The sequence below is a fragment of the Chenopodium quinoa genome, unplaced genomic scaffold, assembly GCF_001683475.1.
Source record: "Chenopodium quinoa cultivar QQ74 unplaced genomic scaffold, ASM168347v1, whole genome shotgun sequence".
Taxonomy (NCBI): Eukaryota; Viridiplantae; Streptophyta; class Magnoliopsida; order Caryophyllales; family Amaranthaceae; genus Chenopodium; species Chenopodium quinoa.
The window spans coordinates 2358197-2430285 of NW_018744301.1; the positions used below are offsets into that span (position 1 = coordinate 2358197).

Here is a 72089-nt window from a genome sequence, read left to right on the forward strand (position 1 = left end):
GCAAGTTTGGGTGAACTAGTAGTGTTAGGGTAGTACATTGCATGCTAGGATAGTTTCTTGCTTGTTAATTGGTATATTGTGCTTAATTTCTTGAATCAAACATGCCTAGAACAAAGACATCGACTAGGAGACCGGGTCGGGACGATGCATCCTCATCCATGGTTCCACCCACGGTGGACACAATGGGTATTGTTTTTAATAACCCGTCTTTTTTGGACAAATTTGTAGGATTATCCCACCGACCGATCCGGCCTACCAAGTTCTACGACCCTTTAGCCGCTAGGGCTCTAGGGATCGAAAGCGACATGGTTCAACTATTTTCATTTACCAACTTTAATTCTTTCCTTACCATGCATGCTCTCACTTACAAGAGGCTTACCCTCGAATTTTTGTCTTCTTTGTACGTGCATTGGGATGAGAATAACTCACCCCGGTACTTCTCCTTCCAACTAATGAACTCGGGCACCATTCAAATGTCGGTGGCCCAAGTTAATGCCGCCTTTGGGTGGACATCCGACCTGAAATATGGTCCTAAAGATGGCCACTCAAAACACTACAACTCCGGGTTGTTTTGGCGGCAAATCACGGGGAAAATGGATAGAGATCCCCGTAGGGATAAGGCGACTTCCGTCGTCAATCCCGCCTTTCGGTTGTCCCACATGACCTTCTCTTCTACTATCTTTTCTAGAGGAGATAGTTCGGGTGTAGTCTCCATTAGGGAGTTACAGATTATTTGGCACCTCACCCGTGGGGACGGGCGTCTAGACATGGGAGCGTGGTTACTAGACCACCTCGACGGTGTAGCCCGGGGTAGGGGTGATATTACTATCGGTGGCATGATCACCATTCTTGCGCAATATAATGGGATTGATTTTTCTGAATTGCAGGCTATCCCAGGCACTACGAGGCTTGATATGCGCACCTTGAGAGCCATGCAGTGGCTTGAAGGGACATCCCAGCCGGATTGCTATTTGTGGCTCGTAGCAGGCAAGCCATACGCCTACTTGCCCGATCCGGAGTGGACGGTGGTTTACAACAAAGACAACTGGATCTTCGACCCCGACTTCGCCTGGCACGAGGACGGAGGCACGGAGTATGTAGACCGCAATCCCCAGCCTCACCAGGGGGATGAGCAGGCCCACGGGGGCCAAGGAGGTGACGATGCTGATGATGATGATGATGACGAGGAGGGTGGCCCGGATGCGGCCCAGCAGATCCCGGCGCAAGACTTCGCCTGGCTCCGCCAAGGAATGGAAGATTTGAAGCTCGAGGTAGCGCATTTGCGCCGGTCGAACGAGGATATGACCTCCGCCTTCAGAGACCTGAAGAGGAGTGTTGATGATATGGCCTCCCGTTTCCCTTATGGCCCGGGCGGGCCTAGCTCGTGATCCCTTTCCCTTTCCCTTTAGTTACCTCCCTCTCCTTACTATTGTAAGTCCTTGATGTATAAACATTGAGGACAATGTTTGATTCTAGCTTGGGGGGGGGTCTTACTTGTATTCATTCTAAAACAAAAAAAAAAAAAAAAGATTTACTACTTTCCTAGACTTACCTTAACTTGTTTGCTAGTATGTCTTTCCTTTTTGCAGATTGGGAACATTCGAGACGCGGCATGAGTTTGAAGAACGATGCTATGGCCGTTAATTGGAGCTCCCGGGAAGCAAATTTGGTGAGATCTTTTCTTTTTTTTTGTGCTTAGGATAGTTTAGTTTAGGAAGAAGTTGAATGGTTCGAGGATGTTTGATCGGTTCTAAGGAACCTGGGATCGTTGATGTTGATATGATTCGATCACTTGTTTGTCGATTGGGATTTTATGTGATTTTTATGCCTCGTTATGTGCCTTTCAACTTATTCAGTTGGCTTAGTTGTACATATGTTTGTGTTAGATAGGAAAAGCTTCTGCTATGAGGATGTGTGGTTTAGCTTATATGATATGCCTCGTAGTCTTTTCCTATGTTGTTGGATCATAATAAACTTGTCAAATTGCAAAATTTTGGAATATTGTTCATGTTGGATTCGAAATGTGAATGAATGTGTATGGAATGTCTATTTCCACTTAAGCCAGTGATGAATACACAGTTCGAGTCTATTGTTGATCAATGTGGACGAGTCTAGGCGAAGGGTAGAAATAGAACACTTTTGTCATGTGAAACTCTATGCCTTTGGGCTGTGGTAAGATGGAGTCGCTTCCCGGTTGTGGATTTGACCCCCTTGATTGGTAGTTGCTTTATTTGTTAGATCCCGTGAGGTTTATTTGTTCTAGCCTTCATCATTCTTGTTGAGTGGCATATTTGGATCCTTGATTACGCATTTTTCGATCTTTGTGTTGACTAGTAGCTCCCGAGACCGACTTGACACTTTTAAGGAATGAAGAGGGCACCTTTTTCATTTTTCTTATTTTGTTCCTTTTGTTTTGTTAAAAATTGATTTTATTTTTACATCATCTTACTTGCTAACCATGTTGAGCTTTAATTCCATTCTTGGTTAACCGTGTTACAAACCCGATGGCCAATGTTTTACCAACCCTTAGTTGTGAAGCGTTTACCTAGATAGGTTTGTTGAGCTTATTGTTTACTAATCAAGAAATAAAGTTTGATAGTTGGTTTGAGCAGGTGTGAAAGTGAGCCTAATTGTAAATATGTAATGTGAAAGTCATTTTTGCCATCAATAAAAAAAAGAAAAAAAAAGAAGAAGAGAAAAGCCGTCCGAATTGTGAAAAAGGCAAGGACACATAAATAAAGTTTTGAAGTTTGAAAGAGGTCATTTGAGTGTGTATTATATGGATAATTTGGGATGTGTAAGAATGTGAATCAATGAGATTGTGGAAAGTGAATTACATCTTTTGAACTATTGTTTTTGAGAATTGTGATTCTTGCGCTTCATTTAGGAATTAACCCCACTTTTTTAAATTGTTTTCACCTACCTTACCCATTGCCAATACATTACAACCCTTTTAAGACCCTTAGACTTTAGAGGTGTTCGGTTCTCAAACGGTGGAGGGAGATACCTTTCAACCCTATGGAAAGATTATGCGTAATCGAGATGTCGGGATACCTTTGTTATTTCCTCAAAACATCACTTCTTCCGGTTCCTTCGAGGAATCACGAGGGGCCAATTAGGGTGGTGATTTGAAGCAAAAGGGGAGGACGTGGCCGGTTTGGTCGGGTTTAGAGGGAAGCATGATTTCTTTGTTCTCTATGCTTGGTTTAGGTCTTGTTCGCATTTGATCAACGATATTTTGGATTGTGTGTCTTGTTGCTTGTTTGAGTGAGTTTTCCTTCCGTGCATGGTTGTTCTAAGTAGGATCCATTGATTTCATTCCGTGCTTAATTTGATTTGTTCGCAATGGCATAGTTTATTTGATCTTGTGTGTGTATCCCTTGGTTTTTGCTCGAGGACTAGCAAAAGTGTAGCTTGGGGGGGTTTTGACAAGCGCACTTTAGGGCGCGCTTTAGAGCATATTTTAGGATGATTTTGGATGTATTTGGGGCCGCTTTGGCCGATTATTACCTTGTTATGCTTACGTTCCCCATATTACGTGCTTCACGGGTTTTCGGTTTGTTTTTGATGTGTTTTCAGGTAATATCAACCGAGTTTAATCGGATCCCGAGCCCTTGATGCGTAACCGAGCTAGCCTTGACCGGAGTCCGAGGAGTTAAGGAAGTTCAAGTGCCGTGCATTGATTACATAGCACAGGCAGCACGGCCGTGTTACCATAGACACACCCGTGCTGGCCTATAAGCAAGCAACCCCAGGCAAGGCAACACGGCCGTGCAAGCCAATAGCACGGCCGTGTCAGTATCCACGCACCCGCACGGCCGTGCAGGCCATTAGCACGGCCGTGCCAGATGTTGCCCGTGCCCGTGTCAGCTTCAGTATGAGCCCCGTGCTAGAGCATATTCAGCACGGCCGTGTCATTTTTAGCACGGCCGTGCCAGGAAGCTGCACGGCCGTGCCATATATAGCACGGCTGTGCCAATTTGAAGAAGAAATCCGGTTTACTTACTGACAAGCTAGCACGGCCGTGCCAAATACAGCACGGCCGTGCTGATCCAGGGTTAACTGCGCGCTTGACTTCTCCGCATTAGAAGACGTAAATAAGGCCCAACTTTAAGGGGATTTACAGACAGTTTTTAGAGATAGTTTTGAGAGCCTTTGTAGAGAGTTATTGGAGAACGTTCTTAGTATTAGAGATTCATTAGTTTTCTTAGAGATATTTCTAGAGATTTTAGTTTTCTTGGATTGATTTGAAGCAAGATTTGCGAAGATTCTTTGTATTATTCATTGACGACGGATATCAAAGTTCTGAACTTTTCCATTGATTCGCATCAATACAATTGGTATTATTCATTCTTGTTTATTAATCAAGCTTTATTATTCCTTAATCAGAATTCATGTTTATATCTATTATGCTTTTGGAATTCATTATTGCTTTGATTATGAATATGTGTGAGTAGTCTCCTAGCTAGGGTTTCGGGATGAAACCCGGCCTAGGTAATCTATGTAATTGAGGATTGATTTTGATAAACGGATTGTGATTAAATTGATTATATGCGATTGCATGTTAATTCATTATAATAGGAGTAGCTAACCTAGAATCTTGATTTTGATTGCATGATATCCTTGATTTGAACAAGAGATTGTGAATTGAGTATTTCATTATTGAATGTGGTTTGATTATGTATCGAGTAATGTTAAGTGCATGAGAAATCCAAGCTTAGTATTGCCCGTTGTCTTCCTATCACATGATATTGATCAGACATATAGTCTTTGCATATCCCGTTTGTCTCTGTGATTCCTTGTTGCGTAGTTACCAATGGTTTGGTGAATTCCCGTTCTCCCTAGTGTCTTAGTTTATTGATTAATTCCATCTTATTAGTAGTATTTTAGAACACCATTTTCCATTGATTTCGAACTAGCTTAGGTTTAAGATTGATTTGCAATTATTCTCGTTCCTCGTGGACCGAACCTTTATTTGCCATTGTACTTGGTTATAGGGTGTTCGTATAAGTATTGTTTGATTGAGAGTTAGATTGTAGCGACCGATTTAACCCTTGTCAGAATTCCACAAAGCTATTTAACAGGAAAATTAGAGAGATAATAGAGCCCCAAGCGTTGCGCCTCTACTTAGTCCACGAAATTCGAACGAGTCGTCCACCAATACTAGATTGGTCGAGTGATTAAGGAAAACTGCGATCACCACATTTACGGACAACCTACCACCGCGCGAACCACCACCACCACGAGACACCACTGGCGTGAGGAGGAGGAGAGAGAGAGCCGTGTGAGAGAGAGGACTTTGAGAGGGGTTGGGTTTCGTGTTTTCTAATTCGGGTTTGATCACACTAATCAGTTAATTGCTTGCATGCAAACCTAGGCACCTAGTCTATTTATAACCTGATTATAATTAGACTAGGGCACGAAGCCCAAAACCTCTTCTAATCCTTCATATAGCCGGCCACCTAGAGTGATGAGGCCCATAATGGGCCTCATCCTCTAATGCTCGATCTAGCCCCTTTGTGTAACCTTATAAGATCCGTCCAATTGGGCTTTGGGCTATTTTACTAGTCCAAAGATCGTTAGTACCTCTAGCTATGATTTAACGACGACCCAAATGTACGAATTTAATTATCTCCATAATTTGATCTATTTTTATATCTAGTAATTGCACACGACAAAGACATAACTCCTTCACTAATATCCTTAATTACGTGACGAAGGGAGAATACCCTCCTAATACTGATAAAAGGGCACGCCGTGCTTTGAGGCTCCTGGCCTCATAGTATGTGCTCATCAAAGGAGAACTCCACAAAAGGACCGCTTAGGGAGAAACTCTTGTGCATAGCGAAGACTGAAGCACGCAAAACCATGGAAAACCTTCACGTCGGAATATGTGGAACGCATATGAAAGCTAAAATATTAGTCCAAAAGATTCAACGATAAGGTTTTTATTAGACTACTATGGAGAGAGACTGTCACGTATACGTTAAGAAATGTATGAAGTGTCAAGTCTACACAAATTTACAGCATGTTCCACCTTCGCTTCTTTACACATATACTTCTCTATGGCCTTTCTCTACTTGGGGTATCGACATCATTGGAAAGATAACGCCATCAGGACAAGGGGGACATGAGTTCATCCTTGAAGCAATCAACTACCTCACTAAATGGGCCGAAGCTGCTTTATATACTAAGCTCACAGCAAAACATGTAGCTCAATCATTGAGAAAAATATCATATGCCGCTATGGGGTATCTAATGAGATGATCAGTGATAATGGGATGCATTTCCAAGCCGAGAGCGCAAAACTATTAAAGAAATATCATATCAAGCATCACAGATCATCACCCTACTGGGTACAAACAAATGGTGCAGTTGAATCAGCCAATAAGAATGTGAAAACTATCATCGAAAAGATGACGGAAAACTACAAAGATTGGCCCAGTAAGCTACATTTCGCCCTTTGGGTTATCGAACTCAGTTGGTACATCAACGGGGGCTACCCCTTTCTCTTTGGTATATGGAGTTGAAGCTGTACAACCAATAGAGCTCAAAATCCCTTCTCTCTGAATCGCGTTAGAAAGCCAACTAGATGAAGTCGACTGGATTAGAGCAAGATATGACGAACTAGTCTTAACGAAAAACGCTTGGCAGCTTTGCATCATGTCCAAACCTACCAACAACGTATGGCACGAAATTTCAATAAAAAAGTCAAGACTAGAAACATCAAGGAAGGTGACTTGGTGCTTAAGGCACTTCGCAAAAATGTGTTGGATCCAAAAGGAAAATTTAGACCAAACTGGTTAGGTCCGTACATTGTTAAATCCATTTTGTCTGGCGGAGCGGCACAATTTGTAGACATGGACGGTAACGGTTTCCACAATTTAACCAACTTGGATCAACTCAAGAAATTTTATGCCTAGTTGCATGGGTTCATGACCTAATAGAGCTATGTTTGGCCTAATTCCTTTTTAAGTATACGTAGGCAACCCCTCAAGGGGGCCCGACCACTATAAAAAATAAAATTCTTCCTCCGTCGACCAAGTATAACACACAAGACAGCAAAACGGAGCTAAAATAAAGAAAATCCTACAGTAATAGCTATTGCGCTAGTCCAGCATCCACCGCACCACGGTAGCAGCCACTGTCGCACGACAAAAAAAAGTGACGTGCCACGTCAGAATCCACCGCGCCGCGGGAATTATCACCGTGTCATGGAAATTTTCATCGTGGCACGATGGAATTTCCATAAAAAAAATACGGCTAACATTCCCCGCGTCACGGTATTTTCCAGTTTGACGCGGCAGGTTTTTTCGTGGCGCGGGAAACTCTGGACTTTGCAAATTCTATTATTATATGAATATTTGTTCAACGATTGTTATTATTCTTCCATTGTGTCCGACTTTTTGACTCAGTTAATAATAAAATAAATAAAAACAAAGTCATTGAAATTTTTATTTAAGACGAAAATAAATATGCTACTATTATTGAAATAAATGTGACTACAATTATGGCATCATGCGCCTTATTTAAAAATTAAAAATTTAAATCATATAAGCAAAGCAATATCGATCTAATCCTTCTTCACTTTAGGAACCTCCTTCTCTTTTTCAACTAGGTCGGCCTTCACCATTAATGTGTTTTTTGTAGCCCGAACCGTCACACCTCTAGTTGAACTTTCACCCTTTTCACCTTTCTTAGACTTCTTAGGTTGCTTCTCTCTATAAACCATCTTTTCCTAACCCTTTTCTTTCACATAATTCTTCCATTTAGTCATTTTAGGAGTCTTAAACTCAATTCCTTGTGTTCTCGGACCTAGACGATCTTTAGGAGGTGCCTTCTTACTTCTAAGACGTCCCTTCACATCAAAGTTGCGTGATCCGACTCGATCCCTTCTACTCCTAAGATTCAACCATGCCTTGTATGCAGTAGATAAAGGAGGAGGAACTTAGTTACTCACAGAAACGGTCAACAAAGGCCTTCCAATTCAATAAGTCTCGTACTTGTGAACATTACTTTCATGTAACGATACTTCACGAGGACTATCGTTATAGCGTGGAACTACTTGTTCAAGCCCATATTATCGCATTAATCGAGAAGGACAATAAAAAAAGTCAACTTTGAAATACTAGGAACGCGACAATACAGAGTATCATTCCTGTCGACCATCCTAGTAAGCCTCCACCAAGGCACCACCCACCGAATGGAAAATTCTCCCTTTGCAAAGAAGACCTTCCAATCATCATACGACATGTTTGTTTCGTAATTATTCTTCCTACGGACTAGATCGTTGGGACCATATTTTTAAATATCGTCGGGGGCTTCAAAGAGTTCTAAACTCTCCATCAACGAAATCTGCAAAAAAAAATAAAAAAAATAATCAGTCGAAAAAAAAAATGCAGAAAACCACCGTAACACGCCATAATGCAAAGTGTCACGGCAGCCATATACCGTGACACGGTGCCTGCTAAGTGTTACGGGGGCTAATCACGGAGCATTTTTACCTGCAACAGTACTAGAGAAATCTTCCTGATGGCTTTCCCGTCAGATTTTCCTTCGTCAAGGCTACGCAAAGTTTCTCCAAGGCAAGTAGGCATAAAAGAATCTTCCAGATTCAACGTGTTCAAGAACAGACACTAAACAAGCATGTCCTACCCTACCGTTTGCAAATAAAATCTTTCTAAACATGCTAAAAATATAAGCCCTTCTTCGGTACACATGATAAGACTCAGAGAAAGGACGATTGAAATACAAATTTGCAAGTTTTTCTAGATCTACTTTATTACCACACACAATTTTATTTAAATTTGGATTTGTGAAATTCAGTTGGCGTTCCAAGTCTTGGTAATAATACTAACGTAGGGTAGGCACTGCGATGAGATTTCTAGCAGGGAAACCAAAGATGGCACCAAATTCCTTCGGCAGGGGACATATTTCATCATAATCAAATTTTAAACAATGCGTTTCTGGACTCCAATAATCTAAAGTTGCCCTAAGAAAATCATGTTCAATTGCTACATGCCTCAAGGCTAATAAGCCTCTGACATGAAACGATTCTAGGTCTCTTTTATCTGCATTGGTCAAAGAATAGGACCAGTCACGCATTGTATTATCAAAATTCTGAGACATTATTTTTGAAATATGAAATTCTAATTATTTTATGTTTCGTAATTATGCATATCACGAATAAACTGGTCCTATTTTATAGCCAAAACGCTAAGAAACACTTAAAATCTATCTTTCTAAACACGCAAACTGCACCGCTGCAAAATACGCGCACTGTGACACGGGAAATACCACCGTATCACGGGGATTTGTGCCGCGACACGGCATGTTTTTCCGTGAAACGGTATATAATGCCGTGCCGCGGTATCTACGCGTTTTCATATTTTTATCCTTTACCTATTTTTCAGATTTTTATTATTTTTTCCTTCACCATTTATCTTCTAATCTTGTTTTTCGAGAGTTTTATTCCTAATAAAATTCTCCATTATTTTTTTTAATTTTTATTCATTATTTTAAATTTTGTCTTTATTATTATTTTATTTTAATTTTAATTTTGTCTTTAATATTATTTTATTTTAATTTTAATTTTTCTCTTTATTTTGGGGAAGTTGTAAAACTTGCCTCATTTTAATTTTTATTTCTTTTTCTTTTTGGGAAATTGCAAAATTTGTCCCATTTGTATTTTTAGTTTGGAGAAAGTTGTAAAACTTGTCCCATTTTCTTTTTTATTTCTTTTTCTTTTGGGGAAATTGCAAAATTTGTCCCATTTTCATTTTCTTTTTCTTTTGGGGAAGGTCGGTACCATCCACTTACGTTTTTTTTTCTTCGCGTCATTAATAAATACACAATCACACACAATGAGTCTCAAGCACACACTAATACACACATTAATAAATGCATGAAGTGTGAATAAAATATACAAAGTGAGTAATGACGCATAAACAATGTCAAGTGTCATCAATCAAAGTACATAATAAAAATCCTCGGTTAAAAATCTGAAGAACTAGAAGAGTTAGGATCAGTGTCATCCCCAACCTGCGAATACGGGAACGGCGGACCAAAGAGTCCCTCCATCATCCGGGTACGAGGAGTAGTATCCCTACTATTCCCAATAGCTCCAGTAGCGGACAAACTCAAAGCATGACCTTTCCAACTAGGAAACGACGTAGGCTGACTCCAAGAGGTAGGAAGCGTCGGTGGAGGCATCGTCCAAGACAATGGAACTAAAAATAAGCCCTGCACCGGTGGAGGCAGCGCCCTAGACAATGGAACTGAATATAAACTACGGTCCATAGGAGTAATGACTGGCCTGAACTCAGGTCGTGAAGGCTGAGAAGATCAAGGTCGCTGCCCTTGACCTTGAAGGTTGCTGGAATGGCTGAGAAGACTTAGGCTGCTGCCACTGAGCCTCTTGAAACGACTTAGAAGGCTGAGGCTGCCGCTGAGACTAAGAATGTCGACGAACCTCAGGAGATCGTCTACCGCGACTAGGCTCCCCCTCGTCCGAGTCTCTGTGCCTTGAGCGCGAGCGAGACCTCCATCGCTCCTGAAAGACACAAAATGAAAAGATGTCAATAGTGCAAGATATAACAAATGGTAAATATGGGAAAAAAGGTGAAAATACCTCGAGAACATCGCCAGAACTGCCCCGACAACTCGCACCACGTCGAAGCTTGATGATGTAGTACTTCAAAGGGTCAAATAACTTCATAAATCCCATCATGTCCGATTGCGTAGGTTGAGAACAAAGAAAAATCAGTAACAAGCGGTATTAAAAAGGATAAATAACGTGTCAAAAAGCTTACCAGCTCAAAAATATCAGGTAGAGACTCATGTGCCTGTCTAAAACCCTCTGACGCATCAACAATATGATCCTCAGTAATACCGATCGGCCCCGGGTAACGGACAGATTGAGGCGGGACCTCAATCTTCCCCCTACGATGAGTAATCTTCTGAAAATACGATCGAATAATCAGGTTATTCGACGATTTAAACAGAGACTAACAACGATATTCTCAAAAGAAATCATACCTCGGGAAGACGGGGTGGAGGAGCCAAAGAAGGAGGCAAGTCATGTGAATAATCGCCCTCCATACGCATAAGCTCCTGCCAAGGAAAAGTGTAGCGCTCCCCCCTATTTATCAACGCCCCTAGCAAACGTGAGTCCAGCATCGACTCTAGTGGAGGCAAAGGCACCACAAAGCGGTCACCGCTGTGCTGACGAACAACGCGCTCCCCAAGATACCAAGCAAAGCATGCATTACCAACAAAAATCGTACGGTACGCCAAAAGCTGTAAGGCCTCGGGAAGATCAGATATCCCAGCCCAAGGCAGATACTAGATCTCAACAGCAACCTGAAAACCATAAAAAGTTGCAACTATGCCAAAAATTAACATCAAGGTAGAGAATAACATGCTGCAAGATCAATTCTTACACCAACAAAAGAGGTGCCTCAGCGCAGCAGGTCGCGCAGCGTAGAGACAGACTCAACTCGTGACTTGTTTAGGTCACGCCAGCTGGCTCTGACAGAGAAATAATGGACCGCTCCGCGATGCCGTCGAGGGGCCAATCCCGGAAATTACTCATAGAACCACAACTGCAATGAAAATTAATCTTTAAGCACATGAGTTAAACTGGTTAAAACAAAACAAGAAGAAGAAAGATCGTCACCTCTACGACTCTCCATAAACCGTAGACAACGAATGGGGGCTGGTCATTCAGCTGCCTGCAGCCATGATGAAGTGATGAGAATAGATCAGCATATCCATGGCTAGCCCAACTATAGGATCCTATCTCACTGATCCTAACCAGAGAAGGAAGGTAGTAAACGAGCTTACGTAAACTCCTATCAGGAGAAAGAGTACTGGAAATGAGAATCAAGATAAAGATCCGCACTCGCTGCTCAGGTGTCGTCTCATCCATGTCAAATCCATGTGCAAGAAAAGAAGCCAACTCTGATCGCCCGCTCTTAGGACCTCCTCGAGGCACCGGCTGAGTCCTGATATGCTAAATGATCGGACCTAACAAATCTGCTACCTCAGCCGCCCCCCAAGTGAGGTAAAGAATCTATCGTACGGCCCGCTCGATGAAGCGTAAGCCGCTGATCATGATAAAATCTAGGGGTGTAACTGTCATCTCCCCCCAAGAAAAGTGAAAACTGTTGGTATATCCCAAAAATATTCCAACAATGCACGAACAACTGTCGAGCCACAACCCGGGGGCTGCGAAATCCTACGACCGCTGAATAGAAATCTCCTAAAGCAGCAGACTCCCACAAGGCGTTAGTGACAGGATCCCTCGTGATAATCTTGTATAGCTGGGGAATCAAATTTCCAGCTCCTGATCCATGATGGGCGAAGCGTGCCATCGATTATGCCGGCAAGTGGACGGTGAGAAATGTGGTTCTCAAGACAGAAAACCAACTCGTGTGGTGTCCACGGAGTAGGAATCCACCTACCCCTATTGAAGAAGGGCAAGGCTCGGTCTCTAAGGCATCGTCGTCTATGCCCTTAGGAACGGTAGGAGTGTCCTCCTGAAAAGCCTGACGTCGGCCACGAGTAGAAAGATCTTGATCCCGTTATCTAGGCATGCTATTATAAAAATAAAAATCTAAATACTTAGCATCATTTCCTAAGTTATTTAGTTATTATTAAAAAGCGGCTTAACAGCTACCTCAAGTTGCATTTTGTATTATACGCAAAATTTTTACCTTAAAGCTAAAAATTAGAAAATAATAGAATTATTTCTAGTATTTAATTTCTCCATGATGAACTAATACTACAGTTCTCCTAATTTCTTAATACTATGTTCTCCAAGACAATATAGTACATACACAAAAACAAAGAGCATGTTTCAAAATTGCACAAAAACAATAGATCAACAGATCATGGCATATATTACAAGATCTACAACTAGCATATTACCATTTCAAGTGCAAAAATAACATGAACAACAAGAACAACATTTCACACAAGTGGTACCAAAAAATGGTGATTTGCGCAATTCTTCACCAAATCACACAAACTTAGTCTCAAATTGCTCACAAACAGACATACATTTATATAGAAATCAATTCATAGAAAGAATTTTGACATGGAAGCTCAAAATAAAAAAAAAACCCTAATTTGATTTTTTTTTAGGGTTTCAAGCAAATATGGAATTTACAACATGATTTGAGACATAAAACAAGGAAACTTACATAGATCCTTATAGAGATTCAAATTTGAGTAAGTTAGCAACACATTTGAGCAAATTAGATGAAGATTTGAGCTCCAAAAGCTCGAAAAACCGTGAAGGCAGCAACACAACCACCGCGACACGGTAAAAACCAGCCGTGACATGGTGACAGGGGTCCATGTCGCGGTGTAGCAATGACCTCTGACAGCAGCCGTAAACACCCAGAACAACGACGACGAGTTTGAAAGGAAAACAACGGAGCACAAACGCCGAGGCACGGTCCTAGACACCGCGACATGCTCAGAACGGATGTGCGACGATGATAAACTCCGTAGAACGGTGAGCGGCAAAATAAAAAAAATGCAAAAGGAGAAGAGAGAATAGAAGAAGATCGAGAGAATGAAAATGGCAAAGTAAAAGAAATAAAATGGGGATGCAGCAGCTTGAATTTAAACCCAAAAATATAACCGTTACATGACCCCGTCCCCTTGCCACTTATCCCGTCACCACGTAACGGCATTTCCGTGCGTGGCACGGTGATGTTATCAAGGCGCGTGGAAACTTTCAGAAAAAAAAACTTTCACCACCGTCTAACGGAATTTAACACCATGTCGTGGGAATTTTCCACGTGACACGGTGCTTGGCTGTGTGCCCTGCACGCATTTGAAAGCTCCTAGCGAATATTTTTGGTAGTTTTGACTAAGTTTGAACGATGTTCCGCAACTTGTGGACAGTTGTGTTCTCACCGGAATGGCGCGGAAAATTTTAATTGGTATTTAAAAGGTACCAAAATTACCAATTTACCCCTAACAAGCGTTAGGGTCACATTCTCGACATTTTAAACACCTAATATGGTCGGATAGTTGACTTAAAGGTAAATCATTTGCGGCCCACGTTCCAGGATAATCCAACTATCATAGGCTTGTAAATTTCATTCGATAAGTTTTTTCCTCAAGCATGGAAAACATTATCGGTGGATTTTTTTCAAGTATAGAAAATCGCCAAGTCGGCTTTCCTCAAGCATGGAAAGCATTATCGGTGGATTTTTCTTTAAGTATAGAAAACCGCCAAGTCGGCTTTCCTCAAGCATGGAAAGCATTATCGGTGGATTTTTCTTCAAGTATAGAGAATCGCCAAATTATCCAGTCGACTTTCCTCAAGCATGGAAAGTATTATTCGGTGGATTTCTTTAATCATAGAAAAACGCCAAAATCATATGTCGACTTTCCTCAGACATGGAAAGTATCATCCGGTAGGTTTTCTTCAGGCTTAGAAAGCTACCAAGCTCATCAGTCGACTTTCCTCAGGCATGGAAAGTGTTTCAGCGAAATATCATCCGGTGGATTCCTTCAAGCATAGGAACCTACCAAACTCATTTGTCGCCGATGCACTGGTATTAGATAAGCATTCTATCCCTTTGCTCTTTTATCTATAGAACTAATATTTTCTGCAGGTATTGGCATATACAAAGATATTTAGGATTGCAGAACGTCTTAAATCATTCACCGTACCTATAGACTACTTTGACTATTGTTTTCGAAACAGACGTTTCTACAAACTCTGTCAAAGTGGGGGCTTCTGTAGACACCTAAAAATGTCTCCCTGACACCAAACCCGATGATGAACAATCTTTCACCACCATTATTGGACAGGTTCAGAATTTAATCCCGAGAGTGCTTAAAAAATTATTTTTAATTTGAATTCAGTTTTTAATAGTCCATGGATCAATCTTGATGTTTAGTCAAAGCATAGTTTATTTTTAATTTTGGCCTAAACCTTTTTTTTATTTATGTTATTTATTATTTTTGCCCAAACCTTTTTATTTTTTTTATTTTATTATTTTGGTCCAATCAATAAATAATAAATCAAAAATGTCCCGAAATTATCAATCGGCACTTAAAAAAGGCTGAACAAAATTAGGGCAAAAATGTATTTAGATGGAAAAACGGACGCTGAGTTTCCCGCGTCATGGCATAAAACACTGTGTCACATGGCTCAATGCTGCGCCACGGTGTGCATTCCCGTGACACAGTGCAAGTGCTGTGTTACGGGGCAGCTCCGTGTCCTTTAGGCGTAAACCCTTCACGCGTTTTATCTCCCATAACCTAATTATTTCCCGCGTCACACTGTATACCTCCGTGTCACGGGATTTTTCCTTGTCTGACGGTACCTGACACCGTGTCGCGGCGTGCTCTGCCGTGTTGCGGCATTATTTTTTAGGATTTTTATCTTTTTAGGGTTCCTTGTGTTCCCTTTACTCATTTTCATTATAAATACCCCCTCACTTCTGATGTACGGGGCAGGAATCAACTCTCTTCTATGCTCTAGCCTAAACACTAGCCGACCCTTCTTCTTTCCAAATTCCCTCTTCAAGCACTCCAAGGAGTCCATAATCGAGGTTTTGTCCTTAAACCAAGGCGTGAAAGGTAGAACTGTTTGAGGGTTTGGCCCCAAATCAACTCTATTTAATTTAATTTAATTATTGTTTTATTAATATTTCCCTTGAAGTTACTAACTCGTTTATTATTTTATCGTTACAATCAACAAAATCAAAGTAAGAATTATGTTCCTTTTGCTTCTATTATTTTTCTAACGATTTTATATTGTTGGATTTATTGTTAAATTTCTTCCAATATTAATGTTAATTTTATTATATTTATTAATCACCATATTCCATGTTTAAAGGGAATATGTAATTGAAAATCACGCTTAATAAGATAATTTGGACAACTGGTTTAGGTTTCTTTTTAATCTTGTTATTTAATCAAGTGATCACAAATATTTTAGAATTATAGAGAAAATATCTTCTTAGTGGGTTGTTGTTGAATTGGGGACGGTTCACTCATAGCGTCGAAGAATACTTCTTCTTTTTCTTCAAGGGCATGAGTTTCTTTGATTAGCTTGATTAAAGATGAGGGATCAACAAAATTTTCCTCATCATAGATAGCCAGGGAGTTAGAAAGTAGTGCACTATTGATGCTTGGCTTCTTGCTTGCAAGAGGCATTGGGAGTTTATTGTTGTTGACCAAGTCCTGGATAGCTTCCTTTAGCTTCTAGCAATTCACAGTAAGATGGCCCCTGCCTAGATGGTATTTGCAGTGTGCATTGGGGGTTCTAATTAGCTGTTCTCTTTTAAACTAGTGGATCACTAAATGGTCCAATAAAAGTTATAATACCTTTTGCATGAAGACGGTCAAATGCTGTGTCATAACTCATGCCAATAGGAGTAAAGTTTCTCCTAAATGGTTTATTTTGTCCTTGATTGTTCATGGCAAGGACTTCATTAAGATTAAAGGTGCGAACATTGTTTGAGTGGGTGGTTTTGGAAGAAGAAGGATTGTCGTTCTTCTTTCCTTTCCAGCCACTGTTAGAGTTAGTGTTAGCAACTTTTTGTTTTGCAAGGTCGCCTTCAATACTAATCCCAATGTCATAGACGGACTTTAAAGTATTCAAATTTCTTTGGTACTTGAGATGTTTAGAATATTTTTCCTGGAGATTCTTTATGAACAATCTCATATATTCCTTTTTTCAGTAGGCACCTTAATCATCTTAGCAGAGGTTTCCCTCCACCTATTGAAGAAAGAAGTAAAACCTTCATTCCATGTTCAAGTATCTCAAGTTTCCTATGATCAGTTTCAACTTGAATATTACATTTGTACTTATCAATAAAAACGTTTACAATGGCATCCCAAGTAGAGATTTTCTCTTTGTCAAGGGAAAATAACCATTGTTGACAAACAGTTTCGAGTGATAAAGAAAACAATGTATGAAAAATTTTCTTATTTATCCCTTAATATTCATTATTTTCTCGAACGCTCTTAAGTGGAAGTAAGGATTATATGTTGCCTTGAACTTAGGGATGTCACTGGCATTGAACTTCTGCGGAAGAAGTTCCTTGTCCACTGAGACCCCTTGTGAGCTAATGCCTTGGAATCTACAGTCATTGGATATTTTTTTAAGCTTTCTTGCATGAGCTCCATTTGTTGTTGCCGCACAGGGTCATTGACTTGAAGAGCTATACTCTTCATCAATTCAGTTAGGTTGGCCACATCCTTCTTGAATACATTAACTTCTTCTTGAGATGCCATGATCTTCTTGGATTTTCTTTTCCGAGTGATGGTTTTGCTTAAAAGGAGTATTTGAAAGAATGTATTGTCTTTGATTAACCGCCCTTCATTTTTTGACCAAGCCTTGTAAATTAAACCATTTATTTGTTTTAATGACTTGACTCAAATTTAACTTTGACTTTATTTAATTTTTTTTTAAAAAAAAAAGAAAAAATAGGATGTATTTTTGAGGAAGGGTTTAAACAAGTATGGTTTAATTTGAGGATTAATATCCAACTTAATCCCCTAGAAAAATGACAGAAAATACGCGCATACAAGACTCTCTGAACATGGTCAAAATGTGACATATTATGTGTGTGCTTTAGTGGTGAATGTGAGTGACATACTTCGACTCTTGTGTGAGACCATGAGACTATGTGCCTAGATTCAATTAAGGACTGAACATGATTACATTCATTAATAAACCGATTAAACCGTTTTAGCAAATTGATTAGATTGACTCGTCGTGAAGACTCGAGAAAAAAATACAGGTTGTTGTCAGACGACAGGACTGTCGCCAGACGTTAAGGGTCAGCACTAGATGACAGGGTAGTCACCTGGCGCTAATCTCTAGTGCGTGGCGCCAAAGTCCAAATCTCTGCGCCATTCAGGAACATCGATCTGGGGCTGTTTCCAATATTTTGCTCTAAACGGACAAGCCTAAAAGTCATACTAAGCCAAGTTTGATCAATTTATTTAGACTTTAATCAATTATTTATAAATTAATTAAATTAACAAAGTCCTTTAGTCATTAATTAATTAATTTAACTCATTCACAAGTCAAACAAACGATTTGGGGAAAACACATATATAAAATATGCACAATAATGCACAAGTAGTCATATAGTCACAATATGATGCAATGAGTTTGCAATCTAACCATGGCTCTATTCTTACATTCTGTAGCTACATGGCCGAATGAATTCAACTTCTAACAACTTTTTAACTTCGGCGGCTGGCGCCTGATTTCTTTCCTTGCCATGGTTTCTTTTTTTTTGCCAAATGGCTTTCTTTTTGGGATCCACAGCGAGTTTGTGGACAGCAAGATCCGGGCTGATGCTTGGCATCACTTCCACTTCAAAGGCAAAAATGTCTTTGAATTCTTTCAATAGTTGGTGCAGACTTATGCCCAACTTAGAAAAAGCAGCCGTCCCCACCTTAACAGTTCGCTCTGGACGACTGTCGTCCAGAGGAATATCAGTATGCTCACCAGCCGGCTGGGGACGAAGGTCATCTGACCGCTCCCCAGTCAGTTATTGCTATTGCTTTGCTTATCTTTTTTTACCACCACCGGCGGATCAGGCTTTCACTTTTTAACGGCTGGTGGGGCCGGATGGTCATCCTTGACCTCATCAAGGTTGGTTGGATCTTGGCCCTGTACGGCTGCAGCTGCCGCAGGCTTGACGTCCAAGAGATAGCATTCTCGAGCCGTCTTCTGGTCCCCATTCAGAGAGCTAACAGTCCCATCATCCCTCTCATACTTGACAAGCATAAGAGCTGAAATGATGACGGCCTTGTACTCGTTTAGAGTGGGTCGGCCAAGGATGAGGTTGTAGGCGGTCAGCTCCTCGACCATCGGGAATCGGATGGTCATGTGCAGACCACCAACGACTGAGGCACTTGTCACCTGACCGACTGAGAAATCTTCCCAGAGCTGCCAGAAAACCAGTTAGTTTTTTGAACTTCCTTTACAGAATGGGGCGACCATCGATTACCGCCTGTATTTTTTCAAGATTGGCCTCAATCCCCCTTTGGTCAATCAGGACTCCAAGAAACTTCCAAGACTCAACACCAATTACACACTTTTTTGGATTAAGCATAACCTTGTGCCGCCTGAGTGTGGCGAATGTTTCTCGGAGGTCAGATAGGTGATCTGCCTGTTGTTTGGATTTGACTATCATATCATCAATGTATGCATTTACATTCCTCCTAATCTGATTAATGAAGACTGTATTAATCATTCGTTGGAAGGTAGAAGGAACATTCTTCAACCCAAATGGCATCACATTGTAACAGAATAACCCCTAATAAGTGACGAATGCCGTCTTTTCTTGATCCTTCTTCCATAGGGGAATCTGATAAAATCCTGAATAGGCGTCCATAAAACTCATTAGGGCATGTTGGCTATAGAGTCGACCATACTATCGATCTTTGGAAGTGGATAACTATCCTTACGACATACTCAACTCAAATCAGTGTAATCTACACACATGCGCCAGGTACTATTCGGCTTTTTTACAAGCACAACATTCAAAACCTAGTTAGGGAAGCTACATGGCCGAATGAACCCAGCATCTAACTGCTTTTTAACTTTGGCAGCTGCCGCCTGACTTCTTTCCTCGCCATGGTTTCTTTTCTTTTGTCGAATGGCTTTCTTTTTGGGATCCACAATGAGTTTGTGGACAGAAAGATCCGGGCTGATGCCTGGCATCTCTTCCACTTCAAAGGCAAAAATGTCTTTGAATTTTTTCAATAGTTGGTGCAGACTTGTGCCTAACTTAGCAAAAGCAGCCTTCCCCATCTTAACAGTTCTCTCTGGACGACTATCGTCTAGAGGAATATCAGTATGCTCACCAGTCGGCTGGGGACGGAGGTCATCTGACCGCTCCCCGATCAGTGATAGCTATTGCTTTGCTTTTCTTTTTTGACCACCACCGGCGGATTAGGCTTTCGCTTTTTAACGGCTGGTGGGGTCGGATGGTCATCCTTGACCTCATCAAGGTCGGTTTACTCTTGGCCATGTATGGCTGCAGCTACCACAGGCTTGACGTCTGAGAGATTGCATTCTCGAGCCGTCTTCTGGTGCCCGTTTAGAGAGCCAACTGTCCCATAATCCCTCTCATACTTGACAAGCATAAGAGCTGGAAAGATGACAGCCTTGCACTCGTTTAGAGTGGGTCGGCCAAGGATGAGGTTGTAGGCGGTCAGCTCCTCGACCACCAGGAAACGGATGGTCATGTACCGATCGCTACCTTTTTCCCCGGATGGTTGGACCACCACCTGCAAATTCGCCTGCTATCGTATAGACGGGTGATCGAGGGTGGAAGTAGGTCGTTGGGACTACTAACCCTAACCAAATTAATCATTTATAATACCTAAACTTACACTAAACTAGTTAGTGGCAAGTAAAGGGTCGAACCCAAAAGGACTAAGTGTATCAATTTGTGTTAATTGGACTATTAGGAAAGCTTGTGAGATAGAGAGAGATTCAACTAAACACAACTAAGAACAAATAACTAAAACTAGGGAAAGTGGAATCCAATTACATCAATACATTCAATAACATCATACAATTAGATGAAAATGACCTTGATTAGGAACAATCAACACATTTAACTCACTCTCGCATAATTAAGCATGTAAATTATCCTACTGAACTAATTCACTCTCGTGCAACTAGCCTAGCAAAGGTATGGAAGAAATTAGGGCGCTCTCAACCAACTCACTCTCGCACAATCGATTGAAAGCACAATTAAGAACATAGAATCAATTAGCTAGAAAGATTCTAATCCATAAAAGCATCATCCATACACAATAATCAAGAAACAATTCCACACTAATCACAATCAATCATTCAATTTATTAACATAACCTTCATCCATTTCCCTAGAACAAAATCTAAGCTAACATAATGAAGAAAGACATGGAAAACAAGGTAAAATAAGAATAAAAACAAGATTAAACAAATAAACTAATTAATCTACTCAAATCAATAAACATAAAGAAAAAACTAATAATTAAGCAAGAAATAAAGATGAGAGAAAGTTAGAAAATGCTCATTGAATAGATGAGAAGAAGTTCCACAAAGTTGCTTATTCAACCTCGCAAAAACTCCATGGAAATCCAAGTTTTCTCTCTCTACCCTACTCCTAAACTAACCCTAAAAGAGAGAAAATAAAGGCTAAACTAATCTAAACTATCTAAAATAAAATGTTGATTTAAAAGTTTCTAGAAAATAACCCTAAAGAGGGTATTTATAATAAAAGTTAAAATAATATAAAAGAAATTAAAAAGAAATAAAACTAAACTAAAACAATTAAATTAACTAAACTAAAAACCAAAAAAACAAAACTAAAAAAAATAAAATAAAAGAAAAAGAAAAGGAAAATAACCCCCTAAAATTCCCCACAAAACCGCCTGACCTATCTTCTTTGTCTTTGAAATTTGCTGCTCTCATTCTCCATATCAACAGCAAACTATCATCATCATCACCACCCTAAATCAACATCATCATCAAGCATCATCACATCGCAACCATCCGATTTTCATTAAAAGTCACGCGCGAAGCTCGTGAAATGGTTCGGTCGAACCATGGGTTGGTGCGGCCGAACTACGGGGTTGGTTAGGTCGAACCATGGGTGTGTTCGACCACACCTCTTCAAATTACAAAACCTCAAAAGTTTCTGACTCGAACTTCGACCGAACTCCATTGGTTTGCTCGAACTTGATTGATTTTCATTTTCTCTGAATTGCGGATGTTGCTTGGGCGATTTGGGGTTGCAATTGGTGGCCGATTGTGGGTGAAGGGCTGGTGGTTGCTGTTGGTGAGTAATTGGGTTGCTGGTGGTTGTTTGGTGATGTTGGTTGCGGCTTATGGGAGCAGGGGATTGGTTGGTGATGGATTGGTGGCTGACAGAGGTGAGCTGAGGCGTTGTGGGAGCAGGGGAAGAGTGTTAAGGGGGCTGAATGGTGGTTCATTGGAGTTGCGGGGTGTTGGTGGTGATTTGGGTGGCAAAATGGGAGGTGAGGCTGGGTTGGTTGTTGCAGCATTGGTGGGTGATGGTGGTGGTGATTGCTGGCGGTTTTGCGTGGTTGTGGAGGCTGTTGGTGTTGTTTGGTAATGTTGGTGGTGTTGGTTTGGTTGTGGCTGAAGGTGGTGCTAGTTTGGTTGTGGCTGAAGGTGGTGCTGAATTGGGTGTGGATTGGTGGTTGGTTTGGGTGGCTGCTATGGCAGTTGGTGTTGGTGTTGTTGGGGGAAAGCAGTGGTGGAGCTTGGTTCAATTTTGTTCCTCGAACCTCGGACCTTGAACCTGATCGACCGCGGACCTGAAAACACCTACAACCAAAAACAACACGAGGGGATTTTTAAAAGATAAAATAAAATAAAATAAAATAAGATAAATAAAGTAAAATAAAATAAGATAAATAAAGTAAAATAAAATGCTAAAACTAAAGAAATAATAAAATAAAATGAAATAAAATAAAATAAAATAAAACAAACTAGAAACTAAAAGAAAATAAATAAAATGAGAGAAACTAGGAATTATTAACTAAAAATACGAAAATAAACTTAAAACTATTAAAAACTACTAAAATACATAAAATAAAGATAAAAGACTAGAATAAGCAAATAATAGAAAAAGAGGACAAAATGGGCTAAATTATTGGAAAATAAGCCGGAAAACGACTCAATAAACACCCTAAAAGTGACATAAAAGTCACTTATCAACGGGTTCCTCATCTTTTTCAGAGTTGATAGTAGGCCGGGGAGTCTTTTTGCTTGACTACCCATGATTTGATTTAGAAGCCACTTTGGACTTCACATAGGATTTCAGCGCTCCTTTGTCGTCCAAACGCTCAAGCTCCCGCTTGAGGCTGAAGCAGTCGTTGATGTCATGGCCGACATCCTCATGGTAGTGACAGCGTTTGTTTTGTTCCGATTTTCAACGGAACCTTTCAAAGGAGTCGGCTTCTCAAGAGTTAGTCGATCCTTAATCTCCATGAGGATGGAGTAGTTGTCCTTGTGGAACTCATACCTTGGAACATACGGTTTCCACTCTTTATTTTTTTTCTTGGCCGACTGATAGGAGTTATCAACCGCCCAGATTTGTTTTTTCTTTTTGCTCTCTTCTGGCTTTAGAGATGGCCGAGCAAGCCAACTCTCCTTCTGTCGGTCAGACTTCTTAGAGTCTAACTGCTTATTTGAGTAGCAGAGCTCGGTCGCATGTATATAAGCGTTTGCCTCCATCATGGCTCCTTGAAGGCTGAAGATTTTCTTTTAGACGAGTTCAAACTTGAAAGTCGACCCGTCCTTCAGACCTTTGAAAAAGGCTGTGAAAGCCACTTCGTCACACAGTCCTTGTATCTGGATTCTCACCAGATTGAACTCTTGACGTATGAGCGCAGCCCTTCTTTATCTCCTTGCTGCACATGGCCTAAATCAAGGCTCGTTTTCTTTGCAGGGATGTTCATAGTGAAGTTAGAAACAAACAAGAACGCAAGCATCTTAAAGCTGTTTATGCCCTACAAGGTGGCTGGAAAGCATCGACACCAGGCGGCATCATCCAACCCGTGTAAGTACATGAGGTGGGTGTATGCCAAGAGGTGGTTTTCAGGGTTGGAAGTACCATCATAGGTTCCAACAATGACATTTTTAATCTTGGCTGGCTGCTCGGGCTCAGCTATTTCCCTGGAGAACACAGAGGGCTGCTCCCCAAGGTTTTATAGCCGAAGCTGCCAGTCCAAGGGCTGGAAATTGTATGCCGCCTGTCCTCCGAAAAAGGCAGGCTGGATGTAAGGTAAAGCAGGCGGTCTGTATGCTGGATGTGCCACATAATACGCCGAATTTATTAAGTGAGGCCCCAAATGTACAAAGGGGCCGCTTGAAGGAGTCCTCGGCCCGGAAGGAGAATTCCTCACCGAGGTGTTCTGAAAGTTGTCATGATAAGTAGACGTTGAAGCCGACTCTGAAAGTTGTTGATTCCTTGGCTAGTAGATGTACTAACGAGCATCACGAAATGTCTATTTGCTACCATCCGGCTGAACATGCCGGATGGCTTTCCTTTTCCCTGTATCAGGGAACAAAGTCTTGATAGGTCGAATGGAGGCCGAGGCCCAGTCTTCTCCGGATAAGGAGTCGGCTATCGGTCTCGGATCGACTACTGCAGCCTAGACTTGGTAGGCTTTGTGGCCGACTACTCGTTTCTAGGGGCAGCTGTCCGCTTATATATTAGTCCTTTGATTTCACCCCTGAGGCTACTCATGAATTTCATGAGCTCATCACGAGTGACTTGGGATGATCCGGCCGCCTAGGAGGCATCAGTCGCATGCCCTGTGGGCTTAATGGATCCATGGGGTCTATTAGTACCCGCCTGGTTAGCATTCGCTCCTGCCTGTCTTTCTGGCGCAGGCGCTTAGAGATGAGTGACCCATTAGGGGCCACATAGGTTTCGACATAAGCGTCGTCACCTGAATCATGGTCCGTCTGAACATGTACTTCTTCCAGAGGCCGGTTGGTCTCTGGAGGCGGCAGAGGATTATCTCGAGAAACCATCTTGGACGTACTCTCCCCATAGATGGCGCCAAATGTTTCGGGGCTATTTTGAGTCCCTTGGAAGAGTTACAGCTCAAAAAAGGATTCACAAGGTCCCCTGTACCTACAAAACAAACGGACCGCCGGACGGTCGGTGGTCCACCTCCGAAGATTTAGTTAGTACAGGGTTCGGAGTAAAAAGTGCGGAAATTAAGGTATCTGCTCGGATTCCAAGCTCAGGTGTTGTCAGTTTCTTGAGAACGACAGCTTAGTATTAATTGCAATAATTAATGTAAAGTTGTTAGATGTCCCCATAAATGAGGGAACTGTCCCTATTTATAGGGTCATTTGTGGAAGTGTGCCCTCCCTAGGGTTTGATTACCTTGGGATTTGGGCACGCCGTTTTGCGGCGTCTCAAAGTTTGGGCCTTGAAGGCCGCCATTTCAGAAGCGATATCTTAGTGACGCGTGTCGCTCATCTTGAGAGGCCACTTGGGCATCTCTTACGGCAACACGTGTCGCTCTCTTATTGGTCCACTTTGGATCATCAAATACCTCAAATCAAGGGCAGTATTTTTCTGACACGTGTCACCATTTGGAAGGTCCAAGGTGGCGCCCCTTCCAGTGAACATGTCAGACTCTAATTGGGCCACTTGGCCGGGTATAAAATACCCAAAACAACATGCAATCAATAAATTAACCCTAAACTTGTTTAATCTATGTTGGTTGAATATTAAGGCACAAATAAAACTATAATTGGCGATCACTTGAATTATAATCATATTAACCTAAAAAAGATTATTAACTATCTTATTAAGCGTGATTACAAGTACAAATTCCCTTTAAACATGCAGAAAAAGGTGTGATCGAGCAATAACAATAATAAAAATCAAGCAACATAATAATCATTATCATAACAGTTATAACCATAATTGAAATAACAATCATAATTAAAAAATCATGTTAAAGCATAATATTTTAGCAAGATCCTAGGCATGATACTAACAAGATTAATAACAAACCCTAGCATGTCACTAAACATTAAAGATCAAATCTTTAGCCCTAACATAACACTAACATGATATTAGGAAAGAAATAGGAGCCATCATAATAAAAATACTTGATATTAGAGATTTTAGTTAACCCTTAACATGATACTAGGAAGCAATAAAACATCCTAACATGATAATAGGAATTAACAAAATAATTTAAACACGATTTCTATATCAAAAGATCAATAATACAATTAAAGTACTTACTTCGATGCCTCGTATCTATTTCTAATCACAAAATACACACGTTAGTAATTTCAAGGAAAATATCAAATCAAACAATTAAATTAAATAATTGAAATAGAGATTTGGGATCAAACCCTCAGAAATATCAAACCTTTCACGTCTAGGACGAAGGCAACCTTGAACTTGGCTAGGTGTGTATAGGACTAGTGAGTGAGGAATTTTGAGAGAGGGAAGGTTTAGAAAAAGAATAGAGAGAAAAAAAAGCTTCTAGCTTTTAAAGAGAGAGAATAGAGAGAGATGATGGTTGTGAATAATCAAAAATAGGGAGATACGACCCCAATTCATAGGAAAATAGCACGGGATCAAAGTAAATCATATTCAGAATAAAATACCTCCTTTCTCCAATGACAGGAGTCAGCGCCAGACGACAAGCTCATTTCCAGGCGACAACTATCAGCATCAAGCGATGACTATGTCGTCTCGTGCTATTCAAAGTACAACGCGCTTTTACACGCGGAATCATCTTTTAAACAGGTTAACAGGTAATTCCGTGTCTAAGCAGATTTGAAATCAGATTTGTGAAAATAATATATTTTAATCAAAATAAAACATCTTTAAAAATATAATTATCAATCCTAATCTTATTAGAATTAAAAAAGAACCTTCTGGATATTCCCATAAGATTAAAATCAATCACAATCACTTTACGAATAATAATAAATAGGCCCTCCTCTAGATCATTGGGCCTAATTTAATTTAATCCATAACTTCCTCATTATTCATTGAAATTGGTCTTATAATATAACATTGGAAAGCTCTTTTTGAGCTCAATCCAACTAAACTATTATTGGACCCTTATCATCCACCAAACAAAATTAGACTGACAATTTTTCATAAACAGAGTAAGAAAAGAAATATTTTTGAAAAAGAAACAGAAATATTTTAATAAAAACATCCTCATCACTAGACTTTTCACACTACCACTTCGTTCGATAATCAAATGACGTGAAAAGTATTCATCACTGGGTTTGGTTTTGGGGAGACACATTAGGGTGTCTACAGGGGGGAGTTCTAGAAAAAGCAAAAGGAGTGTGCGCAGAGTGCTCACCTAAGCGGGATGAATCAAAAGAGGAGGAAGAATCTGACTCAGTGGCCACGCGGGGCTCACTTATGTTAAAACTGTTGGAAGCGTTAGACATTCTAAGATTTACAAAGACAAAATGCCCCCCCCAAAAAGAGATGAAAAAAATAAGGTGCCGAAAAATCAAAGATCAGTTTAGTCCCCAAAGAGAAAGTGTAAAAAATGAAAGGAATGGTGTCCTTCTAACAAGTGTACTATTCCGTTAGTGGGTTCAGAATTATTAGAAAGCTAATATATTCAGTAAGGTCAAGTGATCGAAATGCCTAGGTGGAGGCCGCTTCCGATCATTAATATTAATGCATAATTAATATTACAGCTTAATCTTGACTGAACCCTTCGGGTCACACCCAACAACTAACGAACCGAAGCGACGAATTAATTAATAAGTCAACCAAGTAATTAGACGTCGGGAATTCGAACTTAGAGCGTCGAAACCGAACGTCGGAAGTCGAGTCAAAAAATGATAAAAGACGAGACATGAAAATAATAATAAATCAACAAAGACCAAAATACCCCTAGCATCGGAACACCGAGTGCTATGGGGTATATCCGAGCTAGCAGCCCGCACCTAGTGCGTGGTGTGCTAGCATGCTGCATCTAGCAGCCCGCACTAGGTGCGCGGCATGCTAGCAGCAGCTGTTGGCATCAGAGCCCGCATGCAAGTGCATGGGTGCTGGCCGAGAGAATGCGAGCATCAGCCCGCATTTGTGTTGCGGCGATGGCTGGGCCGAGAGAAGGGCAACAACAAAATTGGAAGCCCACTTGGGTGCCTTAGTGCCCAAGTGGGAGTTTCCAAGTGGCGCAAGGTGAGGGAGAGAGTGGGGAGCAAGTTTGCCCCCCCCCCTCCTCCAAATGGTCCTCACCTAATCTCTCACATGAGCTTGCCACTTGTTGATTTATTATTAGTTTGATTATTAATTTTATTTTAGCTTTAAAATAAAATGGAAAAATCAAATTCTCCCAAATTGATGGGAGAGATTTTCACTCTCTTATTTTTCCTATAAATACCCAAGTTGGGGTATTGGGAAAAACACTTGAGTGAGAGTTGAAAAAGGCATCACCATTGTGAAAACCTTTGAACTCACTAATCACTCGGGTTTTGGACGGGCCTTGCTAACTCCAAGGCATTGAACCGTTTTTGGTGGTCGAGTTGTGGGTGGACTATCCTTGGAGGCCGTCGTATTTTCGAGGCTAGCTTTCGAAGTAAGAGTCCCTTCCGTTTGGGTGAAGCACACTTCAAAGGTAATTATCTTGTCTTAATCTTGCGATTAATTTATTTATGTTTATGGTTTTATTTATTGCGAGTGCGGTCTTGGTTTTTGGTTTGTTTCCGCGGTGAGTTGGACTCACCAAACCCCATCATTGATATCGGAGCCTCGCTTGTTTATTTTTAAAATCATAATATTTTTCAAGGTGTTTTTATGACTTAATTTTTCTGGTTTTGAGTTGCTAATTAGATTAGTAGCTCGTTTTATTTATTTTAACCTCGTATTAAAGCAGTCATCAGCCCCGAAACCAGATTTCGACCCAAAAATAGTGAATTTTGGGTGGAAAAGGCGTTCTGGAAATGTTTTTACCCTTCCAGGACTCGGTTTTTAGCCATAAAACGACTAAAAATGCATTTTTCGAGGGATTTTTGGTTTCGACGAAAAATTTTAAGTCTTTCTAACCTTGAAAATTAATTGCATATTTATGGTGGTTATGTAATTGGTTCAATACATATTTTATATGCAATTCTAAACCTCTTTAGGCATGATTACTTGGTGTTAATTTGTGTTTGAAAGCTTGGTTTTATTTTTCACATAATTGCAAACTAATTGCATTATGTGTGAAATCGTTGTTCTTCGAGGCTTCCAAGAACTAAAGATTCAATCTTTAATTATGTTAGTGATTGAAACTTTGAGTTACTAAATTCCATGAATTTTTGTTGAAATTTGTTGATTTAATCATTTTTTAGTTGATTGGAATCATAAAGTTTGAAACTTGTGATAGAAATTTGTTTATCTTCATATTGGAAGATATAATTTTTCAAGGATTCACAAGTATTAAAGTTGGAATATTTATTGAACTTATGTTCATTTTTCCAACTCCCTCTTATTTTTGTCAAAAACTCAAGATTAATTTAAATTAATTAAATTAATAGTGAGTAATTGCCCTCTTATTTTTGTTGCACAAAGTTAAACCAATTTAATTAAAGAATGGTTCTTGAGAATTATTTTGGTTAGATGCACTTTGAAAATTTTATTTTAAGTTAGACTAGTTTAAATTTTTCATTTTGCTCAATAAATTAGTTCTAAAATTAATTTAGAATTAATTATAATGTCACGGAAAATTTTGGGATCAAAGTCTCGTGGCTATGGAACGCAAATCAAGGCATAAGCACCTTTGGCTAGCCAGGCTGCATAGCAGCCCGCATGTGGATGTCAAGGGGCTGCCTTGAGGGTGCGTGCAGCCAAGCCGTGGCTAGGTGTGCACGGTCGCATAGCAGCAGCAGCACGCTGCCTTGATGGTGCGTGCGTGCGTGCATCAAGGGCTGTTGTACGTGGGTGTGGTGCACGAGCATGGTGTGCTTGGGCTTGGTGCATACGTCATGTAAAAGTGAATATGCGTAGACGTTGCTTGCGAAGCAATTTAGTGCAATGAGTTCGTATATCATGGCCATCAAGGGCCACGTTATTGATGTGTGAAAGTTCGCTGATGTGGGCGGCGCTTAGCGACATCGGGCCCACTCCCACGTTCATTGAGCATCAAACGGTTGTGCGGGGTGTGAGCACTCCATGTCTTAGTGCTAGGCACTTAGACATTTTGGACTATGTAATTTTTGCTTAAATTGTCGTTTTAATTATTTTATTAATCTAATTTGGTTTTAATTATTTGAATAAATTTTGGAGGCTAGGCCTCGGTTTTTGAGCGGCATTGGCAAAATTTATTTTGACAAATTTTAGGTTTTACTGGCTTAATTGGATTAATTGAGTTGGATGCGGAATTTAGTGGGAGCTTCAAATATTAATTGCGCTTATTGACATAATCGGTTAAAACAACTTTGACTAGTTTTAATTAGGTGTGTTAATCGGATTAACCACCTAGATTAGTTACTAGTTCTCGCTTGTTTATGCATTGTTACTTGTTTATCGTCGTAAAATGCATGGGCCATTCACAGATAGTGAATGGATGAATGGAATTTATATTCTCTCACGGGTTTTATGAAATGGCAACTAGTGGGATCCGATTAGGATAGAAAATACGGACTGTGATCCGTGATGTATTTTTGTAAATCTAAATACGGTCTGCAAACCGTTGAGTATTTTTGTACCTTATTATTTAGATTAGTCCTAATCGTAGATACTAGTAGTTACATTTATTTTTGGTCAACTCTTGGAAGACGAAGCGATGAAGTTGCAAATGAAGACCTTTTGAAGATTTGAAGATCTCAAGGGGTCATGCTAGTTGCTAAATGCATCTCTATTTATTTGTTTCGACATATATATATATATATATATATATATATATATATATATATATATGTCTATGTATATGAATTATATGTTAGATGCATGTTTAGGATTTTGAATGTTGTGATGATTAATTAAGTTCACTTAAATCAACCAACATAGAAACCCTAAGTCCCTAAATATTGAGTAAAAATTTCCATTCAAAAACAACACTTATCGACCGAACGAGGGTAGTGGTGGGCAACGCCAAAGCAAGGCAGCACTACCTCTCCAAGGAACGTAAGGCATACCGGGTATGCAAGTTGGTTTTGGTTGTACTCAACGATATGAGTGATGGAGTCTTAACATGTCGTGGCAAAATGAATAAATTGTTGAGAAAGCATTATATGCGACGATTTATTCAACCAAGAGTGGCTTGGAGCCATTAGCAAAGCGTTGCTTACCTGAGGATATTGAATGTTAAGACAAGCCAAAGCATGCTTAACCACTCTTTGTTTCTTTGGATCTTGGAATCGACTTATTCTCGCCAAATGGGGACAATTTTAATGCGTGGATAATACATTTAATAAAATTGAAGATTTGCATGAATACCTTTTAATTTTCAAACTTATTATGTTATTTACTTGATAAGTTATACTTTGCACTTATATTTGTAGAATTCCAAATCAAACTGTATTGCTTTCCATGATTGGTAAAGGAAATATTTGAGAATGGTTCTCAAAGAAAAGTTAAGCATTTCTAAAATACAATTCTCATAAATGACTTTTATAACAAAGTCCGAAAGGACGGTTGGACATCATGTATTCAAAATACTAGGTAGTTTTGATAAAACATGAAGTATTGAGTTGCAAACTCAAATTGTCAATATTGACAACCAACATATCTTTTCGCTTAATACATAGATGAGTAGGACTCATTGATGTAGTAATTCAAGCGTGAATTAAAGGAAAAGATGGAACTTTATTTTACGGCGCATTAGATGCTTAATTATGCCTAACAAAGTATAAAAGTCAGAGACTCTTAAAGAAATGGTTCTTAAAAGATTATGAGATAAAGTATGATAAGAAATATAGGAAACGAGGAACAAAGAAAAGAAATAAGATTCCATTTCAATCCATGAGTTCATATTATTGTAGTTAACTTAGCAATTCATTATCTTCACAAGTATCGAATAGTGCTTGAGTGTTCCACTTTAAAAGTGACCTCAAACTATTGAAGATAAGTTAAGTTATCGACTTACAAGCTAAGAATGAAGCAACTGGTGCTACATCAATTGTAAGGACGTATGCTTTGTTTAAAGGCCTTTAAGCTAAGGCTGGAACAAATAAATGGTTATTGTGTTCCATAATCAGCAATTGATCTGTTTACACACGGAAAGACTCACATTCAAAGCAATGAGAAATAGTTGCAAATTTATTTGAATGGCATGGTTGTCAAGAATGCTTGATTATAAACAAAAGGGTTTTTCTAAGCTATACCCCTTAGGTATTCGAGTTTCTAAGGTGTACCCATGCTTTTTCAAGTTTCTAAGTTGTGCCCCTCAACTCACTACCATTAATGAATGGTACCCTCCTTGGGATTCCCACGTCACTAAAGTTAACTATAAATTTAATAGAAATATGATAAAGGTAAGGAAATAGTAGGAGAAAGAAATCTTAGCCATCGCAACCCTAATAATGAAAACTGAAGCCACGAAATCACACTCTCAAATAACTTTTAAACAACTTATAAGGGTACATTTTAGTATTGATAAGGAGTTGAAGGGCACAGCTTAGACACTTGAAAAAGCATGGGTACACCTTAGATTCTCAAATACCTTAGGGGTATAGCTGAGAAAAACCCTAAACAAAAATTATCTTAACATGATAAAATAGCAAAAGCTCAAATTCATGGGCATGATTTGCGTTTTGAACATCTTTAGCAGTGTCACATCGACAAGAACGTACTCAAGGCTCTATTAGATAGGCTCTTGATAGTTGATCGATTCAGAATCGTTCTAAGACAAGCAAGTCTTACTTGTTGAAACTGACAAAGTAAAGAGTTATTGTTCTTGGTATAGACAATTGATTCCGAAAGCTAAAGAGGATTCATTTACTTCAACGTCGCACAAAGAATTTGAAAGAATATGGCTATATTCATCAAATGTGAACAAACTTGACCTTGAATAGTTTAAGAGGGTTCAGTGAAGTACATAATCGTCTTGGCAAGATATCAAAACGTCTAGATTCGAGCGATGTTTGCACTAGTACATAATAGAGTTTATGTAACACGTGTTGGTATCACTTTTTGAAATGTGAAGTTATTAGATTTATAAGTAACACTTTGGTAACATTGTTGTAGAATGTAACACTCATTGTAACACTTTTTGCATAAGTAACACTATAATGTATTAGTTTTTAAGTAAGTATCATTTGTTAGTAATACTAACATGTGTTACGGTTTTTTATTTAAAAAAAAAAAGTAAAAAGAAACATTTACGACTTAAAAACTGACTAATCCCCAATTTACCAATCTACGCCTCAAATCATTTTGTCTCTCTCTCTCAACACGCTTCTCCTCCCATCGTTTTAATCTCATTTCTTTCCTCAATTTATGTGCACACTCTAAATCCTCCATTGAAGCGAATTCTTAACTTTCTTTCCTCCTTTGAAGCAGCTTCTAAGGTAAGATATATATTGTAATTTGTAACAATCATATATCAATTCCACAATCTGGGGTTTATCATTAGTTTAATTTTCCATTCAGTTAATTTAGGGTTCTTCTAAGCTAGATTATAATTATAATAAACAATTGAAATGGTGAATTCCTGGTGCAAATTCATCAACTATTTTCTCTCTTAGTCTCTCTAAACTTTGTTCTGCTTCTTCATCATATCAATTTTTAAACATCATCTGCTATCATTACATTGTTCTGCAATTTTTGTGCACTTTTGTCATTGTGCGTCCAATTTCAGGTATTTTCTGATTTGTGGTTTCAAGAATCTAATAATTATTACAATCTAGATTATAGCTATTTTTTAATTGGATTTTGAACGGTTATTGGATTTGTGTTTAATGTAGTTTTAATTTTTAAAAAATATTATTTTGTGAGTTCTTGATCGGTAATTGGAGTTTGGATTGTTGATTTTGAATTTGTGTGTTTTGGTTTTGTATTTAATGTTTTCTCAAAATTGGATACTGTAAGTAGAAAAAGGTCTCTAATTGAAGTGCATACTATGTATGACAACATCACATCGACCTCTACCTAGACATAGATCTTACACTTGATAATTAGGACTATTTGAAGTGCAGAGTGTAGGCTTGGGAAATTATATCAACATTTGTTTTAAAGGACTACAAAAAGTTAAAAAAATGCTTAGATATATGAGAAAGTTGTTAATATGCAGGCAACAGGTTAATACATTAGGAGGGGGATTAAATAACAACACGCTTTATTAGATCTAACTTAGATTGAAAATTGGACAAAGTCTATTTAATAGTTTTCAAATCTTTCGAATACATAATACACATTTATCATACTCCCTCTGTCCTTGAAAGAACGACCCTTTTGGGTTGATTTTGCGGGTATTAAGAAAGTTAAATAAAAAGAAGTAAAAATACATTAGAAACATAAATTTATATGGGGTTTTTAAAAAAATAAAGAGAGAGTTATAAAAGTATATGGAAAAACAAAATTTTATATGGAGAAGCTAGTTTTGCACAAATATTGTTGCAAATTGGTAGGTATTTTTAATGTAAATGGGTCGATCATTTTGGGAATAAAATTAGGCCAAAAGGGTCGAACTTTTGGGGACGGAGGTAGTAAAAAATAGTATTATGTCATGAGTAAAACAAACTCACACTCATTTTATTATCAACATTGCAATCAATCTTAAGATGTTGATTGTTTTAAGTGGAAGATTTAGTCTTTCAAATGTATCTAAAACTGTATCTTGCAAAACGAAGAATGAGAAGTTAGGTTAGGAGTTCTTAGTTGATTAAGTAGGTAACGAAATGCATGTAATAATTTAGGGTTCTTTCACCATCTTTTAGTTTAAACTTTTACGATGCAACATTGATATATACAGATTTAACTTTTATTTTGTGAGTGCCAATATTGGAGCCATTGTTACCCTTGAGATTAGATTGGTTAATAAATAGTTAACTACCTTCTTTGACCTTATAGTTTTTTATCTTCACTAACTAAAACCAACTTTCCACTGCAAAATGCTTCTCTACTTAGCAATATGAATCCAAATAATGATCTAAAATGTGTTTTTTCCCAATCATGTGGCCTAATTTTGACTTGTTCACAATACTAATGAAGCTTATGAGTGAAAATTAAGGATAGAAGGTTGATCATGTGGTAATTGCTTTTAACTTCCAGTAATATAGTGAAGTTCTAATCAATGTTCAGTAGAGATACTGTAAGAATTATTGGTAGTTTTGCTTTCCCTATTTCTTTTTTATTGGTGCATAGATTTAATTCTTAGTTTCTTGAAAGAGCTGCTGTTACTGAAGTTTGATCACGAGGTTGCTTTATTTTAATTAGGTCTATTTTTCATTTGGCTAATATATTAGAAGTTGGCTATTTAGCATTTTTTTCCTCAGAATGTCTACAATTTACTTGATGCTATGTAAGAGGGAAGATTGTTTATGAGTTTGAACAGTGAATCCCTTTTTTTTATAACTTAAAAAGAACAAAAAATACCGCCACAAAAGGTACTTATTTTTTCTTTCTTTACTTGTTCATTCCTCGTGCATTGGTACCTCTCTTATGTTTGACTAGCAAGCTAAACATGACTGGTTCATGATTGATAAGTGGTTTATTTGTCCACTTATTGTGGTAATCCTAACCGCTTTTATAATCATTTCTCTTACTTTTCTCCTCTCTCTTAACTCTCTTGTATATAGTTGTATTTTGGCATTGCTGCCGCTTTTGTGTGTGTTTGTGTTAATGCTTGTAGGTATAAGAAGATTTGACAAACTTGCAAAGAAAGTTGAGGAAGATGATAAAAAGGAGAGGGTGTCGTGAACCTCCCTAGGAGCGGCCACTCCTGCCCCTCTACACCACAAACTGCATCATCCACAACAATAAGAGCGGGCTGCTGCTACTGCTGTTGTTACTGATGTTTTGCTACTATTGTTTGCTGCCACTGATGTGTGTTGCTGACTCCTGCTACTGCTGTTTGCTGCCACTGCTGGTTGCTGCCACCGCTGTCTGCTACTGCTGTTTGCTGCCACTGCTATTTGCTGCCACCGCTGTCTGCTACTGCTGTTTGGTGCTATATACTGCCACTGGTAGCTTATGTTACTACTGCTGCTGTTCTGCTAGCTATCTGCTGTTCACCGCTATTACCGACTAATTTTTGAAAATTTGAAGTTTTTCTTATTTCCTCGCTCTTTCTATGCTAGAGATTGAAGTTGAATTTCTTTTTGTTTGGATTATTATATTGTTGGGACAAACATTAAAATAGGTGTATGGATTTTATTTTGTAAGAACTATGAAATTATTTCAATCCAAATTGATGTCTATCATATATGTAATTTCTCATTCATATAGTTGTTGTAGATAATAATAATAATAATAATAATAATGATAATAATAATAATAATAATAATAATAATAATAATAATTATTATTATTATTATTATTATTATTATTATTATTATTATTATTAAATGTTAACTATTAATAAATAAGGTGTTACATTTTCCTCAAAAAAAAAAAAAAAAAAGTTACATTAGTTTGTAAAAAGTGATGCACAATGTCAAATAAAGAGTTATTACATGTTAAAAGATAATTGAAAAATGTTACCTAATAATCAACAAAGTGTTACATTAGTTTGAAAAAGTGATACGTAATGTCGGATAAAGTGATACTATATGATTGAAAAATGTTACTAAAGATAAGTAAGTGTTAAGTAAGAAATAAAAAGTAACACTTTAAAAATGATACTTATAATATAAAAAGTGTTACATAAGAGGATTTATAGTAACACTTTTGAAAGTATTACCATATGTTACCCAAAGTCTTTCATAAGATCTTAGGTAACATGGGCGGAAGTATCACCCAATAAACTGTTACCTAATGTCTATAATAACACTTTTACCACTTTATGTAACACTTTTTTGGTGTTACTTGAGGCTAGTTTTGTACTAGTGTTGCTTGAGCTAAGCGTGACCATCACAAAGTTATGAAATTAAAATTTTCATAACTAACTCCACAAAGAACATAGTGTGTCTTCACGGAGACCTCAATGCCATTTAAAAATGACTCGATCAATGATTAATCACATCCCTTCCTATAAAGTTCTTAAGATTTGCATGAAGGACTAATGTTACACTAAACAAAATGTTGAAGCTAAGGAAGGACGCCATATTCAATTATGGATAGAATCATCTTCTAAATGTCTTTTCAAGTATATGTCTAAAACACTTAGCCACAGTGGGAGTTCATTGGCTTAGTGGGAGCTAAGTGACTTAGTGGGAGCTCACCGGCTTAGCAAGTGCTAGGTGGTTGAGTGGGAGCTTAATGGCTCATTAAAGGCTAAGATAGCTCAAGTGGCAGCTAACTGTTTGTTTCTCACAACGAACTTTTACCCAAAGACAATATACATGTCTCTTTGTAAGCATTCAAGTGAGACCATAAACATTACCTCCACAACCTAATTGAGAACATAGTGTTTGTTGCTCTAAGTGGTGTCTTTCTAGAAAGTAACACATTTCCAAAACGACAAGTGGGAGGAAAATGAACTCGATGACAATCGAGCTTAGCAACAAACAAGAATTGAGAATCTCAGAAGACTTTAAAAGGAATTCGTTAGAATGCTTGATCAAGAATACTCAAAAGGACTTTACAAGTGCCTTAAAAGAGAATTCATTACTCAAAAAACATCAGAAATGTTTGAGTAAGATCAACATAATAAAAGGGCTTTGGAAGCGCCTTGAAACTCAGTGGTTGATGCAATTTCCCCATATAGGTATAGAATTCACTAAAGGCTTTGATTGAATCCTATAAATTTCTATTAAGTTAGAAATAAACCTAAGACTTACAAGCATACTATTTACTAAGGAATAATGTCTTGCAAGATAGCTACGACAAATCCAAATTCCGAATAATGGTTAGAGGCCATAAAAATCCGAGATAGACTCCATGTTGGATAATCATGATTGAAACTTGATTAATTTGCATAAAGGGTGAAAGACCCATCGACTGCAAATAAGTTTTTCAAGGAGAAAACTAACAAATGTGGAAATGTATATGCATACATAGCTATATTGGTTGAAAAGGATACAATTAAATTCACGGATTTGATTTTAATAAAAATCTATTCACCAATCGGAATGCTAAAGTCTTTTCGTGATTGTTTCAGCAAAATTTCTCACATGAAATATGGAAAAATAGATACCAAAACCACCTTCTCGAAATAGGATTTTTGAAGTGACTATGGAATAGTCTAAGGGTTTTGAAAATCTAAATAATGCTAGATTTGAAAGCAAGCTCAAGGAATCTGTCACGGGATTAAAGGAAGCATTGCATATAGGAATTGGAGTGTGTTTTCTCATGAAGTTAATAAGAGCATTGACTCATGCAAAAACACAGAAATTCTTATGAATAAGACGTTTAGTGGGAGCAAAAGTAAATTATATAATAAGTCTACGAACTCTGTTGTGAAATAACTATCAAAATGCTAAATGCTTAGATTTGAAAATATTTTTGACAATGGACCAAACAAAAGACGATACTTTATACGTATTGGGTATTTAGTTCTATTATATGGACTTAATAAAATGTTTGAACGCGTAAAGGAGTTTACCGTGTTAAACATAAATTGAAGGACTTTGAAAGACTTTCGACCCGTATGTATAATACTAAGTAAATGTTTGAACTAAGTATAAGCTAGGCTAAATACTAAGTCAAACATGAAAGACTCTAATAGAGACTTTCAACCATATTCCACAGCAAACTGTTTAGCAAAGACTCAGTGAAACTGAATGAGCTAAAATGACAAATTGATGGAATAAGATTGAAAATTACTTTGCAATTTAATCCATCATGTACACTGTGATATGGAATCGTCGCACGACCTACTTTCTTAGAGCATCTGAAGTATGTATGTGGTACCAATCAACCTGAATATATGTAATAGATCGTTAGATTATGGCCAAGAACATCCAAAGTACTTGGATAAGTAACAGGATGAGTTCTTGACTTGTGGAAACAAATACGATTTGAGAATTGATGTTGCAAGCACAAACCTTAACAAGGATTAGATCCTAAACAAGGAAGCCATTTATAAGCACGAGCTAACAATAAGTCGTGGCTTGAGAATGGTAACATGGACGTGGATCCATTTTTAATGTACATACAGGAATTTAAGGTAAATTTCCATGATCACAAGTTATTAGGGTATCCCAAATCATTGTGAGCCATTTGGAATGAAACCCAAGCAAAGCATCATCAAGAAGTCTACTAAAATATATGTTGAGATTATTGTTGCCTTAATGGCGATAATAAAGAAGATGTTCTATGGAAAGTTTGTTGCTGAACGTTAATGATTGTAGGTTGTCAAGTTGAAGGTCTCAATCATGAAAGTGAGTGGGAGACATCACCTGGACAACAAATCCTAAATCACATATAATCCATGACACTCTCAAATTTTATCATCTTATTATGAAAGTGATCAGTAATGAAGATGCTAAGATTAGCAAAGTAATTATAACTAAATCTATTCAATGAGTGAACGACAACATTCACAATTGCATGAAATAAATCAACCACATTAGATATGGGTGTGATTTGTATAATGTTTTATAAAGAGTGATACTCTTATAACATTCGGAAAAACCATTTATCATAAGATGAACCATTCAGGTTTTGGAGTAATTTAAAATTTCATGCAATTTTATCACCCCGTTTGCTATTTAATTGTGGTTTAGAATTAAATAATGAGTTCATTCGATTCTTGGAATATTCAAAATAGGGTATCAAGACCAGTCTTGGTAAGGAAACACCTATTAAATGAACATTGAATATTATAATAAAAAATTATCCCTAATCAAGGTCATTTAAACAATGGACGATTAATGACCAATTGAGATTAGTGTGTAGTCTGATTTATAGCACCGTTTCTTGTGCTACGAGGATATGATTGTCATAAATCATTTGCACAGGTATTGGTTTAGAACCATACTGGATCGACCTATGAGAATACTTTAAGAGATTAAAAATCGTCATAAGTATACTTCTCATTATGGCTATCGGAACCTATTTCCCCGACCATGAGTATTGTGAGTTCTCTTGTTTGAGTACTAGTCCGCTTTGATGTTGTCAAACGTCTGCCGTAATAGGGGATTATAACGACAACATTCGGGCGGCTAGGTCCTCTCAATAAGAAGAGCTACATTACAAGACTGGGAATGTCCCCACTAAAATAGGGAAGATGTCTTTGTTGTATACAAGGCCTCTCGTAGAGCGAGACTGTAAAAATGCATGGCCGTGCTCGGATGGATTTAGAAATCATCTGTTTATTGACAGTCGGACTCGAAATCGAGAAACACTCCTGGACATAATAAGGATGATGAAATAATCTTACCTTATAGTTCATGAAGAGACATTAAGTGACATACGAAAAAGGTTGTACACTAAATGCGCACTTGTCCGGAAGGACAAGTGGGAGATTGAAAGGAATGGTGTCCTTCAAACAAGTGTACTATTCCGTTAGTGGGTTCGGAATTATTAGAAAGCTAATACATTCAGTAAATTCAAGTGATCGGAATGCTTGGGTGGAGGCCGCTTTCGATCAGTAATATTAATGCATAATTAATATTACAGCTTAATCTTGACTGAACCTTTCGGGTCACACCCAATCAACTAACGAACCGAAGCGACGAATTAATTATGAATTAATTAATAAGTCAACAGAGTAATTAATATTTAGACGTTGGGAATTTGAGCTTAGAGCGTCGAAATCGAACATCGGAAGTCGAGTCGAAAAATGGTAAAAGACGAGACATGAAAATAATATGCAGCTAGCAGCCCGCACTAGGTGCGCGGAATGGTAGCAGCACCTCTCGGCTACAGAGCCCGCACGCAAGTGCATGGGCGCTTGCCGAGAGAATGCGAGCATCAGCCCACATTTGTGTTGCGGGGATAGCTGGGCCGAGAGAAGGGAAGTTACAAAATTGGAAGCCCACTTGGGTGCATTAGTGCCCAAGTGGGAGTTGCCAAGTGGCGCAAGGTGAGGGAGAGAGTGGGGAGCAAGTTTGGATCTCCCCTCCTCCAAATGGTGCTCACCTAACCTCTCACATGAGCTTGCCACTTGTTGATTTATTATTAGTTTGATTATTAATTTTATTTTAGCTTTAAAATAAAATGAAAAAATCAAATTCTCCCACATTGATGGGAGAGCTTTTCACTCTCTTATTTTTCCTATAAATACCCAAGTTGGGGTATTGGGTAAATCACTTGAGTGAGAGTTGAAAAGGCATCACCATTGTGAAAACCTTTAAACTCACTAATCACTCGGGTTTTGGTCGGGCCTTGCTAACTCCAAGGCATTGGACCGTTTTGGGTGGTCGAGTTGTGGGTGGACTATCGTTGGAGGCCATTTGGGCGAAGCACGCTCCAAAGGTAATTATCTTGCCTTAATCTCGTGAGTAATTTATTTATGTTTATGGTTTTATTTATTGTGAGTGCGGTCTTGGTTTTGGGTTTGTTTCCGCGGTGAGTTGGACTCACCAAACCCCAACAGAAAAAGCAACGCAAGAATGGGAAGAAAGAATTGAGTATACAAATACAAAAACAGAAAAGGGTAAATTGGGCAAAGACAGTCTAAGTTAATTAAAAGGTACAATTTTGCGAATAAAAATACAAAAAGATGAAAAGGTACAAAACAAGTACCTTTATAACAAGAAGATGCAGAAACGAAAAAATACAACAACAATGGCGATCCGAGAAACCAAACAAAGAATAGGGTTTCAAACTGCAACCAAGAAAGTAAGAAAATTAAGTGAAAAGGGAAGAATAAAATAAAACAAACAAGCACAAGACAAAATTAAAGTAAGAACAAGAATGGATAAACGAGAAACTTACAACAACAATGGAGGAACGACACAAGTCTGAGAGGAAGATGAAGGGCGAGAAAGTTTGAAAATTAAAGGGGAAGAGGAAGATGAAAAATGAGGAAGGTAAAAACAATAAAAATAAGGAAGTGATTTAAATAGGGGAATAAATAGGCGGTTGAGAAAATAATAAAGTCGAACCGCCATGTCACTTTAGTAATAATAAACTGACCACTCAGATGTATGGCATGTGTCCCACTCATGCAAAAAATCAAAGAATATCCAATGCTTATCCCTATGACACTATCCATCTAGAGCTAGACTTGGGGGCTTTAACCCATATCATTTAGCTTACCTAGCCTAAAGAGTCACCATCTCGACTCTTCTCACATCTTGTTTCATCACCATAGCCTTTGTAGCCTCACCTTACTATAACTTTCACACACTTCTTTCACACATACATAGCCATATCATCTTTCCCTTTAGAACCTTTGATCATGAAGTCTTGTTTCCCTATTGCGCATGCTTCATCATCTTTCAAGACAACATTTATTAGAAGAAATATTGTATACTTGCTTAGCTTCCTAATCTGAGCAATGTTCATTGTTTCACGCATCGCATGATGTGCTTAGCAACATTTGTATATCAGTGATTTTTAATCATACATAGCATATCGTGCTTAGCTTCAAGACCTAAGTGACGTTCAAGATCATTTCTTTACACCATATATGATGTTTAGCTCCATGACCTAAGTTCATTCATATATCGTGTCACATGATGTAATTGTCCTTAGCCTCCTAGCCTAAGAACATGCATCATGCATACATTATTTTCAAGACAAGCAATTCAATCCATACGATTCATTTCGTCTTGCTCAACGAAGAAGACTTTTTCCTTTTTCATGTATTTTCTTTTGAGGAACTTCAAAACTTTTAAAAAAAATTTCATCATGGGAATTTTAAAAACAAAACATAATTTTTCATGTATTTCTTTTTTAGGAGAAAGTCGTTTCCTTCCTTTCATGCCAAAAAATGACGGAAAATTTTTGCCTTTTGCATTTTCAGTTTCTTGTGTCTGCACACACACTCAATCATACACATACACACATAATCATAAGGTCGTACACATGTCATGTCATGTCAACTCAATCGCAGTCTATATAGGTCATTTGACAAATTTTATTTTGCAGGTCTCATCTACAGCCCACGTTTAGGGATGAATGAACCATTTATAGCCCACATTCAAGGATAATCAAACCATATACAGCCCACATTCGGGGACAAGCAAGTCATCTACATCCCATGTTTGGGGAAAAGCAAATGAACCATTTATAGCCCACGTTCGCGGACAAGCAAACCATCCACGACCTACGTTCGGGGACAAGCAAACCATCTACAGCCCACATTTGGCAACAATTGAACTATCATCATTTTTTTAGTGATCATCTCCCAAGAGAAAACGATTCACAGTGCAAGGTTCTCAATACACAAAGACTAACAGTCTCACAATCAGACAAGCTTTTCCTCTGGCATGGAAAATTGTCGGTCGTTGCCACCTCCTGAGGCGAACATTCCTCAAGCATGGAAAATATCACAACAATCTTCAACCGGTGGATTTCTTTAGGCATAGAAAACTACAAAATTCATTTGCCACCGATACACATGTGTCAGATACTATCGAACATATTCATTGCCGATCCACTAGCGTCAAATAAGCATTCTTTCCCTTTACTATTTTATATGTGGAGCTAACATTTTTATGCAGCTATCAATGGATAAAGAGTGATTTAGGATTGTAGAACGTCTTAATTCAAATTCTGTGCCTATCGACTACTTTGACTATTGTTTTCGAAACTAGCATCTCTACAAACTCAGTCAAAGTGGGGGTTTCTGTAGACACCTAAAAAAAAACTCCCCAAAGCCAATCCCGATGATGAACAACATTTCACCGCCATTATTGGTTGGATTGAGTATATAATCTTGGAGTGGTTATATCCATATTCAATCCCAATAAATTTCATAAAAAAACCCAATTCCTACCCCATTTCCCCAAACAATAAATTATTTTCCTCTTTTTGTGCCTTTAAACCCAAAATAATTCATTTCGTGTGCCTTAAAATCATTCATTTCATGTCCTTTTATAATAACGTTTATACCGGTTTAAATTTGTCCATAATCTGGGTTCAATGTTTGAATACATGGATATTGATTGTTAAAAATCTTTCCAACTATGTATTATAATCTCAAATCCGAGTTATACCGAATAAGTTACGGCAAAAATACTAAACTGAGCCTAAATTGAATCCTAAGCCTTCCTTACCTACGACCTAATGATCATGTGGAGGGTCCAAAGGATTTAATAACATTCCTAAACCAATTAGGATTAATTAGAAGTTTGTATAATTTTCTAAAAGATCTTAATTATCCCTTTTGAAAAGGTAAGATTAAAGGGTTTGAAATTGAATAAAACTCCTCTTTTTTAAAGTCCTAATTCTATGCAAATTGAAAGACGTTCAAAGATGGTCATATATGATATTTTTTCCTCATAGTTTTTATCCAAATCTTATATGGTTTGATAGATCTTGAAATTATCTTTTCAATGATATATTATAATATTAATTCCAAGGTATAACGAAAAAGATAAAAGAAATACAAAATTCTATCAAAAATTAACAATGTCCCACTATTTCGGTCATATCTTTTATTTTACAAATGATTTCAATCTTATTCTAAATGGGTAAGAAATTAAACTTTAAGATATTTCTAACAAAATATTATTTCTCTTATTCCAATTTTTGGATCAAAAGATATGATAAAAAAAACCACAAAAACTGCTACCTATCACAACAGTTTTATTCCGATTCAAATTCTGATCTTTTCTTGATTCTTTGACCCTTATTTTCTCTTTATAAATAGAGGTCATATCACCCCTTTCTCAATCATCAACAAACTTGATTAACAAATCATTCACTCTTTTTCTCTTACACCGAAAACTTATTCTCTCTTCCTCTTTTATACATCAAAAACTCCTTTGTTCTCTCTCTCTTGCTTAAACCTAATTTCTAGCTTTCCCTATTCTTCCATCTGTAAGGAGGGTGTTCCCATCGTAAAGGATTCTTCTACTTAGATGTCCATGGCCCTTTAAAATCCTAGGACTTTACACTTGTTAGGGTGTATTTGAATTTAAATTCCTGACTATTTGGGAGACCTTGAATTAGAAATGATACTCTCATCATGATTTTTTGTAAGAAACAAGTAGGAGTCGCCAATGAGTTTTAGGAAAACTCATAAACCTCGTTCATGTCTTTCTCCAAAGTAGAGTTCAAGGGATAACTAGTACGAATCATAAGTTTACCCATGCCCAAATTGGTCTACGTAAACCACAAATGAGTTCGGGAGCCAAGGTACTAAGATAATGGTCCTTTATAAGGGAATCGCTATCTTATCCTTAGTATGGCCTCTACTAGCTCTTCCTTTTTCACAATTTCATTACCAAACAATATATGCAACGTGATACCTAAAGACTAAGTTAGTTGATTTTATTTACAAGGATTAATCACGTAGGAGTTACATTGCAAAAGTCGTTATTCTTTGTTTAATCAATGATCGTGAAAAGAACAAAATAAACAATATTCGCCTTGTCTTAAGTGATAAAACAACAATTAATTATCAATTCTAGTCTTGATTAACAAAATAATACTATATGAATTAATTAATTAATTAAAAGTTTGTTTAAATTGATCAAACAACACTATTTATTCAATTAAAGTTATTTAAACAATAAAAGAAAAGTGATTTATCTAATTGCTCTGGAAACTAACCATTCTTCTTTTATATTAAATCTCCGTTTAATGCGTTTATGGACATTCTTTCTTCTTCGTACATCCAAGGACTTCAATGGATTCAATTAGGGTTAGAAAGTATTTGGGAAGAGAGAAGAAAAGTAGTACTTCCTACGTTCTTTATTACTTGACCCGCTTTAACTTTTAAACTATTCACCACCCCTCCTTCGACCTTCTTTTGTAAATAATATGATGTTTTTAGATTCGTCTCAATAAGTACTATCATAATATATAACTTTTTTAATTTTTACTTATGGAGAATTTAAGTTATTGATCGTTAAAGTTTTGCATTGGAAAGCGTGATAAAAGAAACATGTCAAGTAAAAAAGAACAGAGAAAGTATGATAGTAAGAGAACTTGAGAGATTAAGGTTTTGAGAATGCTAGGGTTTTAATTTTGATTATTTTGGTCCCGGTAATGCTGAACGAAGACCCCCTATTTATAGGCTTAGGGATCTAGGATTAGGGTATTAGAGCCGCGCCGTCAGGTGGCGCGGGCAACTATCTGAGTCGCGTTGGGTGCCGCGCACATCTCAATAAGTCGCGCGCGAGGCGCACGCTACTTACTGAGTTGCGCTGGGATGCGGTTTGCCTTATAAGAAAATGAATTTTAAAACTTCCATAACTTATGATTGCAAAGTTGGATTTAGGTGTGTGAGATATCATTGGAAATCTCTGGTTGTCTAATATCCAATGCAGTTAAAATTAGGTTAAAATCTGTTATGGATCAAATGATATGGCCGTTGGAGTGCAAGGTTGTCAGTTTTAGGGCCCGGTTTAGTTTTTTTAATCATAACTTCTTTATTTTAACTCGTATTTAGGCTTATAATATACCGTTGGAAAGCTCTTTAAATGGCTATCCATCAGTATAGGCCATGAACAGAAATATGATGGTTGTTTTATCTATTTGGCTGGGTTTTCAACAATAAAGATCCATTGGATTAAATCATTGCATTTGTCGCATTGGGGTCCGTTATTAATCAAGTTTAAACATGTATGAGCATGTTTTAGGCCTTATTAGTAATTGGGAAAGGCTCTAAGATTACTTGGTTTCAATTATAAGTTTTAACTTTCTTCATAATGTATTTTGTAGTCCATAAACACTTCAACTTTGAACTAACATGAAGAACGAATTTTTGTAAGATCATCGCACTTCCTTTCGGGATAAGAGGCCAAAAGTAGGTGTCTACAATTAGCCCCCACTTTGATCGAGCCTAGAATAGACGATGATCAAAGTAGTCAAGTAAGGAAATCCGAGACTCATTCTGCGAAGTTCTCAAAGAATAGAGAATCTTTTAGAAATGTTAAGGATGTTGTAACAATCCTTGATTCGCCAAGTGTTCAAGACAAGTAGCTATTAAGGCAAGAAAAAGTATTTTCTAGTGTTAGTGCGCTAAAGAATCTAGATTGATCTTTTGCAAATGTAGAACACTTTCATAAGTAAAGGTGTTCTGGGTGATGTCATGTCATGAGACAAAATCCGTTTAATAAGATTTAAAAGGGGATGATGTCCTCCCAATCATGTCATCGTTTGTCTAGAGTCCCTTAATACATCATTGAAACTTTAGCCTGATTTTAACAATTTAAAAGATGATAAAAAGTGTTTCAGCTTTTGCAGTTTTTCGCATTTCGCAACCAAAATGTTTCGGCTTTCGCAGCCTAAATGTTTCGGCTTTCACAGCCTAAATAAAGTTCTCGACAATTCTCTTGTAAAAACGCAATACTTGGTGTCCACAAGATAGAAATACATGTCTCGGGACTGGAGGCATATATATCGAAATCCAGTGAGAGAGAAGAAAATCGGCAACACTCTTAGCAGTTTTGTCCACGAGATGAGTACACGTGTCTCAGGACTGGTGGCATGTGCCTACATAGGTTCGACATCATCTCGTCGCTCTTTATATAAGGGGTGGACGACACCCTAACTATCCAGTAAGCAAGTAAGCTCTCTAACTACCGTATTTGCTTTCAATCAAGAAGTGTTTGTTTCTGAATGGTTAGGCGCGCCTGTTGACTAGTGAGATAACGCCTAAAGTAAAGTAATTCTACCTTTTAGTTCCGAGAGGTAGATCTCGCAAAGCTGAAGAAGAGGTGAAATTTTCCGCAACACCTACGCCATATAATTTTAAGCTATATGATAACGCCTTGCATTTTTAAACTGTATGATAACGCCTTCCTTTTTGCTGTGGATATGAAAAAAGAATAAAAGCTAGACATTTATAATGTCAGTATAGTAAAATGATAAATATGTCTATGGGAGCTTTTACGTAAAGCACCACTACGAAACGTCTTAAGACACTCTTACAAAAAACGTCCAAAACGTATGCTTAGGGAAGGCACAAAGCACGTTCATGCAGGATGATGCAAAAAACTATCAAAGAAGAAAAGAAACTACTGGATGCGAAGCAATTTTAAAAGATTTCGATAATTCGCGCGTTATTACGTCTACCAACTTACAAAACCGTTGGGAAAAATTCAAAACGGATCAAAATCTGAGTTTTGGTCTTTTAAGTGACCAGTGTCCGCGCTTAACATAGTAAGTCGCGCTAGCTAGGCGCACGCAAGAAACTAGGTGGCGCTCGGATTCCACGCGCAACTTGATGAGTTGCGCACAACATTTGAATTAGTAAAAGAGTTGGAGAAGCACGATATGCAGCTCACTTTCTTCTTCTCCTCTTTCTCCAATTTTGATCTCTTCCTATTTTTTAGTTGTCGTTTAAAGCTAAGGAAAGTAAATCTTGCTCTTTTTATTTTACCAGACTTTGATCTTGGTCAATAAAATGGAGAAATCAAATGAAGAATCCTAACTTGGAGTTGTGGTTTTCGATTCAACTTATTTTCATGAATTTGATTGTTTGTCGTTGTTTTAAGAAATATATTGCAAAAAATTTCATGCGAAGTTGTAAAGTATTGACCCTGTATGAGCATGTAAAGCATATATGTGTTTTGTAAGTGTTCATCGAAATTTTAAATTTGTGCTTGAACTTTATTTCTCTTTTTTCTTTAATTTTAATGTAAATTGAAGTGTTTAGAACAACAATTATGCACTAAAATTATAAATGAATTTTTGAACTTTGATAATAGCATGAATTTGTTCTTGCGACTGATGTTTATTTTTTTCATGCGTAAGTTGTAAAATTGTCTTTATCAATGATAAAAATAACTTATGGTTATTATTATTCAATTAAAAAACTGTGATTTTAAGATTTGCATAAAACTAGTTATTTTAGGAATTTTTGAAGAGATCATCGAACTGGTGTAGCTTGGCTATATTTCGGGTTCGTAAGCCCCCATTTTATATTTTTTAATGTTGTAGCCCCTAGTGTTTGGTGACTTTGATGATTTGCTTGTTGTTAATAATTAGACCCTTTCATGTTGCTTGAAATGGGTCTAAAAATCCTGCGTTTCTTCTTATTATGATAACAACTAGGATCTTGGAAACGATTAAACTAGTGTGTTTAAATCGTTTTTTTACCATTCGTAGTTTTAACAAAAGAAATTTGCTAAGTCTAATAATATTGGTCATTCATTAAAACAAGTGAGAGGAAAAATGAAATGTTATTCAAATTTTTGGTCTATTCTTGCTAATTTTAGATTCAAATTTTGTCACTGTTTTGAAACTCGAGAAAGTAGATGTTATCCTCCTTGCAAAATTCCAATGTGTGGAACAATTGATAATAATTTTAAATAAAGACTCCTTAATTTAGAATTTAGGAGTCTTTTGTTTACATTCTAACTCATGAAATTGTTTGTCTTATGTTAATAAAGTGTCTTGATACAATTTTCATCTTGAATGATTGAGTACTAAACTTTCGTATGAGAAAGTATTAGTTTTATGTATCATGATTTTTTTTCTTTGCTCTATACTAGTCATACTCGCTAACCTTTAGAGTAAATTGAAGTATCAAAGTAACATTTATGCACTAAGATTAGTTTTTGAAGCTGAACTTGAAAATGGCTCGAATATGTAACTTGCTTAATGGCCAAGTTCAGTTGCAACCTTAGTTTTCAAAGTAACAAAATAATTATTAAATCATTGTGATGCATTTGAAAATTATAAGGTTTGAGATCTACGTAAACCATTTGTAGCTTAGGCGATTCCCGAAAGTAGCTCGAATGACATAAATATCTCAATTTTTTTTCTTTTTTTTTTGTGTGGATATTAGAGCCCCCATGTGTTGGGTTATGCACATTCTTGCTATTTCACAAGTCTTGGAGCCCCCAATTTGTGGTAGTTCTAATGACTTGCTATTGTTTAGGCCATTCATATGATACTGAGATGGACCTATGTACATGTCCTATTTTTGTTTTGAGATATTTAGGACAATTACATGGCTTTTACATTTTAGTTAAAGTCATGTTCAAGAAAGCAAGTTATTTTTTGCTTGTTTATAAATAAAAAACAATTGTGTTTAAGGTTTAGTAATCTTACCTAATGTCTAAACAGTTGTAAAGATCATTGCGGTGATTATTTATTTCTCAAAGTTGATTTATAACATCAAATATTTTCTTTGTTTTTATCAATATTTGATTTTGGTCTTGTAGATAGTTCGTTTACCATCCCTAAACCAATATTCGCAGGAGAACTAAGCGAGAACAAGTTCGAGTCAAGCAGAAGTCGAATTTTAATTCATTCCGTTTGGAAATATTTATGTATACACATGTATTATTCAAACGGTTATTGAGAATCTAAAAATTTATTTAAAAAATTCAGAAAGGAAATTTTGAATACTATTTTTATTAGAAACATGTTATTTCGAACTAGAATTCAAAATTTGAAAAGGGTCCAATAATTTAAATGAAAGTTTTTTTTTTTTGAAAAGCAATTGTTTCTAGATGGAAAAATACATAATAATATTATTTTCAAAACTGGGTTTAAAATGGAAAGAAAAGTCTAGCTCGTAATTGAGTGTGACTTTTTTGTCCATGATTGATGAAAGTAAGTTGTAATTTGCAACTTATTTCAACAAAGATATGAAAATGTGGGCAAACTTTTGTATATCTAATTTTGTCATATCTCCCTTTTTAGTGTTTGTCATCATTGTCATACTTCAATAATTGAAAGTGAAGTTCTTCCATTTAAAAGGTGTTGTAGTTTGAAAATGAATTTTTACAAAACATAGGTTTGATGGAGCGTTAGTATAATTTATAAAATCTTTCGAATCACTTTCCAATATATGTTCTCATTTCTAAATGAAATTTAAGGTGAGAACTATACTTTTAATTTGAAGCCCCCAAGCGTAGAATTAGGTGGCTTTTGGAATTCATGTATACACATGCTAGGGGAATTTTCTCATGTTTATTTAAAGCCCCAAGATCTGTATTTTCAATTTGTGGAATATTGCATAATTTTATCATAAATTGTTTGATCAAGTAACATTATTAATTATCTTTGTCAAATAATAGGAAGTGGTATTCTTCCCTTTGTCATTTAAAGTTATTAAGATGGTTCGTAATAAGCTTTGCATGACATTGATTTCGCAGCATGAATAGCGTGTTCAAATCTGTAAATAGATAGAAGTGAGGATGTCCAGGCTTTTAAAGCCCCCTGTTTGAGGCAACGAGCGAAAAATTTATACAATTTTTCAAAAAATTATACTATTTTTTAAGTATTTTAGTTACCAAATGGGAGGGATCATCCCGACTTAACCCCAAAAAGGAAATGAACAAAAAAGACGGATTTGCATAAAAAGGAAGGGGAATCAAACTTTCCTGTAGAAGAATTAAGAAAGAGAATTAGACATGTTTTCGAAATCAAGGATTATTGACTTAATAGTTGAATCATTGTGATGACTTGGTAGTGAGGTATACGTGTAATTGTGATAAAGATAATTTTTTCATGTAGCGATCATGTTTAGTCAAAGTTCCTTGCTTATTGGAGAAGATGGAGATATCCCACGCAGACGAACATATTAGTTGCTCATGATAAGTGAGAAGACAAATGCTCAAGAGTTGTAAAAGACAACTAAAGTTTTTCGTTGATGCTGTCGATATATCAAATAAATTTATTATATTAAATCTTTTTTGTTCTAGTCAATGTATATAGAACCTGAATTACCTTGGTAATAAATAACCTAATTATTAAAAGAAAATAAGATGATTGTTTTTTTTTTAAGTGATAGTCATCTCATTTCTCTTTAGCAAAAGATATGGAAAACATCGAATTTTGTTTGATTCGATTGCTTTACTAACATGATGTAATCAACCTAATGGCTATAAAATCATCCGAATCATTTGAATTTATTTTATATGATCTTGTAATCATAACTCAACACTTCATGCATTTTATATACGAGCATGACTACTAAATAGTAGGTCCATATGTGCAAATGTCTAAGATTGGCCATATTTTCATGGAATGATGATTTTTTTATATGGTTATGGTCTACCTCAAGGAGTGCCTTTCCAAGGTTCTAACGTGGCTAGGCTTGGGTTTATGAAGAATGGACAGGCTCAAGTATACTCCCAAAATCCCTTACTTTTGGTGCTTCTCAAATTAAAACCTTTATACTTTGTGTGATAACTCTACATTAGGTGCCTTTTCCTTGCCCTCTCTCTTTTTTTTAGCAAGTTTTGTTTTGGGTTTAAAACGATTTTTTTCTTTCTTTCGCATTGGGTTTTTGGGTTTAGACTAACTTTGTGTCCCCCTCTTATGTTTCTTCCCCCAATTTGCTATTTGTATCTCTTTGCACCATTCCCATCCCAAGGTATGGAATAATGTAGGTTGAACAACTAAGGCTCAATTGACGAGGCTCAAAAGGGCTTCCAAAAAGATGGATTTTCACTAAGCTTAAAACATGGGAATATATTTGTGGAGTTTCAAGTTGCCTCTTGTGTTGGTGAAATCATCATATCCTTTCTTTGTGGGCCTAATATGGGCCTCTTTTAATTCAATACATCTTGTAAGCCAAAGCTCATCAAGATTCTTAAAGTTTTGAGTATGTATGCCTTTTGATATTGCCTGTTTATATGTATACGTTTTATTTAATTCAAGTCAATAAAAATAAAGAGATTGAAAAGAGAACAAGATAGACGTAATTGAAAAATATATTTTTTATTCATCAATTAATAGAGTACAAAATAAGTAGATTCGACAGAATTAATATCTTAGTCTATCATAAAAAAACAAAGGAAAGAAACAAAACAAGACCTAGGGTGCTACATCTTGAATTGTTGACAACTTCTTATGACTGCGTCTTCGAGCTTTGTCCGTTTCCGACGTAGGTGAAATCCTCTCTAAAAATCAAGTCCGTCTATATGATTCATGGTTTCATTTATCAAGTCCTTTTCAATTAATGTTCCCATAGTACAGACTTTTTGGAATGTGTCTAAACCAAGGTATTGTAAATGACACTTGTATGGAGGAGACATATTGTCTATGAACTTTGGGACAAGTTCATGATTTGGAGGTCTTTGTGAAATAAGAGCAACCTTTTATCGTCACATGTATAAGAAGTCAATGAAGCTTTCTTCTTCCCCTTGCTTAAGCAATTTGAGATCGCGCAAGGTAGTTATGAGCTCGATGTTATCTCCATATTGGGTTAAAAACGCTTTTACAACGTCACTCAAAGTGGAAGATTGTTTTGCATCGAGGTTATAAAACCATGATCTAGCAGTTGGGTCCAATGAAAGAGGAAAAATACATGCATATAGGCTTGGCTTAACCCCTTTCAATGCAATAATTCAAATAATGCTCATTAAGAGAGTCATAGGATTGTCTGTAACCTTAAAGGTTGGAAATCCGTAGTTAAGAACTTTTCTGAGAGAGTCTTGCCACTAGGTGTGGTGCAAGCTAATAATTGAAGTACTTATTCCGTGAGTTACCTCGAAGGACAAGTTTCTCCAAGGCCTCTATTCTTTCGGCTCTTTCTTTTTCTTGTAGAATGTTTTCTTTTTCTTTTCCTGTTTTTATTTTAGCCTTTTTTGCTTTTTTATGAACCTTCATTTGGGCTTCTTCTTCTCGTAGGGCCTTCAGGTTTTGGAGTTCCTCTCTAAGTTTCTCCAATGCTGCTTTGTCACCTATGATTGGACTAGTATGCGAATGTGGAAGATGATCTATTAATGTGTATCACGAGTAATTGAGCGTGTTCACTTAAACCTTTTCTGCCAAGCACTGAAACAATGAATCAAATTCAAAATGATTATTTTAATTTTTTTTAATCCTTGTAATTTAAATTCACTTTAAGAAAGTTTGATGATGAAGAATGTCAAAAAATTCACCAACAATCATTAATGGAATGTCATGATTTGTGTTGACTTCAACATGGTAATCATCTGAGGATTTTACTTTAAATGAATTGTTTTCGAAAAAAGGTAGAAGAGAAAGACAAGAAATTTTGATTGAAAATGCTCATCAAATTTTTAGGAATATTAATCAACCTGAATATACTCCTTAAAATGATCAAATATACTATGGTATTTGTTAATCATTTAGATTTTAATACAGATCTATATAATTTTTTTTTATTTATGATTCTCATATTGCTCATCTTAAAGGATAATATATAATCGATTTTTTTACTCAAATAAAGCTTTTTGAGGTTTGACTTTTGTTGACTTTCTCTCTTCTCTTTCTTCTCCATGGTTATTCGATTTTTATCGGTTTCTTCATCAATCTTGATCTCTAGTGGCTAAGAAGAAGAAGCAGAAAACTTCTACACCTCAAGTAGCACAACAGCAGAATGCTCATGCACTTTTTGATACAATTTTGCAGCATTTGCGAAACTCAGGCACTTCATTTACTGGTAGCAAGATTCAGAGGGTAGATGAACTAGTAACTCCGGCGCCGGCACTGGTCAATCAAGCTTGTGGTGTTTGTAACACCCCCAAATCTCCCTCTACCGAAATACTAGTATAATACGTATAATTATACCGTAGAGATAGACTTAGGCGTATTATCGCCGCGTGATTACGCAAGGCTACTCAAACTTACTAAAATTAAACCAATACTTTGCAGCGGAAACTTCAAATACTCTTCTTTATTAATAATAACCATAATAGTAACCAATGTTATGAGTACTCCAAATAGATACAAGACCAAATTCCTAATTTAGTGAAAACAAATCCCGGGACTCCAATGCATCATTTATTGACTCCAACCTGAAAATAAGCAACACTGCTTAGCAATACGATAAACAGGGCGAACCCTAACAAATAAGAAGTACGAGTTAGAAAAATATGCCAAGTATGATAAGTGCAAGATAATTAACTCAATTTGTTCGCAAACATGCTTTAAAACCAATTTCCAATAAATAATCCAATAATTCCAAACTCATGGTTTAAAACCAATTCTCAATAATTCCAATATCAATAATCAATAAAACCAAGTCCAATTATTTTAAAACCAATTCCTCATATTAAAACCAATTCCTCATAATAAACCAATACAACCAATTGAACCAATTAAACCAATTCCTCTCCCAAGTGTGCACACCCCCCAAGCTAGTCTCCTTATGTTACAAAGCTATTCTTGAGGAAAGACCCGGTCATGAAAAGTCCAAGGCCTTATCAATAAACCAAATCCGTATAGTGGGATTACTAACATGCTTATAAAGAATAACAATAAATCCTCTTTTAAATCCAATAATTCAACCTTTAATGAAAACAATCCAAACTCCTTTTCAATAAATCCAACTTGCTTCAAAATCAATCCTTTTTAAACATGAATAATAAATTAATTAATAAAAAAATGTTATAAAAAGAAATACTCAAATTTAATTATTAAAACCAATCCTTTAAACATACTTTTAATTCATAAACCATAATTCAATTCAATTTAATTCAATTCATCATAAAATCATTCAAACATGTTATTCAAATCGATCACTTTCAAGGTATCTAGCCACCTAACGTACCTTGATCTTCACTTAGCCAACAACACTTCAAAAGAACTCTCAAGTAGCTTGATCAACAACACCCTACAAATAAATAAAACCTTAATCAATATAAGGTTAACAAATAATCACAAATAATTAAATTAAACCCTCCCAACTAAATGTACATGAACCTCTTAAATTAATTCAACATGAACATTATTAAAATTTGATTTTATATAATTATAACTACTAATAATAATTTTATATTAATCTCCCATAATAATAATAATTGAATAAAAGAAAAGGAGAAGAAAAGAATTGGATTTGCGTAGGAAATAAAAGGCAGAACTTTCAGAGGCTATAACTCCTTCGATATAGCTCCGAATGGGGTGATTCTTCAGCCTATCCTCAAGGATTTTTTCGAGAGGAACAACTTTTTGGGACACGTCACTACCCCAAAAACTGACCATAAGTGCCCGAAAATTGGCTTCAAAGATGAACGGGATGATTTGTGTAAAATTGAGGAGAAGAAAAAGAAGAGAATTGGTGTGAAGAATGTGAGAGGTATGAAGGGGTATTTATAGGCTAGTATGAGCATGAATTATGGTAGGAAAATGTAGGAATAATTATGGTAATTAGGGTTTAAGAGTTTACTTGGAGAAGTGAGCAAAGATTTAAGGAAAGTTTTGATATTTAAAGGGATTGTGTATAATTGAATATGGAAGGTGTGTATGTCATGAAAAATGTTATGGAAATTGGAATTTCTTGGTGAATAATGAAGAAGAATGAATGGCAAGAAAATATAATAACTGGATATAAAAAAGATGGAGAATTAGAATTATGGAAAATAGGAGATTTAAGGGAGATAATTAAAAATACAAATTACCAAAATATTTTCCCAAAATCTTTATGGGATGGCCGAAATTATTGAGCTTTCCTAAGCTCATATTTTCGGCCTTCCTAGTTAGTATTTAGGAATATATTTTTCTAGTTTAAAGGAATGAAAAATAATTGTGTAAATAATATTTATTGTAATAAATAATTAAATAATAAAATACCAAATATTCACCAAAAAATTTAACTAATAAAAATCAGATTTTATACATAAGAAAATCTGAAATTATTAGCTAATTAAATGGGATATTCGGACTTATTAAAATAATAATAAAATATAGCTTTTTCCTTAATTAAAATATCTGAAATATAAATAATCCGGTTTTTAAAATAGGATAAATGGATAATAAATCTTATCCAAAATAATGATTAGTTTTCAAAATACTTTTGGCGCCAAAATTCAAATATCATTTTGGCTCCAAGGTTTAAATAGTAAATTGAATTACTAAAATACCCTTTTTAGAAAATAATAAAATGAAAATACGGGGTATTACAGTCTACCCCCTTAAAATAAGTTTCGACCCGAAACTTAGCCAAAAGAAATGAAAATCATTTTGTAATTATTGGTTCATGCACATCCTAACTTGACTCAAGACTCCAACTAAACTTAAATAAGACTCGAAATCACTCAAAAATGACTCGAAAAGTAGACACGCGAAACTCTATTGCCCTCTACCCCCCTTAAAAGGAGTTACGCCCCTGTAACTCAACCACTAACCTTAGGCAAACAGTTCTGGGTAACGTTTCCTCATATCAGCCTCAGCTTCCCATGTGGCCTCTTCAGTTTTTCTGATTTGACCACAATACTTTCACAATGCTCACATCCTTGTTCCTTGTGCTCCTGACCTTAGAGTCAAGAATCTTTACTTGTCTTTCCTCATAAGTCAAATTCTCATCCATCTCAATGGTTTCTGGTTGTAACACATGTGTCACATCAGGAATATACTTTCGGATTTGGCTCACATGGAACACATTGTGAACCCTTTCAAGCTCGTTAGGAAAATCCAACTTATAAGCCACTTTTCCCACTTTCTAAATGATCTCATAAGGCCCTATGTACTTTGGGCTTAATTTTCCTTTCTTCCCGAACCTCATCACACCTTTCATGGGTGAAATCTTTAACAAAACCTTCTCTCCTACTTCATATTCCTCTTCCCTCCTTTTCAAATCACCATAACTTTTCTGTCGATCTTGGGCTGCTTTAATCTTTTCTTGGATCAACTTGACTTGCTTCACCATATCCTCAATCATTTCTGGTCCAAGTACCATAGTTTCACTTATATCATTCCAACATACTAGGCTTCTACACTTTCGACCATACAAAGCTTCAAACGGTGCCATCCCAATGCTTGCATGGTAACTGTTGTTGTAAGAGAACTCTATCAAATCTAAGTGGTCTTCCCAAGACCCTTGATACTCCATCACACAAGCTCTTAACATGTCCTCCAATGTCTGAATCGTTCTTTGTGTCTGACCCTCTGTCGCAGGATGAAATGATGTGCTCATTAACAACTTAGTTCCCATCGCCTTTTGCAAACTTTGCCAAAAGTTAGACAAAAACCTTGAATCTCTATCCGAAATGATATCTGTGGGTACCCCATGGTACTTCACCACAAACTTCACTTAAGCTCTTCCTAACTGATCCATGGTCCAAGTACTTCTCACGGGTATGAACGCTGCTGACTTGGTCAACCTGTCCACTATCACCCAAATAGTGTCATTTCCTGCCTTGGTCTTTGGCAAAGCTCCCACAAATTAAAATCCATATAAATCGAATACCATTTCCACTTGGGCACCTCCAAGGATTGGAACTTTCCTTGAGGCCTACGATGCTCAATCTTCACCTTCTGACATGTCAAACACTTAGCAACAAATTAAGCCACTTCTTTCTTCATATTGGGCCACCAAAAAGTCTTCTTCATGTCCTTATACAACTTATCCCCTCCAGGATGCATTGTATAAGGAGAATTATGGGCTTCATCCATCAATCTTTACTTCAAATCACTACGATTCTACGACACACACAATCTTCCCTTAAAACGAATGCTTCCCTCATCACCAATGGTGAAATCCAACACTTGCCCTTCATTAATCTTCTTCTTAATTGCTTTTAACTTCTCATCTTCCAATTGACTATACCTTATCTCATCATAAATGGATGGTTGAACCACCAAGGCATTAAACATCCTAGTCACTTCACCAAGTTCCATCACCTCCAAGTTCAACTTCTGAAATTGCACACACAACTGATCTGGGACTACCATCACATTCACCGTATGTTCTGACTTTCTGCTCAAAGCATCTGCCACCACATTAGCCTTTCCCTCATGATACTGAATATCCAATGTATAATCACTCATATACTCCAACCATCGTCTCTGTCTCCCATTCAAGTGCGTCTGGGTGAAAATGTACTTCAAACTCTTATGATCTGTGAAAATCCTAGAAGTCACCCTATACAAGTAATGTCTCCAAATCTTCAAGGCAAACACTATTGCAGCTAACTCCAAATCATGGGTTGGGTAATTCCCTTCGTGAACCTTCAACTGCCTTGAGGCATACGTAATCACCCTTCGATTCTGCATCAACACATATCCTAATCCCAACCTCGATGCATCACTATACACGTCATATAGATCACTCCCATCCGGCAAAGCCAGCACAGGTGCTGTGGTTAACCTTTCTTTCAAGATCTTAAATGCCTCCTCACACTCTTGGGTCCATGAGAACTTATGCTCCTTTTTCATTAAACTTGTCATGGGCTTCGCGATCCTTGACAAATCCTTCACAAACCTTCTATAATAGCCTGCTAAACTGAAGAAACTCCTTACATCCAACACATTCTTTGGGGTTGGCCAATCACTCATAGCTCGAATCTTGCTTGGGTCAACCGAAACTCCGTCCTTGGAAATCACATGGCCCAAAAATGCTACTTTCTCCAACCAAAACTCACACTTAGACAACTTGGCATACAACTGATGCTCTCTTATACATGACAACACTTGTCTCAAATGCTCCTTATGCTCTTCTTCATTATTTGAACATATCAAAATATCATCAATAAACACCACTACAGACTTATTCAAGTATGGCCTGAAAATCCTATGCATCAAGTCCATGAACACTGCAGGTGCATTGGTCAAACCAAATGGCATAACTGTGAACTCATAATGACCATAACGGGTCCTAACAACACTCTTTACAACATCTTGCTCCGCAATTCTCAACTAGTGATAACCCGATCTCAAATCTATTTTTGAGAATACCCCTGCTCCTTTCAATTGGTCAAACAAATCATTGATCCTTGGTAATGAATACTTATTCTTCAACGTCACCTTGTTCAACTCTCGGTAATCAATACACAACCTCATAATCCCATACTTCTTCTTTACAAACAATACTGGGGCTCCCCAGGGTGATGAACTAGGCCTAATATAACCTTTCTCCAACAAATCATCCAACTGGATCTTCAACTCCCTCAACTCAGCTGGAGCCATCCTATATGGAGCCTTAGAAATAGGTCTAGTTCCTGGCACTAGATCGATAGTGAACTCAACATCCCTCACTGGTGGCATACCAGGAATCTCATCCGGAAACACATCTAGAAAATCTTCTACAACATGAATACCCTCTTCACCTTTCTTTTCCTCACTTTCAACCTCTTGAACACTACACAAAAACAAAAGAAAAACCCTTCTTAACCAGCTTCTGTAGTTGCATTGCAGAAACAATTCTCAACCCTGAAATTTTCCCTTCCTTTTTATACACCACTTTGGTCTTACCTGGGCTAGTCAAGGTGACCTTTTCAACTGCACAATGAATTTTTGCTTCATACTTTCCCAACCAATCCATACCCAGAATCACATCAAAGTCATTCAAGTCAAACTTGATCAAATCAGCCAGAAACTCTACCCTAGAGATGGAAATAGGCACACTCAAAAACAATCTTGAACAACTCCTCACTTCCCTAGACGGAATAGACACATCTAGAGAAACTGACTCAGGACTCTCTAACCCGAGACTCCCAACTACTTCCTTAGAAATAAAAGAATGCAACGCCCCTGAATCAAACAAGAATTTCACAAGAAAAGAACTTATAAAGAAAACACCAATTACCACATCATTAGCAGACTCAGCCTGCCGACTATTCATAACGAACAAACGACCCTTTGGGGCACCTCCCGCACCGCTACCGGTTCCAGCCTTGGTTGTAGGTCAACTAGAATGAGGTGGTTTACTAGGTGCACTAGACTCTTTCACCTTCCCAGGCTTAACATCAGCTTCCTTCTTGAAACACTCATACTCACGGTGTCCCAATTTCTGACAGTAATGACAAGTTACTGGGTTTCCCTTACAGTCCTTCCTTGGGTGGTCTTTCTCACACCTCTTGCAGAAATACTTCCTCTTGGGCTTCTGATCCATTTGGTTCCCATTCCATTTATGGTTGGATGACTGTCCCCCATTCCCCTTCCCAAAGTTCCCCTTGTTGTTTCTCCTATCTCCAGAATTCCCTTGGTAATTTCCATTAGGCTTGTGCCTCTTTTCACCCCCGTGAAAAGAGTCTGGGTTCTTCCTTTTCTCTCCCACCTGCTCCATCTCCCTCCCCTTAATTCCGCATAGATGGGCTGCACGGCCATAGACTTCATCTAGGGTCTCAAAAGTCACTCCCCCTAGCTTCCCTTGGAGGGTCAAGGTTAGGCCTTGCTCAAATCTGTGAGCCTTAATGGTTTCAGTAGGGACTACTTCCGGGGCAAACCTCATCAACTCAATGAACTTGTTGTATTATTCACTGATTGACATGTTTCCCATTCTTAGGTTGGTAAACTCCATACACTCCTGCTTTCTAAGGTAGGAAGGGGAAAATTTCTCTCTCAAGGCTTCCTTGAACTCATCCCACCCAAAGTTTGGTCTTTTCAGCAACTCATCCTTTCTTTGGGCCCACCATAAGTCAGCTTCCTCCCTCAAGTAGTAAACTCCATTGTTCACCCTCAGCTCGCTTGGGCAATTGATAGCATCAAACAGCTTGTCAAACTCCCTAATCCAGTTCTCAAGGCTGGCTGGGTCCTCTTTTCCCAAGTAAATAGGTGGTTTAGCTGCAGCTACCCTCTTAAAGACTTCACTATAGGCATCAAGCTCAAGATTTCGGTGTTCCCTGTTCACCACCTTCGTGATGTTCTCAGTAATTTGCGTCAACTGCTTAAGGACTTTTCCAACTTTGGAACCAGTGCGCTTACTCCTTAAATATTCCCTCATTCTTGGAGACATAATTCCTGGGTATGATTATTACACTTGGAAATCAAAACAAGTTCTACTCATACAAGCATTTAATTCACTTAATAACATAGAGAAATTTCAAATAATTCATTTTATTTCATTAATAATTAATGAAAATACAACTTTGTCACTTAGGACAATTATTGAAACATGAAACAAAAACATAGTTAAAAAACAATCAAATAACACTATGGGCATAACCATCTTTAATAGGATCATAATCCGGATCATCACTTCTATTGCTTTGTTCGGCCATGAGAGTTGGGTTATAACCACTATAGCATGGAATAAGGCCTGATGAGCTTGACCCAGATTTACAAATATTTCTGTCTAGGGCAGGAGTGTAACTTGGGCTTTTTGTTGGGCTTACATCCCCACAAGTTTGGTTTGAAGAAGCTTTGGGGTTTTGGGCTCTTTCTTTTGCAGTTTGAGAACGAGTTCTGGGCCTTTTGCAACATGGAAATGGGCTTTTGGGCTAGGTTGTTTTGAAGATTCAGAGCTCAAATATTGGCTAAGAGAACGGTAATGCTTGCTCCTACCAAGAGGTGGTACGGACTCATCACTAGATTCCACATACTCATGTCGCTTCTTTGGGTATGAAAAAGGTACTTGGGCATTTAAGAAGTACATTTGGTCATCAGGTCCAAAGGTTCGATCTTTTGGGATCGTAGGAATTTTCACATTTTTCCTCCTAGGTTCATACTTGCGCTCCACATAGTGCAAGTCCCTCTTAAGGCTAGACATAGTTTCTTACCACTTCCCTTCATGATGGTGCTTCTCATTCCACATTCCGTCTTCCTTAATCACATCCCCATATTTGTCAAAGAGAGGTTGGTATTTTTCAATTCTAGGCAAATGGGCCAAGGCTATAAGAGCCATCCAAGGTTGTTGGTTCAAGGCTTCCTCACCATTCTTCTCATAAAGGGTCAAGGCCAAAGTACAAATTCCAGTTATGAAATCACTAACTGTGACTCCACTATCTTTCAAGTAATGAATGTCAAAATATTGGTGTCTCATTGCATCAATCATTTTCATCTGTTTCACACATACATGCAAAACAATTAATTAAGTGTCAAATCACACAAACAATCCAATTCAAAATCCATTTGCAATAAGCAATTCATAACTTAACCAAACATAACTCAAGATTACCCAACCATGGGTAATAACTCAAAAAAATTCGGACCTCTAGACCACACTCTAAGGTGTTTTAACACCAACTTTAATGCACACATAATCGCATACTCAAGTTTAAAACAATTTCAATTCTTTTTATTTTCGAAAACAATAAATATGTACTTGAATCGAGATTAAAGGACGGTCGAGCCCACATCTCCCAGGAAAGTTACCTACGACGTTGAGGCGAGCCTTTCCTAGACAGAGAGTCGTACCCATTATAGGCCTCCGTAGAGAACTCAACAATCCTTTTCTCCTTCATCTTTCCACAAATAAGAAAATAGTTTTTAATTAAAATAAAGCTTTTGACTCACGCACAAATGCGAAACTCTATCTATCCTATATGCCCCTTAAGTCTACCCACAATTTTAATTACTATTCCCATTTTAATCTTTTTAGGACTTTGAAAACTGATACCACTTTGTGAAAATCTGATACCTCTTTGTGAAAATCTGATACCACTTTGTAACACCCCCAAATCTCCCTCTACAGAAATACTAGTATAATACGTATAATTATACCGTAGAGATAAACTTAGGCGTATTACCGCTGCGTGATTACGCAAGGCTACTCAAACTTACTAAAAATAAACCAATACTTTGCAGCGGAAACTTCAAATACTCTTGTTTATTAATAATAACCATAATAGTAACCAATGTTATGAGTACTCCAAATAGATACAATACCAAATTCCTAATTTAGTAAAAACCAATCCCGGGACTCCAATGCATTATTAATTGACTCCAACCTGAAAATAAGCAACACTGCTAACCATTACGGTAAACAGGGCGAACCAAAACAAATAAGAAGTACGAGTTAGCAAAATATGCTAAGTAAGATAAGTGCAAGATAATTAAACTCAATTTATTCGCAAACATGCTTTAAAACCAATTTCCAATAAATAATCCAATAATTCCAAACTCATGGTTTAAAACCAATTCTCAATAATTTCAATATCAATAATCAATAAAACCAAATCCAATTATTTTAAAACAATTCCTCATATTAAAACCAATTCCTCATAATAAACCAATACAACCAATTGAACCAATTAAACCAATTCCTCTTCCAAGTGTGCACACCCCCCAAGCTAGTCTCCTTATGTTACAAGGCTATTCTTGAGGAAAGACCCGGTCATGCAAAGTCCAAGGCCTTATAAATAAACCAAATCCACATAGTGGGATTACTAACATGCTTATAAAGCATAACAATAAATCCTCTTTTAAATCAACAATTCAACCTTTAATGAAAACAATCCAAACTCCTTTTCAATAAATCCAACTTGCTTCAAAATCAATCCTTTTTAAACATGAATAATAAATTAATTAATCAAAACATGTTATAAAAAGCAATACTCCAATTTAATTATTAAAACCAATCCTTTAAACATACTTTTAATTCATAAATCATAATTCAATTCAATTTAATTCAATTCATCATAAAATCATTCAAACATGTTATTCAAATCGATCACTTTCAAGGTATCTAGCCACCTAACGTACCTTGATCTTCACTTAGCCAACAACACTTCAAAAGAACTCTCAAGTAGCTTGATCAACAACACCCTACAAATAAATATAACCTTAATCAATATAAGGTTAACAAATAATCACAAATAATTAAATTAAACCCTCCCAACTAAATGTACATGAACCTCTTAAATTAATTCAACATGAACATTATTAAAATTTGATTTTATATAATTATAACTACTCATAATAATTTTATATTAATCTCCCATAATAATAATAATAATAATAATAATAATAATAATAATTGAATAAAAGAAAAGGAGAAGAAAAGAATTGGATTTGCGTAGGAAATAAAAGGCAGAACTTTCAGAGGCTATAACTCCTTCGATATAGCTCCGAATTGGGTGATTCTTGAGCCTATCCTCAAGGGTTTTTTCGAGAGGAACAACTTTCTGGACACGTCACTACCCCAAAAACTGACCATAAGTGCCCAAAAATTGGCTTCAAAGATGAACGGGATGATTTGTGTAAAATTGAGGAGAAGAAAAAGATGAGAATTGGTGTGAAGAATGTGAGAGGTATGAAGGGGTATTTATAGGCTAGTATGAGCATAAATTATGGTAGGAAAATGTAGGAATAATTATGGTAATTAGGGTTTAAGAGTTTACTTGGAGAAGTGAGCAAAGATTTAAGGAAAGTTTTGATATTTGAAGGGATTGTGTATAATTGAATATGGAAGGTGTGTATGTCATGAAAAATGTTATGGAAATTGGAATTGCTTGGTGAATAATGAAGAAGAATGAATGGCAAGAAAATATAATAACTGGATATAAAAAAGATGGAGAATTAGAATTATGGAAAATAGGAGATTTAAGGGAGATAATTAAAAATACAAATTACCAAAATATTTTCCCAAAATCTTTTTGGGATGGCCGAAATTATTGAGCTTTCCTAAGCTCATATTTTCGGCCTTCCTAGTTAGTATTTAGGAATATATTTTTCTAGTTTAAAGGAATGAAAAATAATTGTGTAAATAATATTTATTGTAATAAATAATTAAATAATAAAATACCAAATATTCACCAAAAAATTTAACTAATAAAAATCAGATTTTATACATAAGAAAATCTGAAATTATTAGCTAATTAAATGGGATATTCGGACTTATTAAAATAATAATAAAATATAGCTTTTTCCTTAATTAAAATATCTGAAATATAAATAATCCGGTTTTTAAAATAGGATAAATAGATAATAAATCTTATCCAAACTAATGATTAGTTTTCAAAATACTTTTGGCACCAAAATTCAAATATCATTTTGGCTCCAAGATTTAAATAGTAAATTGAATTACTAAAATACCCTTTTTAGAAAATAATAATTAATTAGAAAAATACGTATGAAAATATGGGGTATTACAATGTTATTCTTAGAAGTGATGCTGAAACTATTGCACTATTTACTGAAGCAATTTCTAGACCACAATCTTCAATTTCTAATAGAACAGTACCTAGGGTTTCTAGGGTTACTGTTCCATTAGTTGTTGGAGCTGATGATCATCGATCTGAACCAACTTTTCTTGTTCATTATTCTACATCTCCCTCGGAATAGAATGCACATAAAGGTGCTCCTTTCTTTGGTTTGCTGACTGCTAAAGGAGCTCCCCTGTCCTATGTTGCCCCGAAGGTTCAAGATGGGAAGAAGGTTGCTCAACTTCAGGATTCTGAACTTAGTGAAAGTAATAAGAAGTCGTCTAATGCTTTAGTTTTCTATATAGTTGGCTTTTACCCTGCTATTGTTGTTGTCTATCGATTTATAGCTCAACAATGGAGCTCTGTGTAGAAACTAGATGTTTATTGGCATGATAATTGGTATTTTATCATCAATCTTTGTACTTTTGATAATAAGGATACTATACTCTGTTCTGGTCCTCATATGTTTCTTGAAAATCCAACAATAGTTTAGCCATGGAGTCCTAAATTTGATTTTAGTGCAGAAATTCAGAGAATTGTTCCTTTATGGGTCAAGTTTCCAAATCAGCCACTTACTTGTTGGGGACCTGATACCCTTAGTTGTATTGGCAGCTTGCTTGGAGTGCCAATTTGTGCAGATGAATGCACAACTAGATAACTTAGGGTGTCTTTTGCTAGGGTCCTAATTGAAATTGATTTCACAAAGCCTATGCCTAATTTTGTATTTGTTGAAAGCCCTTCAAAGGAAATGCTGGAGCTTAAGGTTGTGTACGAGTGGGCTCCACTCTTTTGCTCTAAGTGCAGTAAGGTTGGCCATGACTGCTCTGCTAAGCCTGTGCCTGCTGGTTTTAAGCAGCCTCAGCCTAATCAACCAGCTGCTATAGCACCCAACTAGAAGCAAGTCTAGGTTCCTTAGCCTAGTCAAGCTCTTGCTTCTGTTGCTATCTCCACTGATGTCTCTGTTCATGGGCAGTATGTAATCATCCCAAATGTTCAAACTTCCCAGAACAACTCTGATAAAGGGATGAAGAGTAGTTGGAAGGAAGATAAAAAGTCATCAAACAAGAGTTAATCAGCTTGCGCAGAGGGTGCACGTGGTTTCACTATTAATCCAAGAGGGGGTGAGTTTTTTTTTTTTTTGGTAAATAGAGAATATTATTACCAAAGGGGAACAGTTACAACTTACAATAACTAAGCTATAACTGACAACATAACACCGCAAGACCTAAACTAGGTTAAACCACCACCAATAGCCCATACACCTAATCTAGCCACCTTCTAGGAAGGTAACTAGGCAGATCCAAGGGCACCTACTGGACTCAAGTTCCAAGCCATCATCTAGGAAGGGTTTTGGGAACCAAGACGAGATAAAGGAAACTAAAGCAGACAAGGAGTACAAAACTGCAAAACAGATAGGCTAAACCAGCCAAGACAACACAAAGCCAACAAAACAAAGTTACAAGATCAGCAGATGTCTATCAGACTCAGAACATCTACAAGCTACAAAAAACATAATATCACTAATCACAGTATCAACAGTCTTGCAGCTTCGTGTAAAAATCACAACATTCCTCTGTAACCAGATATGATAAACAGCTTCAGCAAAGCACATCCCCAACAATTTGTTCTTAGGTCTAGCCTTCCTAAAGACCTTAGAAACCCAAGTCATTTCAGCTACAAACTGACTGACATTTATCTTATAGTCCAGGATTTGAAGAATCTGCAACCACACAATTATACTAAAGGAGCATTCAAAGAATAGGTGTTGCAGTATCAAAGCTCTGATTGCAAAGAAAAGAAATAGGATCATAGTTGATGTTCCTACTAAGTAACATGTCCTTAGTCAATAATCTATTCATGACAGCAAGCCAGGTAACAAATAAGCTTTTTGGAGAAGCTGCATTATTGCATAAAAGTCTTCTCCAACCAACCTTAGGGGCCTGTATGCTGATGCATTGATAGCTTTTCTTGATTTCAACTTTTCCAAATTGCATTACAGAATCCCAGTTACAAATAGTGTCAATGATAACCCTGCATTTCAAAATACTTTTAAGCATCCAAGAGCATTTCTTAGGAGCAGCAATACCCCACCATGGTTTCTCCTTGAAATAATAAGTATGAACCCATTTGACCCAAAGGCTGTCTGCTTTATGGACCAAATCCTAGAGAAGTTTGGTAATAGCAGCAAGGTTCCACTCAGGGAGAGAAATTACATTTCACCCCCCACTAACCTTAAGGAGACAAACCTGAGATCAAGAAACTAAGGATTTCTTTGAGGGATTAGCTTTCCCAGTCCAAAAAGAAAGATCCTAAATTTTGACTCAATTTCATTTAGAATCTTCTTGGGAAAGACAAAGATCTGAGCCCAATAGGCATGAACACCAAAAAGGACACTCTTAACCAGTTGTAATCTACCAGCATAAGACAAAAATCTGGCAGCCCACCTAGTGATTCTTGGAGTCACCTTATCAACCAAAGGTTTATACTGAGTAATTGTGAGTTTCTTTGAAGAGAGGGGAACCCCCAGGCATCTAAAAGGGATAATCCCAGGAGCAACAGCCACCAAAGCTCTGAGCTTAGCTTGATCATCCTCAGCTAGACCACCAAAATAGATCTCACTCTTGTCCAGATTTGCAGAAAGCCTTGAAGCTTCAGAGAACTTGGTGAAAGCCTGAAAAAGAAGAGAGACCGAACCAGAATTTGCCCTAGAGAACATAAGCAGATCATCAACAAACACGAGATGAGTCAAATTCATTTTTTCACACCTAGGGTGTTAATTGAAGTCAGGGTTCTGATTCAGCTCAAAAAGACACCTAGACAAATACTTCATCCTAATTGCAAAAAGGAAGGGGGACATAGGATCACCTTGTCTAAGACACTTCCTAGCTGGAAAAGGTTTGGCAGGGACACCATTGTTCAAGATTGAAAAGGTAACTGAAGAAAGTTAGCCCCTAATCCAACTGATAAATTGAGCAGGAAAGCTGAGCTCAGCTATAACAGTTTTAAGAAAGCTCAACTCAACTGAATCATAAGATTTTTTAAGATCAACCTTGAGCATACACCTTATAGTGATGTATTTATGAGTGTAACCCTTAATAACTCATTTGCAAGGAAAATGTTATCCCCTATATATGCTTACCAGGTTTAAACCCAGCTTGAGCACTATCAATAATCTTATGCTAGACAGCAGCAAGCCTAGCAGTAAAAAATCTTAGAAATCAGCTTATACAAGACTGTACAGCAAACAATTGGCCTATAATCTTTGGCATAAGAGGGGTTCTGCACCTTAGGAACTACGGTAACAGTAGTGCAATTCCAATGCCTCATCATGTTGCCAGTATTAAAGAAGTGCATAACACTAGCATAAACATCAGATTTCACAATGTTCCAAGCTCTTTTAAAGAAAAAACAATTGAAACCATCAATCCCACGAGCCTTAGTATTGTCAATGCCCTTAAGAGCCAAGTCAATCTCTACAATATTAACAAGGGCAATAAGGGAATCATGAGCAGCCTTAGACAACTGTCTTTCTTTTCTTATTGTACTCAAGTCAACCCGGGAGAATAGAGGCCCTAGAACCAAGCAGCTTCTTATAGAAACCTGTAATCTCATCTTCAATAGCAGCAGGGGTTTTCAGCAGAACACCTTGTTCAGTATAGATAACGTCAATTCTATATCTGCTCTGTCTTTGCTTCATGACTGAGAAAAAATAATGATTATTCCCATCACCAAGCTGCATCCAGTCAATCCTAGATTTTTATCTATAAACACTTTCTTGGATGCCTAACCAATGTTTCACATTTGCAATAGTTTCCATCTCCAGAGCATACAGATCAGTGTTAGTAACATCACTAGAGATTTGCTACTGCATATCAGTGAGATGATTTTGAGCAGAATCAAGTTTTGCACTGATATCACCAAACTTCTGAGTGTTCAAATTTTTCAAAGCAGCCTTAACATGATTAAGCTTACACCAAATATCATCCATAGCATTTCCAGAATCAGTGCTTTGCCAAGCAGTTTCCACAACGGACAAGAAACTGTCATGCTCAGCGAGACAATTAAGGAACCTAAAAGGTCTCCCTTTCCCATGCAAAGCATGAAAGATTTCATAAACAACAGGGTTATGATCAGAAATTGAAGGAGGCAAGTAAACAACTTCAACATGACCATAACAATTAATCCATTCTTGATTAACAAAACCTCTATCAATCCTAGAAAAATTTCTAGGACCCTCATGAGCTTTGTTACACCAAGAGAAAAAAGAGCCTTTGCTTTTGATTTCAACAAGAGCCAAATCATCAATACATTGCTGAAAATATCTAGTCTCATACTCAGGAACATCAACCCCATTTAGCCTATCATCAGCAGACAAGACAGAATTGAAGTCTCTAGTAGATAACCAAGGCAAGAGAGTACTAGGCAGACCCTTAAGACCACTCCATAACTATAATCTGTCTTGAATAGTATGGAAACTATAAACAAAAGTAACCATAATCTAAGTATGAAAATCCTTGGTGCTAAGTAAGCAATGAACCAACTTCTCAGTAGAAAAAAGAACATCCAAAGTAAGACACTCAACTTTCCACCACACCCAAATTCTACCTTTAGGTGAGTGAGAGTAGTTACAATGCCAAGACCAAGAGAAAAAAATCTTCTTCTGAATATTCACACTATTTTGTTTCTTTACTTTAGTTTCTAAAAGACACATAACATCAATTTTGTGCTATGAAAGAAGCTTCTTGACAGAAGCTATCTTCCCAGGGTCATTAAGACCCCTTACATTCCATGATAACACTAACATATCCTCAAAGAGGGATTACAATCACCCCCGTAAGAATCATTAGTTTCATCATAAATATCAAACACAACATCATTATCAGTAGCCAAAGGAAGGTAAGTGTTTGAGTTTATGACAGTAACAGGGAAAGTGATTTTCCTGTTAGCTTTCTTCTTTGACTTTTTGCCAGGGACCTGCCATTCTTAAGGTTTCTGAACTTGAGAAACTGGGATAACATGTTCAGAAGCTTTATCTTTACCAGCAGGATTAGCTTTCTTAGGCACCCAAACTTTTTTAACCTAAGTTGGAGCAGTTTTTTGTTTACCTTTTTGATTCTGCTTTGACTTCTGAGGTGTAGCACAGTCATGCCCCACCTTATTGCACTTTTTGCAAATGATGGTGTCCATTCAAAAAGGACCTTAATCTCAATTAGCTCACCAGCAGGACTCTCAACCTAGACAGAACTAGGCAGAGGCTTAGTAACATCAATTTCCACAAAAAGTCTAGCAAAGGAGACCCTGAGCTGTCTAGATGTACATTCATCAGCACACACAAGAACACCAAGCAAACTACCAATTCTACTTAGATTTTCAACACCCTATCTATTCAAAGGCAGATTAGGTGGCTTAATCCACAAAGGTATGGTTCTCAAGATTTCAGCATGAAAATCAAACTTATCAGACCAAGCTTTTACAATAACTGGTTTGCCAAAGAACATGTGGGGTCCAGAGCATAGTATAACATTATTATCATCTACAGATTTCAAATTAATGATAAAATATCCCTCATCATGCCAAAATATGTCTGGTTTAGCTACGTGATTCCACTTATCAGCAATGAACTTATGGACTACAGAAATAGTAGGAGAATAACCAACTACATAGAAAATAAGAGCATTACCCCATTTCCGGTTTCCCTCAAGAATATCAGCAGAACTAAGTTTAGCAATTGATTTACCATCCCTTATCTCAGAAGTAATGAAAGACAGGGAGGTTCCTTTCGCATTCAGCTTTCTTTTGAATAGGTCCTTCCATTCTTCAGCAGGAGCTTCAGGAACATGATTCAAGTCATCAGACTCCTTCGAAGCTTTAGGATTAGCAAGGGAGTAACCATCAAGCTCTGATTTTTCCCAGTAACTAATGGAACATTAACCGCAGAAACCTTAGTTACTATTCTATTAGATTAAGCTTGATTTTTGGCAATCGAACTCCTATGAATGCTTTCCAGCATTCTCAAGTCACCTTTGGATACCTTTTCAGCAGTTGAATGCACCAGATATGAAGGAGGAGTCACCATTTCATCTGCTTCAGCTATAGGGTCAGTTAAAAAGATCCCGGATTTTCTCAGATTATCCAAGATCTTGTTAAAAGGAGCATGATTAGTGTTTTGCGTGAGAGGAGTTGATGTTTTCTTCTTGCGTGCCATGATGAAGAAGAAGCTAGATGAAGAACCCTACCTAGCTACTTAAATCGCCATGGAAATCGCTTGGAGATGAAAGTCAACAGAAAGTCAACGCAAGCAAAACCCTTTAATCCATTAATCCAAGCGGGGGTGAGGTTAATCCCCCTTTGGTGCCATGATTATCTCTATCTGGAATGTCAGGAGTCTGAGTGACCCTGTCAAGGTGGCTTCTGTGAAGAGGTTACTTCATTCTCATTTGGTAGATGTTGTTAGGTTGCTTGAAACTAAAGTTAAATATAAAAATGTCCCTAAATTTCAAAAGCAGTTTGTTCTGCTTGGTCTTGGACTTGCAATTATGACTGTTCTCCTAAAGGGAGGATTCTGATTGGTTGGAATGCATATAGTGTTAGTGTCAATGTTCTGCAAGTTCATGAGCAATTCATTCATTGCACTATCCTTAATAAGGATCTTTCTAATCAGATTTAGCTCACTATTACCTATGGTCTTTACTCAATCCATGATAGGCTTCCCATGTGGAAGGGTATAAAA

The 72089-nt window shown here is 37.2% G+C and overlaps 1 protein-coding gene and 1 long non-coding RNA gene across 2 annotated transcripts; one reads left to right on the plus strand and one right to left on the minus strand.

Annotated features, from left to right (window-relative positions):
* The first annotated feature begins 32733 nt into the window (after positions 1–32733).
* Positions 32734–35891, plus strand: LOC110695514. Its single transcript, XR_002506086.1, has 2 exons — positions 32734–33034; positions 35317–35891. It is a non-coding gene; the product is annotated as an uncharacterized LOC110695514 (long non-coding RNA).
* A 32412-nt stretch (positions 35892–68303) lies between these two features.
* On the minus strand, positions 68304–69098 carry LOC110695588. The gene is made up of 4 exons (XM_021872802.1): positions 68960–69098; positions 68599–68832; positions 68499–68554; positions 68304–68408 (listed from the first exon to the last, which is right to left on the minus strand). Exons 1-4 carry the CDS (start codon positions 69096–69098, stop codon positions 68304–68306), a joined length of 534 nt encoding a protein of 177 aa, XP_021728494.1.
* Between the last annotated feature and the right edge of the window lie 2991 nt (positions 69099–72089).

What these genes read in the sequence shown, in the direction of transcription:
- LOC110695588 (XM_021872802.1), bottom strand. Translation starts at nt 69,098, where the DNA reads ATGCAGCTTGGTGATGGGAATAATCATTATTTTTTCTCAGTCATGAAG. An exon ending in TTATAGGCCAATTGTTTGCT is followed by an intron (nt 68,555 to 68,598) that starts GTACAGTCTTGT and finishes TTTTACTGCTAG; the next exon opens with GCTTGCTGCTGTCTAGCATA. An exon ending in TCAAGCTGGGTTTAAACCTG is followed by an intron (nt 68,409 to 68,498) that starts GTAAGCATATAT and finishes TGTATGCTCAAG; the next exon opens with GTTGATCTTAAAAAATCTTA.